General features: G+C 39.5%; 6 protein-coding genes across 13 annotated transcripts; 2 read left to right on the forward strand and 4 right to left on the reverse strand.

Moving 5' to 3' along the window:
* Nucleotides 1–473: 473 nt before the first annotated feature.
* Nucleotides 474–12,858, reverse strand: trpv4 (transient receptor potential cation channel, subfamily V, member 4). The gene is made up of 17 exons (XM_069709514.1): nt 12,697–12,858; nt 11,415–11,496; nt 10,071–10,513; nt 9,244–9,419; nt 8,021–8,173; nt 7,156–7,296; nt 5,668–5,966; nt 5,397–5,576; nt 5,034–5,192; nt 4,357–4,449; nt 4,156–4,229; nt 3,655–3,820; nt 3,500–3,566; nt 2,982–3,286; nt 2,298–2,425; nt 2,087–2,208; nt 474–1,972 (listed from the first exon to the last, which is right to left on the reverse strand). Exons 2-17 carry the CDS (start codon nt 11,421–11,423, stop codon nt 1,872–1,874), a joined length of 2,616 nt encoding a protein of 871 aa, XP_069565615.1. The 5' UTR covers nt 11,424–11,496; nt 12,697–12,858; the 3' UTR covers nt 474–1,871.
* A 1,290-nt stretch (nt 12,859–14,148) lies between these two features.
* Nucleotides 14,149–21,972, reverse strand: gltpa (glycolipid transfer protein a). The gene is made up of 6 exons (XM_069709527.1): nt 21,939–21,972; nt 19,641–19,770; nt 16,299–16,357; nt 16,074–16,207; nt 15,826–15,976; nt 14,149–15,734 (listed from the first exon to the last, which is right to left on the reverse strand). The coding sequence occupies exons 2-6, from the start codon at nt 19,741–19,743 to the stop codon at nt 15,561–15,563; spliced, it is 621 nt and encodes a 206-aa protein (XP_069565628.1). The 5' UTR covers nt 19,744–19,770; nt 21,939–21,972; the 3' UTR covers nt 14,149–15,560.
* Nucleotides 21,460–26,753, forward strand: tchp (trichoplein, keratin filament binding). Of its 3 annotated transcripts, none has more exons than XM_069709524.1 (13): nt 21,460–21,760; nt 21,950–22,144; nt 23,301–23,511; nt 23,618–23,674; nt 24,016–24,084; nt 24,491–24,664; nt 24,756–24,868; nt 24,956–25,022; nt 25,117–25,289; nt 25,375–25,456; nt 25,549–25,734; nt 25,855–25,998; nt 26,105–26,753. In XM_069709524.1, exons 2-13 carry the CDS (start codon nt 21,954–21,956, stop codon nt 26,135–26,137), a joined length of 1,500 nt encoding a protein of 499 aa, XP_069565625.1. In that variant the 5' UTR covers nt 21,460–21,760; nt 21,950–21,953; the 3' UTR covers nt 26,138–26,753. The 3 variants fall into 3 exon arrangements, with proteins under 3 accessions (XP_069565625.1, XP_069565626.1, XP_069565627.1); XM_069709525.1 differs by having other exon boundaries at nt 21,460–21,609; XM_069709526.1 differs by having other exon boundaries at nt 21,602–21,613.
* git2a (G protein-coupled receptor kinase interacting ArfGAP 2a) lies at nt 26,750–41,066 on the reverse strand. 5 transcript variants are annotated; one of them, XM_069709520.1, is made up of 21 exons: nt 40,877–41,066; nt 37,894–38,027; nt 37,422–37,534; nt 37,144–37,249; nt 36,972–37,058; nt 36,739–36,869; nt 36,540–36,634; nt 36,198–36,243; nt 35,696–35,747; nt 35,539–35,611; nt 35,318–35,415; nt 35,091–35,202; nt 34,864–35,006; nt 34,617–34,766; nt 32,450–32,698; nt 29,803–29,885; nt 29,446–29,640; nt 29,353–29,355; nt 29,063–29,194; nt 28,439–28,502; nt 26,750–28,244 (listed from the first exon to the last, which is right to left on the reverse strand). In XM_069709520.1, the coding sequence occupies exons 1-21, from the start codon at nt 40,926–40,928 to the stop codon at nt 28,032–28,034; spliced, it is 2,331 nt and encodes a 776-aa protein (XP_069565621.1). In that variant the 5' UTR covers nt 40,929–41,066; the 3' UTR covers nt 26,750–28,031. The 5 variants fall into 5 exon arrangements, with proteins under 5 accessions (XP_069565621.1, XP_069565618.1, XP_069565617.1 ...); XM_069709517.1 differs by lacking the exons at nt 29,063–29,194; nt 29,353–29,355 and adding an exon at nt 31,430–31,519; XM_069709516.1 differs by lacking the exons at nt 29,063–29,194; nt 29,353–29,355 and adding an exon at nt 31,430–31,519 and having other exon boundaries at nt 35,539–35,635.
* A 1,206-nt stretch (nt 41,067–42,272) lies between these two features.
* On the forward strand, nt 42,273–50,892 carry ankrd13a (ankyrin repeat domain 13A). 2 transcript variants are annotated; one of them, XM_069709521.1, is made up of 15 exons: nt 42,273–42,797; nt 43,717–43,852; nt 44,159–44,283; nt 44,387–44,432; nt 44,761–44,904; nt 44,997–45,186; nt 45,562–45,628; nt 46,511–46,592; nt 46,762–46,823; nt 46,911–47,041; nt 47,159–47,316; nt 47,418–47,549; nt 47,641–47,801; nt 47,928–47,992; nt 48,173–50,892. In XM_069709521.1, exons 1-15 carry the CDS (start codon nt 42,690–42,692, stop codon nt 48,369–48,371), a joined length of 1,806 nt encoding a protein of 601 aa, XP_069565622.1. In that variant the 5' UTR covers nt 42,273–42,689; the 3' UTR covers nt 48,372–50,892. The 2 variants fall into 2 exon arrangements, with proteins under 2 accessions (XP_069565622.1, XP_069565623.1); XM_069709522.1 differs by lacking the exon at nt 43,717–43,852 and having other exon boundaries at nt 42,727–42,797.
* A 7,723-nt stretch (nt 50,893–58,615) lies between these two features.
* Nucleotides 58,616–66,467, reverse strand: slc6a4b (solute carrier family 6 member 4b). The gene is made up of 13 exons (XM_069709585.1): nt 66,248–66,467; nt 65,197–65,331; nt 64,773–64,992; nt 64,491–64,629; nt 64,219–64,353; nt 62,786–62,889; nt 61,717–61,844; nt 61,455–61,567; nt 60,877–61,008; nt 60,563–60,662; nt 60,320–60,420; nt 59,581–59,748; nt 58,616–59,467 (listed from the first exon to the last, which is right to left on the reverse strand). The coding sequence occupies exons 1-13, from the start codon at nt 66,447–66,449 to the stop codon at nt 59,387–59,389; spliced, it is 1,758 nt and encodes a 585-aa protein (XP_069565686.1). The 5' UTR covers nt 66,450–66,467; the 3' UTR covers nt 58,616–59,386.
* Between the last annotated feature and the right edge of the window lie 2,972 nt (nt 66,468–69,439).

Consider the following 69,439-nt stretch of genomic DNA (forward strand, 5'->3'; position numbering starts at 1 on the left):
TGCAGAGCAAAGAATTTTAATACTTTTCCAACTACTGTGCTATTAGTTTAATTATATAAATAAAGGTCTGTTCCACTACACTAATATCCCTTGCTAAAATATAAATGGTAATAAATAGGCTATAGCTCAGATGGAGACATAAAACACACAAAATTATAAATTTTCTGGATTAAAATAATCAATTTTTCTCTTTTAAATGATTGTGGATATATTCTTTTATACATTTTCCCAGGTGAGTTTTAAATTTTTATTTGAGCTTCTCTGAAATATAATCAAAAATTAATTATTTGTAAGTGTCAATCAATTGTATCAGTTGTCATTGTGGTCTGATTTTAGAGTTTACGTATCTTTGATGGCAAAATAGCAAAACGGTCTGGTTGATTTTGATTAATTCCCAGCACTGATATTCTTCAAAAGAAAAAAAATTATATCTACATAGAAAATGAAAAACAGATGACGGTATGGTTTATAAAATGTAGTCAGTGTTTACTGTTTTGTGCAGCAACGTACAAACAGTGTAAAAATGCATAAATGTGTTTCAGAAATGTAAACATGGTGAACAATGACCTGTGACCTTCAACAGGAATGAATTAGTGAAAATGAATTGTATGCTCTATCTGCTCTTAATCAAATTCTGTCGTGTAGTACAATACCACAAACACATGCCTACATGCAGTAGATGCGCATAAGAAAATGCTGTATAGGGCAAAGAGCCAATTGCAATGAAAACACTGCAGCAAATAGGGGGAAGTACATAATAGCAAGGACTGAGAGTTTATTATGCAAATACCCCAGCTGCAAAGGAACAATAACGCTCGGAATTCAAAGACAAACCATAACACGGAGGGCTATTGTCTTGCATTTGCATATTTGCACGACAACTATAACCTGCTCATCATGCCCATCTTGTTCCGAATAATGTCTTTGTATTCATATAATAATGCACACATCAGAAATTGGCATAGTGCATTGTTTCAGTTCAAATGAAAGCTGTGCTGCATGAGCTGGCAGTCGAAGCCTGGAACTTTCAAAGTTTTGAAACTATTTAATTAATATAATACAAAAAGTGGAAAGAAAATATACTGCATAAAATAGATATATTCTTTCTCGATGCACTGAACCCGCGCCACCTCAAAAATAAACATTCAAATCAGCATGTAGAGTATAATCTTTATGAGCACCTCATACAGGGACCTCATAAAATGTAGAGCAAGCAAATAAAAGCTGATTTCTATTCTATAAATCTATAAATATTTATTGGAATATTTTCTCTGAAGAATCTCCCATTGTGATTATACTTGTAGATTTAGATTTTTTTTTTTTTTTAATCTTTTTTGCTTTTGTTTACAAAGCTAATGCAATAATAGTGTAATTATGCTTTTGGAAGCTATTAGAAAAGCCACAATAATTTTTTTCTGCGGGAACATAATGACACTAGAAATACTGAAATATTTTGATTCTCTTAAATCCCTGAGTGATTAACTACTGATGTCTCATATGCATAGGTACAGTACATTGTTTTAATACGTTGTCTATTCTCATGTGACACATAAAAAACAGATGACAGCTCATTAATTAATGCAACTTTTGTCTTTTCTCAGTTTTTTTTCATCATTGTATTTTGTGTTTTCATATCAGTAATTTGTTGAGAAGCTGTATATCCAGTGTATCAGCATGCTCAGTCCTCAGTCCTATTACACTGACAGTGCTGCTGTAATACTCACTACACTGGCTCTGAACAAAAGGCATAAGAGATGTGTGCAAATTAGTACACTTATTGGCCAAATTGACCCCTGCAGAGTGATCTCATTGATGCCGATGGCTTTCTTCTGTCTCCTTACAACAAGGATGGCACTAGTCCTCTGCAGGCGTCACTGCCTGGATGTCAATGGCTCCATCTCTAGCACCAGATCATGAGGCTGTGGACCCTTACTTAACTCCACCACCCGCGGGACCACTGTGGACCAGCGGTCTGAGGAGGATGAAAAGAAAAAGGAATTTCTTTTATCTGTATGAGTGTGGTGCACATGAATATACATTGTATTTGTTTATGCATTTAATCATGAGAGCACAGCGAAGAACTCACCCCTCCTCAAGGCTCTGACGCTCTGCTGCAACCCGTTGGCTTGGCTGGTCTCACTCTTGCCTGGATCCTCGTTGATTATCGCCAGGTTCTGATTCCAGTGACACCAGTTAACCTCATCCACCCTGACATAAACAAGACACAGCTGGGATTGAAATGTCTTTGAAGTCATCAGCATTGCTGAGTGACAGTGATTATGAGTTGTGCAAAATACCTGAAACACCACCGTCGATCCGGTGTGCCATCCCAGTTCTTCCCCACGGTCACCATCTCCCCAGCTCGAAAAGACTTCCGAAGGCAGACTGGGAATGAACGCTCGATGTCCAAGATAGTTGTTGCCCACTGTGAGGGTACAAACGAAGTGAATAGAAATTCTCATAACATCTTAACAGAATTTCCAAATTCATGAGTTGCCATGAAACTTGGTGAGTGATCCCCTGATTTTCCCTTTAGTGCCATCACGAGGCTGCCATTTGTTCTTTTAAAGAAGGTATCTAAACAACTATTTCATGGATTGATATGGAATTTGTTCCACACATTCATGGTTCCCACAGGATGAACCAGAATATGTGCCATAACAGGTCAAAATTTCAATTTGGTTTATGACAAAATACCTGAAGATCTAATGCCATTCCCATCAGAACCAACTGGACTTTATATTTAAGACTAATTAGAAAATATTGATAAGTTAACACCAAGCAAACATGGTAATCATTAAACCTGTTAACAAAATAGCAAGTTTTGATTGTCTTTGTTAGGATGATACATCACAAAGCCACTAGCATGACTGCTCATTTCAGGGTGAATCAATCCTTTAACAGTAAATCACACTAAACTCTGATGAGGAAGATTAAATAGAGGCTCATTTGTAACCTGCCACCACAAACAACAAGGTCACCTGAAGCTTCCAGATCTTCTTGCTCTCCTTGGACACCTGCCCCACCGTCTCCCCCATCAAAGCAATTAACATGTTGAGCAACAGCACAAAGGTGAGAATGATATAAGTGACTAAGAGGATGAGAAAGACTGCTGGATACTGTGCACTGTGGATCATGTCCAGCTCTCCCATCCCAATGGTCAGCTTGAAAAGATCCAGCAGGAAAGTGCTAAAAGTGTCGGGGTCCCTGCACTTGGGGTAGGTGGGGCAGTCCCCGTCACACTTTGTGCCCGGTGGAGGACACACGGTCAGCAGGGACACCAAGGCTGCGGGGTAGAAACATAGCAGGTTTCATTATGTGTCTGTGAGCACATCAAAGGAGTTGTTCAACATTTTGAAAAATACATAAGCCTAATTTGCTCTCTTACTGAGAATTACAGGAGAAAATTCATCCCACTCTCAAACCTATTAAATATGAATTAGCCAGGAGAAAGTTAGCTAAGCATGAAGACTGGAAGCCGTGGCAAAAACTCGCCTACCTGATGCATATCCAATCATGAAGAGCACATACACCAGCAGAAATCGAAAAAGGTCTTTGAAAAGAATCTGAGAGACAAAAACAACAACAACAACAAATTATGACACCAAAGCATTTAAGTTTTGCTTGAATTTCTTTCCATTTTCCTGATCTAACCTTCTGTATCATGATGCTGTAGGTGCCAGTGAGTTTCAGGCCTCTGGTGAAGTAAAGCGTGTTCATCCAGCCCAAGACAAGTGCAAACACCATCACAGAGATATAGGCCTTAATGCCAGACAGGTAGAGAGCAGCTGTGACTACAATCAGTACAGAGTAGATGAAGCTGGAGGGGACAAAGAACAACTTTGTCAATGAAACAGTTTCATTGCTGAAAAGCCTGTGATACTGGAGTAATAAATGAAGGCAGGAAGATGTAATTGCTGGCATTTGGCATGTCGACACCATAGCTAATGATTTAAATCAACATGGTTCAGAGAGGTGCTCGACATCCTCTGCTCTTTGTTTGGATCATGGGTTTAATTAGAGTTTCAAACTATGAAACATGCCAGGGGGAGGCTGAGAAATTAATTAGATGACTCAATTAAGAAGATGCAAAATTTAGTCAAAGTCAGGGATACAGAGAGGTGAGGGCTGCAAGGACGGAGGATGGAGACTTACTACAGCAATTGAAAGGATCCATCAATAAATAAAGACTTCACCCCGGGGCACTTTTTCTGGAAGAGGTCTTTAATCTGCAAAGGACAGGAGAAAGATTTCCATAGTGGCAACAACATTGGCGCTACAGGTCATAGAAGGCAGCGAGCAACCGATGATCAAATCATAGCAATCATAGACAGGTGTCAGAGCGTATTGACTTACATTCGTGAGGAAGAAGAAGATTCCTGATGCCAGTGTGACAATCTCTCCTGCCATCCGCAAGTAGTCAGAGGATGTGGTGTAGGGGAACGGAGGCTGGAAGGAAGAAAGATGACACTAATTTATGAAGATTCATTTCACTGAGATTTAACTCAGTCTGAACGTTTTAGCAATAAAACACAATATATACACAAAATACTCCATGTGGAGAAATTTTGTAAGAAAGAAAGCTGATGCAATCAAACAGTAAATTAAAGTTTGTTATTTCGGGAGCCACGTCTATTCAACCTTCTCACTGAGAGTTAGATGTCTTAGTTTAGTATCAGCATCTAATCCCCTGCAAAACCACAATTTGGTGGTTTGCATAAAGATGCGTTAATAAGTAAAAAATTTAGAGATGAATGTTTAATTTTACACTCTGGATAGAGGTCAGCTGGCTGTGTTTCCCTGCTTTTATCTTGACCAAAGACCAAAGATAACTAGGTGCCACCTGCAGCATCATATTTAGTGTACAGATTATGAGAGCGACATCAATCTTCTCATCTACCTCTTGGCAAGAAGGAAGATTATGTGGCCTAGATAAAAACATGCAACATTTGTAATACCGGCAGTGATAAAAACATGTTCAAGTGATGTCTTGAAAATTCAAATGTCTACATTTTCAGTAGTTTCCAACCTACCGTTCCCTGTGTTGGGTGGTAATAAGCCACTAGGGTGAAGATAATCATGGTGACGAGGTAGGAAACCACACTGATGTAAAAAGTAACAGCAGCAAACTTCTGCCATTTTGCTCTCAGCAGCTCATTGATGGGCTCCACTGCCAGCATCTCGTGGCGGTTCTGACAACAGGATCAGAAACACGACACTCATACAACAGTCAAAATAAAATAACATAACGATAATCTGATCTTCTGGATAGAATTTGAAGAACCTCTACAGTTGGGGCATGTTTATGTTTTATCTTGATGGTTTCATGCTTTGCCTGGTGTGTTGATGCTTTTAATACCCTGATAGAAAATCAATTTCAAATCAACTTTATTCACCTCATTGCGACTGTTGTAGACGAGGATTTCCAGCACTGATGGTTCCTCTCCACATGTATCCAGTGAAGACAGATCATAGAGGGACGAGTACACCGGACCATAAGCCCAGTCCTTAAACTTGCGTGACAGATGACGAACCTCATCATCTTTGATCTCACGTCGGATAATGTGCTGAAAAACCTGGAGGAATTTAGAAAAGATGACTTATTGACCTTTGATTTGGACGTGACTGATGGAAACATTTTAATAGTACTAATATGAATGTATCTACCCCTATCTTGCCCAGTTTGGCGGCCATCATGAGAGGTGACATGCCTTCATTGTTGAACACTGTCTCCAGGCTGCAGTCTGGGTAGAGCTTGGCGCTCTTGATTAGCAGCAGGTCGTACATCTTTGTGAGGAAACGGGTGTTGTCCTTGGTGTTGTCCGCAATGTGCACCAGCGCGTGCAGCACCGTGTTTCCACGTGAGTCCTGGCGTCGCAGGTCAGCCTTCTTGTGGGGATTTTCAGTCAGGTAGTGCACTATGTCAGGCTGGTTCGTGCACGCAGCCAGAGAGAGAGGCAGCTCACCTGGGCAAACAGAGAGAGAGAACTCACTTTACTCTGAAATCACAGGAGATTAAGAGAACTGTATTACAGATTAAAAAAGGAGCAAATCAACAGGAGGGTTAATTAAGAACTGTAGCTGGCGTCTATATGTTTTCGCAAAGCATACTAAACATGGATCAAAGATCTGACTTAAATCCCCGCAATGAAAACACCACAATTAGCAGTTGTTTGAGGGAGGGGCGCAATGGGGCCAGAGTGCCAAAAGCAGCTGCTGAAAATGAGCCGTTGCCATGGGTGACAGATTACTTTGTCACCTCGCATAGAAACGCTCCTCTTCATGGATTTGCACGGGTGAATGCAGAGTGTTAGCGTGAGTCTAAATCCCATTAGCCATCAGCCCTGCCAGGTTCCTGTTCACCTCACTGCAAAGCTCCGCAGCAAATTACTCACACAGTGCCCAGACACGCTGGGATTTGAAAATGACAACCATGCTCGGTGCAAATAGAAATCATCTCCTCTATGATGTAGGAATATGATGCTTGATTGTAATCAAATAAACAATTCTTGAATTTGGGTTGGGTATAAATAAAACAAGTCCATGACATCGTAAATCTACCTTTCTTTTCATGTTTTAGGAGAGTAATGTTTAAATCAATTATATACAGCAATTATCATCACAAGATTCAAACAACACATAAAAACATTTATTTCTGGGTACCATAGACTGTGATGGTAAAAGCCTTCAGAGAAGCCAGCAGAGGGCAGTGTTGAGTTTAGTTTACCAGCTCTGATTTATGTATCCTCCTTCAGTTACAGGTCAGTGAGGTGCTTCCCAACAGCAGAGGATTTTTAATCTAATGTCACTTCATTTCTCCATGGCAACAGAAGTTTCTTTTCCAGAAAAATGTACCATGTGCTAATTATTTGATCTTGGCAGCTACTGTAGTACACATCACAAAACACTGATGACCAATTATGTGTAGTAAAAGAGAGAAAAAAGACTTCTGAGCAAAGCAGCAAGAGTGAAAATAGAAAATGTGACCAATGAGGTCATGGAAACCTCAGACACACCACATCATTACAACCGTCTGAGGCAGAAAATAATGTGTGACTGACTATTGGAGAATAAGGTGTTCTAAAAAGGGAAGTTAGACAGACAATAAACTCCATTGTTTGGAAACAAGATTTCTCTGCTGACAAAGGTTGTTACCAAAGTAGAAGTAGCCCCCCTCGTCTCTTGGCTGAAAGAAGCGACCCCTCGCCTGGGCGTGAACATCAGCTCCCTGCTCCACCAGCAGCTCGACATACTGCTTAGAACGACGTTCAATGGCAATATGGAGCGCCATCTGGCCTGACAATGCAATAAAACAATACACAGAAGCACTATTACAACTGAAAACATTTCATACCACTGCTTCCTGTTGCTGTGTTGCAAACAAATGAAAGCACAGTTACATTTTTCTACAGCACTGTTTTCTTTTGAAAAAACTGATGCCTAATAATATATTAAAGAGTGGAGGTAAAAAAAAAAAAGTGACTAAAAGGTATGTAGGGTTGGGGCTACATATGTACATGTACAGATTGTTTATGGGGTTACAACCCACAGAAATTGCGCCGTTAAACATTTTACGTAATCATTTAAAAAGTGCAAAGAGTAATAAAAGATGTTGGAGGTTACATAAATAGCTGAGTTAACAATGGACAGTGACATCACATTTGGTGTTAACAAGGTGTTACGCAGCAAAAAGGCTCACGACTATCTAACAATCAATCATGTAAAGGATAAAACCCAAACAAATGAGGTCTGGATGTTCTTATTTACAGGGCTGTGAATAGTCGCAGTAAACATAAACACTGTAATACATTCCTTTTCCCTATATTTCACCCGCAGTTTGAAAAGCATACAGCAACCCATAGCAAAACATTGTCTCTACCGGCTTCAGCTGCTAAATGGAGGATCACAGTCACATATAAAACTGCAGGATTCAAATTGGACCCTCATTTCTTTAAACATCTTTAACTTACAGACATGTTTTATATAACTGCATGTTGTCATTATTGGATTATTTTCCTACCTCTGTAGTAGACATCCCTGAAGGGGGTATTTATGAACTCTCTGAGATTTCCGGTCTTCTCTGCTATGTCCACTAGCAATGGGATGGTTTTGTTCTGACCACCGTAGAGGTTCAACAGAGCTTTTGGCAGGCATGTCTTCCCTGTGGATGGCTCTGGTACATAAATTTTATTAAAAAGAAAAAAACAAAGTGTTTCAATCAAGACAGAATTGTTTAGAGATAACAGTTTATGTTTCTTTGTTAAGTCCTATTTAAGTGTCATATAATAGTTCCCAACACCATTTAAGCCCCTTTCACTTAAGGCCACCGCCACCCTATCACATGAACATATGATGTACAGTCCCATCAACTCTGTGTTTATTTGGAGGGGATTTTTATATAATAAATTTTTTTTTGAAAAGTGTATATTGTTACACTATTATTTCTTTTCAATTTGGTCATGTTTTCACTCATATTTAGTAATCTATTTTTATTCATCACGTTGTTTTTCTCTCTGCTTCTCTTGATTTTTTTTTTTTAAACTTTATCCCCTTATCATGAAATCTGTGGAATTCAGGTACCACAATATACTGTATATGTCACTGACTCGGAGACCTGAGTAAATATGATGTATGTTTTCTCTTGACATACCCCTGAATATCCCCTTGAGTACTATGTGGGGGTCACAGACATAAAAATGTCACTTCCTGTACATCCTGTTCTTGTAAATGCACTGGGAAAGAGCATCCAATGAAAGAACATAGACTTAGTTTCAGAACCAGTGAGGATGGGGGGCTCATAGTAACAAACTGTTAAAAACAGGGGTCAAGCAAGCCTTCCACTGTTATTAGTCTCTCTGTTAAAAAAAAAAACAACCCTGTAAAGCCCTATTTTACTCTCTCACAGAGTTGTCAGTTTGCTGTGATTTCTCTCTGCTCCCTGTTATGAGCCTGAAAAACTTCTCACACACACACAGGAAGCTTTTCTTGGTCCTGCCTACAGTGGGACAAAGACTCTGACATCACTCCACCTTTTCCCTCTCACATCCTCTGAGCCAGAAACAACAGACAGAGATAGGGGCAGGAGAGTACACAAGGTCAAAGTTAAAGCAGTCAGAAGACAAAGGTTTACGCTTTAGAGCAGACTCAAAGTGTGAGATAGAAATTTAACAGAAACTGAATAAAAGACTTTGGAATTCATTTTGATCAGCTGCATCTCAAACATTGAAGACATGAAACTCTTACCTCTGAACTCTTCATCCGTTAACCTCTTTTCGTGACTCTGCAGGTACTCCAACAGGCCCTCGAGGGCCTCCAGATCGCCACGTGACACACAGTCGAAGAGCAGAGAGCGGTTGAATATTTTCATTACTTTAGGTGGGTCAGAGCTTTGACCATCATCACCAGATGCCTCAGTTTTACTAAGAGGACACAGAAATATGTACTTGCACTGTAAGATGATACAACAAAAGCAGGAATCCCTTTTGAATCCATGGAGTCCTTTTACATTTTATTGACAGATGATTAAGAATCAGATGGGTGTTATATGCACAGACCATCTATTAAGAAATCACCCACACCCTTGAGTGCTCACATAAATGGACCTCTGTGTGTATGGGACAGGTAGGGCAGCCAGGAACAGGCGGCAGCCTAAATATTACCTCAACGGCTGCAGGGCAACCAACAACATGCTCTCTGTTAGGTCAGGGAATGAGGATGAATGGAGAACTACTTCACCCACAGTGTGTGTGTGTGTGTGTGTGTGTGTGTGTGTGTGTGTGTGTGTGTGTGTGTGTGTGTGTGTGTGTGTGTGTGTGTGTGTGTGTGTGTGTGTGTGTGTGTGTGTGTGTGTGTGTGTGTGTGTGTGTGTGTGTGTGTGTACACGTACACGTACACGTACCTCTTCATGTGGCACACCTCTGTCTACAGAGTGGCAGTTGTAGGAGGTTTTTGTTTTTATGACAACCTTTTTCCAAACTAGGTTTTGTACATGGAAAAAAATATGTTAAATGGAACACAGTTCCTATAAACACACAAGTGTTGTAGTTTAGAAACAGCAAGGATCTTCTCACCCTCTTGGGAGCTTCTTTCTGCGTCTCTTCTGGTTGCTTGTGTTCCTGTAGGTACCATAGTCAAAGAGTGAGTCCATGGGTGCTTTCTTGGGGCCTTGAACCACATTTGACTCATAAATGGTTGATTCCAGTAGGTCCATTGGGTTGGAAATGCCCTTCTTGAAAGCACCCTGGAACTTCATCCGCAGGTTCTGTCTGCTGTCCGCAGGCTGGCCGGGCTGAACTAACTCCAGGGCTGAATCCTGACTCGTGTCCTGAGTTGACGGGGAGCCATCCTCACTCTCAAACAGGTGTGAGAGCTCAGACAGGGCGAAGGCTGCATCACTCTCAGGCTGAGCAGCCACGCCATCTCCCGAGTCCACAGAGAGAGCAGCTTTGGCTGAGCCAAGGGTGTCGGCTTTGGACAAGGCGAGTTGACACCTTCTGAGGAGAGCAGAGCGGCCCTGGAATAAAAATCATGACAAAATGTTCTGAGCGAGCTGCATGGCCTTTAGGTAGTCAGGAAAATCTTCTCAAAATAAAAAACGAAATTCTAATCTATTAAAATCAACCAGGTATTTATGATAATGTTATATAATTTCTTAATGAAGGAACTGTCACCTTAAATGTGTGATAAATAGATCTTCTGCTATTTTATTGTTTTTGTTTTAAATAGGTGCATCTTATTTTTTTTATTCCTTACATGCATGTGGTCTCATTTATCCAACCAGCATTAACTGAAATGTCCCTAATGATGGAGGACGCAATCGGATTACAGGTCACATGAGAAAGGATGATGTACAAATAACAGATTTGAGATGCAGCCAGTAGTACTCAGGACTTGAAAGACTCTCAAACCTTCCTACTTATTATTAATGTTAATATGCTGTTGGTATGATTCTAAGAGAGACTTTATTTTCAAAAAGAAAATCTCTGAGATTTTCCACAAGCCGAAGACAATTGTTTAGCGAGATCGGATTGCTATATCTCGTCTCATGATCCGATTATTGGCAGCCTTAAAAACAGCCACACTCATTAAATATATGGCATTTGCTTTGTAGAATAGTGCTTTTGCTCTTTAACCTTAAAGTCAACATTTAATTTCATTAAGTTGTATTCATTTTTAGGAAAGGGGAAGGAGTGGTCGTTGCCATAGGCTACAGGCAATCCTGTAGGAAGCCCTGATTTAACAGTGGTGATGCAGGTTTTTGTACAATACCCAATGAGATGAGCAAATTGGACAAAATAAGAAAACTATTTCACTACTGAGAAATTGTATTAATTACTAAAGTGACCCTGGAAACCCTTACATGTAGTCTAGAGTAGATTTTTAAAGGGTACATTTGACATTTAACCGCTCTGTACCTCATTCATCCCTTTTATCACAATGACGTGCAAAATTCCTCTTCAGGGGAAACTGGAAGCGATGCTGAAGCATGTGGGCACTCTGTAAAACAAAAAAGAGTAACCAGTGTATGAAATGCTGACACAGAGGTACACAGAGAAAAATATTTATGTCCTGAGTGACAAAACAAAAGTTCTGTTGTCTACACGGAAAACTAATCTGACTGATGCCAAAACTAATATGAATCATTGGTCAGAGGGACGTGTTCTTGAGCAGAAAGAATCACACCTCTCTGTTTAACACAGGACACACGCTGAAAAACGAATGCTTCACAGTATTTTCTCATTACAACTGATGTATAATCTTTTATTTCCCCAGCTTCTCTGCACACACACTCGGCTGCTACAGTCTGCTCTCTCAAGAGACTTTGTAAGACATGAACGTCCTTTCAAACTATAAGCTTTCCTGAGTTTGTTCATGTCACTGTCAACCTATCTGAGCCTGGCTGTACTGCAAAGGAGCAACACAAACAGGGGAGTTGGGGTCCCTCTAAGGGAAAGGAATGACTCACCACCCTGTCTGGCACACAGGATTATCATGCCTTTACACTTCAGCAGGCATTCGATAGTGAAAAGACGGAGGAACAAAGAGAAGCTGCCCTTGACAAACTGTTATAGCAGACTAGCAGACTGAGTACAAAGGATTACATTATTTAGTGGAGGTGTCTGAGAGCAGAGGGAACCCGCTGTGTATTAAACCTGTCAGGGTGATAGAATGGGATCATAAAATATCGAGTAGACCCAGAGCTCACATATTATCCACTTGTTAGGGCAAAAAGTGGAAATCCACTTGTGAAAGTTTCTAAATGTGAGTGACTCTAATGTCCCCTCAGAGATGTGGGACTTCCTGTTCTGTCACTGCTGATGTGACATTGTCCAGAGCAAGAGAGGCTGGAAGCTGTGTTGGGAGCCGAATGGCAGCTGAGAATAAAAGCTGGCAAGAAAAATCTAATGTTTTTAAAACAGAGATTTAAAGGGTCCTGATGGCAATACCCTATAAAATACAAACACACAACAATATTTTGAGCATGTGGGCATGATTAAAATAACATTAAAAATCCAAGCATTTTATATAGAAAAATAATATTAAATCATAAAGAATAATAAAAATAAAAAACATGAGAAAATTCTGATAAAGAAGCTAAACTATAGAAATTTCTGCACTCAGGCAGTAATTTTTTTTTCTTGGATGCAAACCTTTCTCCAGAAGGCATCTAAAAAACGAGCACGATGTGTTACTAACCTCGTTCTCACCAGCTGATCCTATTTTCTTTTTCTTGAAAATGACTTTACTCCGCAGTTTTGCTCCATAGATTGAAAGATCACAAGTTGTGTTTTTCTCTCGCCTGTTAAGCGCTTCTCTTCAGCGTCACTGTGACTCCAAAACCAGATGAAAGTGCTTTACCTAATCTACACTGTGCTTCATGAGCCGACCTCAGAACAACGGATGCTTTCACAGATTTTGGGTGGGACATAGTAACAACTAAAGTTGGAGCCAACGCGGAAGTTTGAGTTGCAGTACCACTAATTGCCGCTGAGTGCTGACTCTATAGCAGTCTCTGCTGCAACAGTCCCATTCAAACAGGTGACAACTTCTCTGCGGCCACTCGCTTGTTCCTGAAGATACAAAGACAAGTTAATGCCGTGTGCATGTCATCAGACAGGATGGTTATCTTCCTCTCATGCGAGCATTAATAATATAGCATACTATACTATACTATAGTTGCAAACCTTTATGTGTCAGAGACAGGTTTTATGCTTTTCTCTACTTTTCCAATACAGTATTCCAAAACTTTTAATGGAAGCTAACAGTAGAATATTCAAACTTTGTAAATAATCTCATCAGAAGATCTATCAAGGTGTTGTTCTTGAGCTTTCCAACACATCACAAGATCTTCCTCAGAAGAAGGAGTTTGCCCAGCTGTCAAAGAGTCCTAAATGTTCACTTTCTAAACAATTTAAAGACTTCTTGTCCAATCTGACTTAAATGGTGAGATTGAAAGTTCATTCTTTACCCTGCTGTCTATCCCTGTGTGCACTTTGCCAACAGCTGCAGTTTCACAAATACGGACCCATTTCGCAACTATTCCTTTTGTAGAAAGAAATCTACAAAAGTAATTACCCATGTGCTCACAGTGACCACATCCAGGGACCAGTTTCTTTCCTTGTGTTTATCTAAAGCTTTTAAAGCTATTCTATTGTAAAATATTAACTAGTTGATTCCACTGACCCCTACATAGTGCAAGAAAGCATTAAGCTGAGTAGGCTCAAGTACTGATCTCATTGTAAAAGTAGAAATTTAATTATATAATATTAAATTATAAACAAAAGTCCATTCTTCATTTTAATGCAAACAGAATAACAGAAATATTAGAAAAGTATATTGAAATATCAAAAGTAACAAATTTGCCTCAGTGACTGAAGCACAAATATATAAACAGCATTTTAATGTTGCAGGTGGTCAAAAAGATAATTTTCATTGTTTTATACACTGTTATTTATTTTATTTGAGAACAATGCATTGCATTTTATGAGATTTCATATTTTATGTAAAATGCTAGTCTTCAAAGTAATAAATAACTGGAGTTTTAGTTTTAGTGGAATAAAAAGTACAAAAGCTACTTTTGAAAGTAGAAGAAATATTGAGTATAAATACAGCAGAAAACAAAAATCATAGAATCTCAAAATTGCACTGATGCAGAGGACAGAGGCATAAACATACTGAGCAACAGAAAACACAAAGGAAATATGTAAAGATGTATAACAAATAAATTAAGACACATTAAAGAAAAAATAAATAATTTCATTGCTGAACACATGATTTGTTATTATTTTTACTACATGAAGTGAAAGTACAAGATTTGTTATTTTTGCACTGTACACACACTGCAACATGATGCCACAATAGACATCAGACAAGCATTTTTTTCCATAAATATCACATTTAACATTTAGCTGAACCAATCCTCTCAATAAACCATTGAGAGAAGATGGTTATGAAAAACGTTGTCTTCGCTCTACAATGAGGTTTGAAGAAAAATACACATTCAGTCTTATGTAAACACCTGAGAGAAGAGTGAACTGAAAACCACAGAGTACTAATGAAGCATACAAAGATATGGGCGTCCTGCATAGCAGATAAGTATATTATAGACAGAGCTGACCTTTAGTAATAATTAACATGTATTTCTCAATTAGCCTGCCTGATTTACAAGGTGGCATGTATAAAAAAATATAAATTATTAAATGCAGAAAAGCTGACTTGTTCACTTAAATGAGCCATATCTCAAGCTTAAGGCACAAACAGGTGTTATATTTTAGAGGCCATTTACAACAGCATTCATACAAGGATTTTGTGAGCTATTAGAAAATATATGCCACAAAAAAAAAAATCTATCCAACACGTGATGGAGGAAATCAAACACTGTAACTCATGATACTGGTTAAACTGGTTATGTTTTAAATAACTTATGAGGATATTAATTAACTTAGTACAATGTAAAGTAATATTATGTAAAATGCTTATTTAAAAGTAAAAACTTAAAATCCACAGAATTCATGGACAGTCATACAGAATTTGTTGGATAAGATGAAAAATGAGGGTCTTTTGAATTTTGATCCGTTTACTTCAAAATATAGCCCTATATTTCATATATATTATTGTCTATACATAATAAACTTATCAAAATCAGACATCTCACTCATTTACTCAATGCTTTTATAACAATTTTGTTGCTGTTTCAGTTGCGCTTTGATTCTTTTCATTAATTTGTGACAATACTTTTAATTATCCACATATATATCTGAAGATATATAAGGTGACATGACTCTTCAAATGGAGAGTAAAGACATTCAGAGTTCAAATCTACAGTTGCTTTGGAAATCTTCCTACACAACAGTCAGGAAAAGGCATACAGAGAAAGCCAAAACAGGCACACAGACAATTAAAAGTGCACAAATATTTGACGGGTGACGACAGAATATTATAAATACAATCTCCCAATGAGAGCTGTCAGATGACCTGAAGGAGCCATGTCATGTAGACTGCAGAATGTAAAGGACTTTGTAAACGGAAGTGGCTCACTGAACGTCTTGCAGTCACACTGCTTAGTCAAGATCAGCATTCATCTTACTGTACATCTCGTAAATAGCATCAACAGTGACAGAGAAGTTGATTAGGAATTTTCTGATTTTTTCCAAACATTCTTCTTCCTTGACCTCCCGACCCTTGGAGATGGCCTTCAGGAAATCTGACTTATATGGAGCAGCAAAAACAGCTGCCTAAAAGAACAGATACAAATGCCAAATTCACACACAATTCTCAAAGACATAAATCTCTTATTAAAGATATGTGTTGCAGCTCTGAACTCACCTTGAGGAGCTGTTGCACCAACCAGCCATGGTACTTTTTGAGTGCTATTTCATAGGCTTTGGTGACATTGACTCGAATGAGGTGTGGGTTGTTGTCATCCTTTTCACCATCCACGAGGCTCTGAAGAAAAATCTGGATAAACTTTAGACCCCTGCAAAAAAAAGAAGACAGTGATATGGATTTCTCAAATGGACTAAACACAAACAACGCAACCGTCTGTAAAACCTGAAATGGAAAAGTTCTCAGACCTTTTTAGCCACATGAGTGCCAATGTTGCTCCAACTTTGGGCCACTCTCCTCCATGCATTTCCTTCTCAGCCTCCACCATCAGCTGGAGTGTCTTGTACCGAGCAGGGTTGGTATCATAAACGGCCTTGATTTTCTATTTGGCAAAACAGTACATATTGTTGTATTATAATGTTATTGAGTAGAAGGGACAGAATTACCTAATATAAATGAGTAATAATACGTACTGTGATGTTACCAGTTATGTCAGCCTTGATTGGTGCAAAAATAGTGGAGCCAAGGCAGTCTGGAAAGGAATATTTACACAGGGTGTGACTGAGAATTTAAGGAATCAAAACCTGGACACAAGACAGATATAAAGAAAAACTACTGAGCTCATATGAGAATATGAGCATTTTTCAGAGCTTCTTGACGTGAGTACGGTTGTATGGCTCTACCAACCAGTCAAAATGCAGTTTATATCCATGTCTGTCCAGACTCCTATAAGAAAGTTTTTACGTAAGTTCAATCAGGAAGATCTCTAACCTCGCGTCATGGTATTAATTCCACCTCTGTGAATTAATCCTGTTGTGTTATATTCATCATCACTTCCGCTTTCCCATGCTGTCCAATCAGTTGTCATCCCTGTTCTTCAAATATCATCGTAATTCTGTCATTCTGCCTTTCAGACCTCCTGATGCGCAACCCTCCTTCTCTCCATCACCACCTGATTCATCTGGTTTTCCTGGGAATCTCCACGGAAGTTCACATCAGTCAACCCTGATCTCCTTCCCCCCAACCGGTCAAGGCAGATGACCGCTCACCTCTGAGCCTGGTTCGGTTCTTCCTGAAAAAGGGAGTTTTTCCTTCCCTCTGTTGGAGGTTTTTCTTCCTTTAAAAGGGAGTTTTTTTCCTCCCAGCTGCCGCTCATGTGGGATTTGTTGGGTTCCTTAAGTGCCCTAATATGTCTTATGTTATCATTTGGCGTGACATTAACACAAATTTCAAACTCTGCATACTCCACTCAACCACCTCCAGCATCTAGGCTCCGGGGGGTCCTGTCCTATCTCCTACATCCATTTAGGACATTACTCCAAAAAGTGACCTCTCATCGTCGGTGTCTAACCGCCAAACTTATAAGTCAAACTGTCATTACTTCAATAAATCATTTCCACTCTTAATGATCTCTCCTTATTGAAATATAGCTATGCAGTGAAGACTTTGAAGGAATTTGACCAGTAACACAAAGTTGAAGCCATGACAGGAGACAATTCTTCAAATATAGACGTTGATGTTAAGAAACTACAATCTTCACAACATGGATGTTTCACACACATCTTCAACCTAAAAACACAGAAGATCTAAACAATCACTACAGGTTCAAAGTGGACACCCAAGAATAGTGTCACCAATTCAGCATCTGAACAAATGTGAAATATGACCGTTCCTTAGTTATGGCATCAGATTCAGAAGAATGAGACGGACGGATGGGACATATGAGGACACAGTGACCTTGACCTTTGACCTCCAAAATCGAATCAGTTAATCCTTAAAATGAAGTAGACATGCCTGATTTGAAGAGATTCCTACATTTTCAATCATGAATAAAGATTAATTTTAAAACTCATCATCATTACAAAAAATAAATTAATTTAAATCTTAACTACAATATTTAGTAGGTACGTCATTAGGATTACAATAATATTGTTATATTTGTAAATCCCTATACAGTAAACTGGGTCACAAAGCTCTTGACCGATTCATTCAGATACTGTTTGCTAGTTCTCTCTTTAAAAAATATGTAAAACAAAATGCTGCACAAAGCATTCTAAATTTCTCAAACTGATGAAATTGTGTAGCTATTAAATTGAATCCTGGATCTATATATTTTATTCAATTTCCATTACGTATAATACCACTTTAGTTAAGTCATGTGAAAATACTGTTCACAGTATTAATATTGTTAACAACATTTGTGTTTTGGTGGCCTCTCTGATTGAGTGTTTCACGCCTGTTTCACCTGTGGTTTATCTGCAATGACAAGTCAAAATGTCTGCTGTGAAAAAGATCCAGTGGTAACAAAGTTCACATAAGTGCTTAAAACTATCTTGCGGTTTACAATAACACTATGATCCTGGAAGGAAAAGCAAATCCACGTGAATTATGCCTTTCAGTATGTTCTGTTTCCAAAGCCACATCATCATTGTATTGTCATTTGGTGTCCTTTAATTAGGTTACTAGAGGACGTGAGCGTTTGATGGCAGGACTGTGAACAATGAGAGGTCTCGAGTCCCGACCACACACGGCTCCCGGTTGACCCGCTGACACAGCAGACAGCTTTCAGCCCCTGAGCTGTTAGTGGAGACTACTCATGACTAAATCCACTCCATTGTGCCGATGTGATGCATCGCCACAACACTGATGGTAGCGTATCCTGTTTCAGAGACGTCCTCCGTTTGTATGGCTCTCTGTACATTTTCCACTCTCCTCACAGTATAAAGGCTTTTGTTATAAATATACAGCACTTGTGGAAACTATAGATGGCTAATCAAACGAAAACTAAACTTCTAAATAAGATTACATCCCAATTAGTCCTCCTCTCGGGTTGATGTTGGGCCAGAGCCACAATAGGGGTTTGCTGAAGTCATAAAAGCGGGCCTACTTATACTTACAATATTCATTGAAATAAATATACACAGCTATGACAGGTAGAACAAAACTAACAGGAGAGTGAGAGAGTCAATCACATACTGTCCACACAGGCCAGAAGAAATCTAATTAGGCAAAATCATTTAAACACCTGTGTGAATGAGAATGCAGGACTTTAATGGCCTGTAGGAAAGTTGGCACAGAAATTTCTAGGTCAGGAAAAACAATGGTGACAAGGCGGAAAGCGCTTAATATCAACATCAGACTTGGTTCATCTCAAGGGTTTCACATGGCAAATTCAATAGAGGGACTGGCATATTAATACAGAATGAAGTCGCACAAAGATGCCCGGGTGCACCATGCCACTGGTGAATGGGCAAGGGGAACTCAACACCGTCCTAATCAATTTTCACAACTTAAAATCCAGGCCAGTGGATTAAATTATGCATGCTAAAGGATTGTGGACAGCTTGATGGAGAGAAATACGATCCAAAAAAGATTATCATTTGGAAAGACCGACATCATTTTGTTGCGCCTCATGGAAGTTTTGAGACAGATTTGTCCTGAGTACAAGTTTTGTCTTTTAATAATTGAAGTTCAACAAGAAAACTTTACAACAGAGGAAAAGTGCCATTGCAAGGGGCCAATTTTGAAACAAACCCTGCATTCTTTATGCTTTCTGTTAACAGCAGGACTTGAATTATACATTATTTAAAAATACAGAAACTATATCACTCACTTAGTGCCATATCCTGGCCTACTGTAAGCCTCTGTGAAGTCAGTCGTAATAAGCCCTATAACTATACATGTGTTTAGAAAACCCCACTTTTTCTGCAGTGTCTGACATCTTAGAATAATTTTTCATATTTATTTTTACATGACTTCCATACAGGAATGTCAACATGGTGTCTACGGTGTCACACTGTGAAAACTTTACTTACCAAAAAAGGGTGGAAGGTAAGACACAGCCTCCAGAAACGGTCTTGTTTCCACCTGCCTGTCAGCTGGCATCTGTCTGAACTGGTGCTCCATTAACAGAGCCATCTCGTTAGCCCCGACACAGTCTTACCTCTGAAATGATGGCAACAGGCTGTCAACCCTCCTCTGTGAATTCACTGTGACACCAGAAGAGGAGAACCACCTCTCTCTCTCTCTCTCTCTCTCTCTCTCTCACACACACACACACACACACACACACACACACACACACACACACACACACACACACACACACACACACACACACACACACACAGCCGTCAGCTCCAATCGCCGCTTGTCTGGTAAAGTGGCCGATAAACGGCGCGGAGGAAGAACTGAAGTCCAGAACAAACCGAGAGTTCTGGGAGAGCATGTGGACATGGTGGAGGAGTACAAGTACCCGGGTGTCTCCATCGGCAAAAGACTGAGCTGGAAGACCAACATCAACGCTGTCTACAAGAAGGGGATGAGTCGACTCTTTTTCTTGAGGAAACATCGATCATTCAATGTGTGCAGCAAGATGTTGGAGATGTTCTACCAGTCTTGTTGTGGCCAGTGAACTGTACTTCTCCGTAGTCTGCTGGGGGGGCAGCATTGGAGCCGGCGACACCAGCAGACTTAACAAACAGGTTAAGAAAGCATGCTCCATAATTGGCTGCAAACTGGACAGTCTGGAAAAGGTGGTGAAGAGGAGGACACTACTGCACTACACCTTCTGCAGGGACAGCGGAGCACGTTCTCCAAAAGACTCGTCCAGCTCCGCTGTCACAAGGGCAGATACAGGAGATCATTCCTGCCCGCTGCGATAAGACTGTACAATAACTCACTTCTGGTCAAATCAATCACCCAACAATAACACCGTTGGTTGTTTGTTTTCTTGTTTGTTTAAATCCTTGCACTATTATGTAGTTAGTATAATTTAATAGTATTCTATTTTATTGTATATATTGTTAATTTTTATATTTAATATTTTTTACTCTGTTGTTTTATTGCTTTCCCTATATCTATAATGCTGCTGTAGCGAAAATAATTCCCCTTGTGGGATTAATAAAGTATCTATCTATCTATCTATCTATCTATCTATCTATCTATCTATCTATCTATCTATCTATCTATCTATCTATCTATCTATCTATCTATCTATCTATCTATCTATCTATCTATCTATCTATCTATCTATCTATCTATCTATCTATCTATCTATCTATCTATCTAACACAAGAACAGCACCTGATGTGCTCTATCAGCTGACACTGGTATTGCTCTGCGTTTAATTAAATACTTCACTTTACTGCCAACTAATGGAGTTTTGAGGAGTATCCTCTTAGTTACATTTATTCGAATTTATTTATATATTTTTTAATTATTTAATTTGAATCCCAGAAAAAGTGTAAGCAGTGATTCAATGTTTGGAACCAGATTCTACAGCCTTTTAGCTGTCTCATATTGTGCCATAATAATCAAAAACAACACACAGTGGTTATTATTATTGCTAATAATAATAATAATAATTTAATTATAATAGCTGAGAGAGAAATTTAGCCTAAATCACAAATCAATGTCAAGTTACATCATCAATTACTACGCCCAACTGTTATATTTTCCAATTTGGCTTTCTATTGAAGTTCATTGAAAACGGTATATAAGGTATCCAATAAATTACTGATTATAATGAAAGTAATGTTTATAGTTAGAAATGAAAACTTTTTGTTGGCTATGATTGAAAAGAATTCGTTTCGCGTTTCCATCCGTAAGTAGTTTTGACCTTTAATTCACCCCGTAGCGGGGGAGTAACTAGGAAGTGATTCGGTAACTAAGGAAAACTGGAGGGTTGAAAAAAGGTTAGTTTTCGACATGGAAAGGCAAAACGTCGACTGATTTTTAATAAACCCCCAGAGAAGACTATCCACCGTACCACCGAAAGGCTGAGTAGGTATTATTTGTAGAGCTACAACGTGCATATATGCGTTAAATATTGCTGGGGAGTGAGACCTATTTTTCGTTCTTTGTTGGCCCCTAAAATAACAAACATTTCAGGGGCAAAACATACTGGCTATATAGCATTAGCAGAGAGACAAAGGTAAACGAATACTTCATATTTTCATCTAAATGAGTTCTTTTCAGCGTCGTTTTAACACAAATTATGTTCGGTTACGGTAGCGTTTATTCAGCCGATTTACTGGAAAAAAACAAAAAAACAAGCAAAGTTAGTGAGGGTTTGGTTGGAGGATGACTGTTTTCGCTGTGTATTGTGTTACCTGTGATTCAGGTCCATGGCTCTGCCGATTTTCTCGGCCCATGTGCCCAGTCGGTCCCGTCAGCTGGCCGGACAGCTGGCCCGGCAGCGGGAACAGGAGGCCCGGTGGCGGCAACAGTGGGCGTTGCATGCTCAGTACTTCAGAGAGCAGAACGTCCGCAGCCGGAGACAGGCGGTGTGGAGCTCCCACCACTCCTACCAGCAAAGGTGACGACAGCCAACACGGACACGCGTTCATTTACCCCCTCCTAATCTCTCTCACACACACACACACACCACAGAAGTCCCTGAAGCATAAGAAAGATGAAGCCATCAAGTCGAAAGAACAAAGTATGTCCTTCTAGGCTGTAGAGCGGGAAAAGGCGGGTCGGAAGGTTTGTGGTTCGATCCGCCTCCTCCTGTCCACATGCCGAAGTGTCTTTGGGCAAGACACTTGAACCCCAAGCTGCTCCCGATGGCGTCCCATCGGTGTGTGAACGTCCTCCTGATGTCGGGCACCTTGCATGGCAGCTCAGTCTCATCAGTGTGTATAAACGGGTGAACGGAAAACAGTGTAAACGCACTTTGACACTGATAAGGTGATAAAGCGCCATTCAAGGGCTTACCATTTACCATATTTTATTATGTTTTCTGCCTCCTTCTGTCCTCGAGTTGTTAATCGATATGATTATCATAATCTACTGCAGTATTATGATACCATTTCTCTCATGACTGCCCTCACCTAAATGACAAAGTAATTATCCCATGTATGAGGTCTGTGTCAGATGTAAGTGACAGAAACTAATCAAAGGTTTAAAAGGAGACAATGATTTCCAAACGATTGCTCTAAGTGAATTATTATTCATGTAGTCAACACAGGTTTACAAGGATTCTGTCGGGAAACAAGAAAAGCTGATTCTCATTAGGTGACACTGCAGACAATAAGACTATACAACTATATTTTAAATGAGTATATGTGCAGAGTTTTCCCTGAGTTTAAGAAAAAAAATATGTTTTTCATAAAAAAAAATAAAAAAAAAGGAATTTCACTTCATTTCTGACCATTACTATTACCATAACTGTGTAAACCTTTCCAACACATTTTAAAAAGATAAAGCATATAATAAATAAGCAACATCCAAAACAGCTATAAGACAAATCTTGCTAAAGAAGTCCACTGGGGAACAACTACAACATAAGATCTGGGTAACGTCATTTAGTTTTTTCTGATGTTCTCCACCATGATTTTGCATTTGGCGGTGCTCAGCACGGCTCTGGCGCTGCACCTTATAACGGAAAGGAAAACCCTAATGCGTGTAATGTCTACATCATGTGAAGCTGCTTACCAAAGTAATTTTTTTTTTTTTTTTCTACTTTTCATCAGTATGTCGGCATACCATAAAGAGAGACTGAAGGAGGAAAAAAATGTGAGCCTGGAGCAGCGCAGGAACCGGCTAAGGGCCATGCTTCAAGAGGAGAAAGACCAGCTGGAGGCAGAGCTCCGGCAAGTAGTCCCTAACAGGGGTGCATTGGCGAGACAGTTTGTGCAGAAAACTGAAGAGCTTCGAACGGCAAAAGAGGAAAGAAGAAAAAAGGTTGTTGCATTGAATTGGTATCATATTACCTTATCAACAGTGGTCATGGTATTCTGTCATGTGAGCGTGTATAATCCCAGTTGTTTCTGTCTTTTATTATCTTAAGCTTGCACAGGAGCTGCTGAGGGAGCACTGGAAGAGAAACAACTCAGACCTGCGAGAGGTAAGCAAGTTTAAACTATTGAGTCAAAAGTTGTCAAACCTCATAACTCAAAGCTTGGCTGTTGATGAAGTGATTAACGGCTTCAGGAATCTGGTGACCATCCCCATCTGTCTGAAGAGCTCAGCAAGTAGAGAAAACAGACACTTTTCCCCCCCAAGATGTCCATTTGATCTGGAACCCTATAGGGCTTGTGATGCAGATATTCCATGACTTTCTGTGAACCTGAGTCCAGTGTTGACTCAAGAGAATAAAATGTTGTGGTATCCCTTCCACTAGGGGTCAGGTTCATCAGTATCTCTGTCTCGGCCAAGTCACAACTTGGTCTTTTAATCTGTCTGCAGGTCGAGTCAGCATTACACAAAAATCATGTTTTGAGCAAATGGCAGGAGCAGATATCTGAGAAGAAACAGGTAGGAGAATCATCTACAGCTTTAAAAAAAAATAGCTCCGTTTCTGTTCATTCCAGTGTTTGAATAAATGATGAAAAGTGTTTCTGACCTTTATGTCCTTTGTCACATTTGTGGTGAGTATGATACTCAATTTTATTTAGATTAAATTGTAAAGAAAACTCTTCCTTCCAGCCAGTGATGACGCATAAGATGCACAAGCCATTAAACTTGTCATTATCCTTTTACCTGACCAATTATTTATGCAACAAACCCCATTTTTAATTAAACAGTATTCTAGTATTGCGTATTCTGTGAGCACAGTATCAAGTCTGAAATCTACTCTGGTTAATTTCCTCAATGTGGTACATAATTGAAAAAGTTTTGACACCTACTATACTGTAAGTGACCCAGCTTGTCAAACACGCAGAAAGAAGAGGCAGAACAGAAGGAGAAAAGACGCTTTGAAAATGAGTATGAGAGGACCAGAAAAGAGGCTCTGCAGAGGATGAAGCAGGCAGAGGAGAAAAAGAAAGCAGAGGAGTGTACGAGAGCAGAGGAACTTCGCAACCAGATGGAAGAGCTGAGGTTGAGAGAGGAAGAGGTATTCAACTCAGGAAATGCAACAAATTATTTCTGCTGAAGAGTTTTGGAGATGCGTGTTTAGAGCATGTTTATGTTTTATTTTCATTCAGGCCACCCAGCTTAAAAAGGAGCAAGAGGCTCTGCTGATCCAGCAGTGGGAGCTGGAGAAGACAGAAGAGGAGAGGAGAAGTATAGAGAAAAGGCGAGCAAAGTCTGAGATGGGGTAAGGGAAGTTCTTTCTGCAAGAAAGTAATCACAAGTGTCATAATTCCAGTGAGACATTGGGCTCAATGGATTTGTGTTCCACCAGGCATTTCTTGATCCGTCAATATCGAGCTCAGCTGAGGAGGAGAGCCCAGCAAGTGCAGGAGGAACTGGTAAATGTACTTCTCCTGCTGAAGCTATATTGCATTTATCCATTTTTGGGGTTTGGGGTTTGACATTGTCCTTGAAATCCTTTTTGAACACCAGGAGGCCGACCGGAAGATCCTGGCAGCCTTGCTGGAGGGAGAGCAGGAGGACAGGATGATAGCGACGGCACGAAGGGAACGAGCTATTGCTGATGCTGCCTGGATGAAACATGTGATTGAGGAGCAGCTTCAACTGGAGCGGGAAAGGGAAGCCGAGTTTGACATCCTACACAGGTGAGCACCGAGATTCAGAGCGCTCCGACTCTACAGGGAAGGACTCCCGCTACTCCTGAAATGTATCGTATCCCATCTCTTTTAGAGAAGAAGCTCAGCGTGTTTGGGAGAACCGAGAGGCTCAGTGGGAGAGGGAGAGGAAAGCTCGGGAACGGTTAATGCATGAGGTAAAATTAGTTTCGAATGACTTTGACACTTTGAATATAATTTAAAAGACTTGATTACTGAATACAATCTCTTGTATTTCTTTCTTGGGAAGGTGCTTGTGGGGCGACAGCAGCAGCTGGAGCTGAAGATGCAGAAGAACCGTGAGGCTCAAGAGGAATCCCTGAAGAGACGAGAAGAGCTGATCCAGGAGCTGGAGCTGGAGAGAGAGTACAGACGGCGGGAGAAGGAGCAAGAGGAGGGCCGCAGGACAGCACGGATGCAAGACATAAACGCTCAGGTTGAAATAAATTGCAGTAGATGGCCATTTTTTTTGTCAGACATCTGAACTCAGCACAGCATCAGGCTATATGCTTTTTTTTTTTTTAATAAATAAAATGTTTGTGTGTACAATACGTAGGTGGAGCAGCAGCACCAGGAGCAGTGGGAGGAGCAGTGCAGGATAGAACAAGAGGAGGAGGAGGACAGGGAAACCCTTCGAATCCAGGAGGAGGAGCTGGGGCTCGAGATGCAGAGGATGGCCAAGAAAGGCTACCAGGAGAAGGTAAATGATGAAAGATAAACTGCTGGACATTGATTCCTGTATGTTCATGTTCCAAGTTCCAAAATGCTCTTTAATGTTAAAATAAGCTTGAAACTGTCCCTTTCAGATTCACAGCAGACCGCGATCAGCCTGGACATAAGCTCCCTGCAAGACTGAGGTCAAACTGAGTTTTGAGATGTATATTTTTCTGTATGTTAGCTGTAAAGAATTGGTTAATATCTTTTTTTTGTCTTAAAACAATATTCACATGCTCATATGTAAATCATAACCGCTATTTTGTCAGCTACACTTCCTATCAATACCAGCCATGAGGTTGTCTTTCCGACACGAGTCCAATATGAAAGAGGGGGGACAAAATTCAGTTGTCAGTCAACTTAAAAAAAATCAATTTCAGAGCTCATCATATGAAGTGCTATTTTTTTCTTTTAGTTCCTGGACAGTGTATTTTTGTTGAACCAGTGACCTACTGTATCTCACACTGAAGTCATGTTGTGATGGAATGTTTTTGTGGTCAGTGTGGAGAGGATGAACAATGCCATCAAACAGGAGCTCTTTATCAGTAAGGGATATTTATTCTTTAAAGACAGATGTCTTGTGTCCTTCGGTGCCTTTTAAAGGATCAAACATTCATGTAGGTTATGTAGGCCATAAATTGTGCCATATTGATGTTAATTTAATATTGTTTGTTTGATGTGTACATGTGTTTTTTGCATTTTTTTTTTGTTTAAAAAAAATAAAACTTGCAATCAAATCAATTCAGCATTTTGTATTAATCTTAAAGGCAGCGAAAGGTGAAAACAAAATCTGGCAAACCATGAAAAGCTATATTTATAAATTAAGTTTATTTAGAAAATAATTATTTTTCTGAAGTGCAGCTTAACAGCTGCATCACATACTTCCCTGCACTCCATTCAAGCACAGAGAGGGACATAACTTTGATCAGATTTTAAAAATGGAAATGAATTCTGAAAACACTTGTGAGGATGAACATCGGGTCGAACAATAACACAGGAGACGTCTAGTCGAGTTCTATCCCATTTGTTGCACATTAAATACAAAACCAGCAGCAACGGAACAGAGCACAAAACACGTGGACGTACAAACAGCCTGGCTATTAGCTCTAAGTATCTCAACACCACCAACAGTGAAATGGCACACAAGACTGCAGCAAACAGTGCACTGCGGAGCCTGTTAGAAACACCAAATCATTATAACTCCATGCCACAACACCTTGGTGCTGGTGAAGAATAAAACTTGGCCCCTGAACAAGTGTTACTTGCATTCATTGGCTTGACTAATGGGCACACATAAACATCTGTAATAACAGCACCATAGACCGGATTGCACCTGAACAGGGGACAGACCACATAAATAGCAACAAACATTGGCATTGCAGAGCTACAAAGTGTGCAGAAACAAAGTTCCCAACATTTAATGGCAGTCAACTAAATGGTCAGTTTGTCTTTGAATATTAAACTTTACAGTATGATGATGTGTACACAGTGCAATAAATGAGAGGAAGCTCACTTACCTACAAGACTGTTTATAGTAGCATCCGATAACGATGAATTCACGACTCATTTATGGCTTTTCAGCATCCATGTGTGGCTTTGGACTGCTAACATTAACCTGTGTCATCATATTGATTTACTGTTCTGTGCTTAATTACTTCTCTCAATGCAATGTATTGACAATATAGACTTCTGGAAGTTATTTTGTAACTCGGAGCAAGTCCTACTCTTAATTATTTAAGAGTAATCTACAAACAAAGAGAGCTGGAGGTAATTATTTTACCTCGAGAGAAATTGTGCTACTATTATAGCTGGATATACCCCAGTAAAGTTTCTCCCTTGACACTCAGATTTTGTCCAATGTTGTCTTTAAATATTGTCAATACTTATTTATAAATAATTAAAAAAACAAAAAAAAACAACGCATGCATATACCACAAATACAAAAAACAAGAAAATCATTAAAAATAGATATAAAAACAAAACTGAGATGCTGACGGCTTTGGAGCCCTGTAAGTGCTCTTAGTTGGTATTCTCCTTTGTGGTGATGGTGACAAGCTGCTTGGCGGCTTTGGCAATGTCATAAGCACATTGGATGACCTGCTGGGTGACCAGCTGCATGTCCGGTCCCGGGCAGCCTTCTGAAGGCACCGCCTTCCGGCACTCGCTCTGAAGCCGACATGCACTGGAGGTCAACAAGCGCAGAGAGCCTCTCACAGTCTCCGAGCGAGGCTTCTGCAGAGGAAGGGTAATATATATCAACTCCAATGGAAAGCGTATGTTCAAAAGTTTGTGTACATTGGTGCAAAGAAAGGGGGGTTAATTCACATCAGGTATTTGTGTTTGTGATGCCTCAAAAATAACAAATGAAGAAATAGCTGTTGGACCGATCCATTGTCTCCAAGCAAAATAAAAGGTTGTTTTCCTACCTTAGGAAAGAGGGCAGCCATTTCTGTTACAGCCACATGTATTCTTTCTGAGCAGGGCATGAAGCTGTGGAGCAAAAGATTTGTAGATGAGATTCACACAGATCTCAAAATTATTTAATTATACAAATATAACTAAAAAAAACATTTACACAAATTATAACCATAAACAAATATTGATCAAATATAGGCAAGTTGATATATAGAGAAAGGTACTATTTACAATTCACAACACACCATGCATCATCATCTTCAACTTCAGGTTAACATGAATTAAAAAAAAAAACATGCTATTCAACAGACATTTTTAGCATTGTAAGCACAAGACAAATTTATTCTTTAGTCAGTTCTGTATTTAGAAATTATGGCTACACTATAGAAACATCAACCTGAAAAATGCAAGTCATTGCCCAGATGTTACTTACCTTTTCTAACTAACTAAAGTTGGTGCTTGAAGAAAAAAAAATTAAATAAAGTGGTTTTAAACATAATATGTTCAAGCATGCAGTGGCACATCGAAGAAAAAGAGACAGCTTGTTAGCAGGTGAGACCGAACAGAAGAGGAGACTGTGTGAGGGAGAGGAAAATAAAACTGTGCCTGGGAGGCAGGGACAGAAGCCAGAGTACCAGGAGGTGGGGTCGGGGGACCGGAGGCTGAGCGGCTGAAGGGGCGAGGAGGCCTTCTCAGCCCAGGGCACCAGAGTGCTGAAACATCCCAGGCTGTGCCTGAGGCGACGCACACCCTCACGCTCACATGGTCTGTGCACAGGAGTGTGGGGATGGGGAGACCAGACCAAAACATCACAAGAGAGGAAGTAGACGGAGGGGGGGAAGGGTGAAAATAGCAGAAATAAAAAGGGAAACGACAGGACATAAACGCAAACAATCGAAATAAAAAATAATGATGAACGTAAGACGAACTTTCGATTTAAAATGGAAGCAAAGAAATGAGAGCTAACATTCAGATGTGAAACTGATGAAGAAAGGCCCTTTTGTCTTCCCATTCTGACCTGTCATGTTTATTCTCCTGAGCAGCTCGCAGCAGCTCCTGGATATTCTTGGTGATCTGCTCGGTTTTGCGGATGACGTCCTCTGTACTGGGAAGCGTCGGGTCTGATTCCTTCTCCAGATCTTCCAGCTCAGGGATAGAGCTGCCCTCTCCCAGCCAGCCGCTGCTCCTCAGCCTCCCTTTCCTGCAGAAACCGCTGAGGGAACATCACGAGAAATCAAATAGATTGCCAAAACTACTATTTGTAGTTTTTAATAATTTCAGTATACATGAACACCCCTTGTATTTAACGGTCAGAAAAACTTCTTTTCATTGGGAACGACTTAGTATAAACTATCATTCTGGGTGACGCTCTTACCCTGAATCATCCATCTCAGACTCATTGAATGTGTTGTCATAGTCACTTTCCGGCATGCTGCTTTGCTTCTCTAACTTTGAGGCCTGAAATGAAGAGGGACAACAAAAAAACTGATGTGCAAGAAGTGCCACATTAATGACGATATAAGTCACAAACGGTTGTGGTGAAATCCCAGGTTCAAACCGTGTCAAATTAATCAACAAAAACATACCAGGTAAACGTACTCCTTTCTGTTGGCTGTGCCAACATTAAACAGGAAAACAATGTCAAAGTGGAGCATAGAAAAAGTATAAGTGAAGCAAATGACTGAATAACAAAAAGGCAATAAAGCTGTGAAGCAAGAGCACGTTATCAATTTAAAGGATATAGGATTAGTAAAATGGATGATGCAAATTTCAGATAGTTAATCCACAACATGACATATTACTTGGGCTAACCTGCTTAAAAGTGACCGGTATCATCTTCCAAGTGACTTCATCAACATCACGTGACAATATGCTGATTTGTGCGTGAAAACTTTTGAACTCTTGAAAATGTCGATACTAATTAGCGACAAATGGCTGGAATCATTACATCAGAGGAATGACACACAAGCATGACTCATTCTCCAAACTGAAAAAAAAGTAAACCCAGAGGATCTTTATTTTAGGAGGGTTCAGATGAGTTTATACGGGAAACTAAATCTCACACACTATTCAGCTTATCTTCACACCAGATACTGTAGGGTTCACTGTGATCCGAGAGGTTCACTGTAACTTTATACGGATTCACCATCAGACTCAAAGCTACATTTAAAAACAGGAAGCTCAGACAGACAGTCATGCCACAGCAGGCTTATCGTGTCCAACATGTTCATACTCTGTCAAACTTTGTCCAAGAATCTCAACAAAATCTTCTTCTTGAATGCAGTACAAAATGCATCTCGGCACAATTATGTTTGCTTTAAAATATGTGATCTGCTCATACATGTTTCGATAAGTCTCTGATCTGCCTCAACAGATCATCAATCTTTTTAGACTGCATATCCCTCCGGGACCACCACAGTGTTTGGGTGTTGTTGGAGAAGAGAGCCAAGGATTTGTTAAGAGGAAGGATAACAGGACTTTGTCTTTATGCTAAGAGTAAATAATAAACACATTAAACGATAAACAACTAAATATGTATAAAATATTCATTTAACAAAAAAATTGGCAAAATGCAGAATTTGGTTCCCTCTTTTTTTTTTTTTACAAACAGGTGATATTCTTATTTAATCAAACCCCCCCCCTAACAAACTTTAGACAGCCAGACTCTTTTAACACAGGTTTCTGGAGCACAGAGAGAAGAGATTAAAATTAGCAGGTGCTGCATCACAAAGCGCAACTCTTTGCTCAACATTCAGCAGTCAGCCAGAGGTTTGGCCTTTTATGAAACCCCACAATTCCACTTGTTTAGCAGAGCAATGAGGATGATGATGATGAAGGCAGGTGTCTGCTGGTGAGGGCAGCCAGTGGAGGGTTGGCTCATGCATCAGGGCAGATAAGGAGGACAGAGGAAGGCGAGGGGAGGAGGAGGAACAGGGAGAAATGTGCTCCAAGTGGATTTGCTGCGCCCCACGGTTCGTGGGCGGAGTGAGGATGTACTTAACCTTTTGAGCACTGTCGTCCTTCGACCAAGACAGGGTGGATGGAAATGAGGGGAGGGATGAAGAGGTGGTCACAATAGCGCCCTTTTCCGTCTAAAGACAGGGTTCAAATCACATTTTGAGACACAGACTTCTTAACTAAGAACTATTAAAAAAAAAAAAAGCCTAAAAAAAAATCGGAATGGAGAGTAGACGTCCCGCATGTCTCTTCAAGCCAGTTGTTACTGAATCAGATACTGTATATAATGACAGTGGAGTTGATGGAAAACACTAACTGTGAAATGAACAGTAAATTCAGCATTCACTTATTTCAGAGGGATGAACCAAAGACAAATCCTTGCTGTGTACAATGTATTCGAGTGAATTGTTTTTATACATCATCCTCCAACATTTATTCCTCATTTCCTTTATGAGCACAGTGTCTCAAAAAAAGGAATGACTGAAGAGGCTGGTAGGTAGTTCATCGAGGGAAGAGTAACAGAAAAATACAATTCATAAGCTCTATTTTAACTGCATACATGTCTCATTTGATTAAATTAGAGAATCGAAAAGGATGAGAAGGTAAAGTGAGTGTGTGAATTTATCATGCATTACAAAAACACAGAGTATTTGTATGGTAGTTTTAATGCTTCATCAACATAAAACACAGTACAAACCTTCAGAGTGTATCATATTAACAACATCTTGCACAACTAAGTTTTGATTAACAAAGGCAGCACTCCCGTGAACAACAGATAAATGCAGATAAGGTTCGCAGGTTTCTGAACCGGTCAAAATGGGATGTGACTGGCTATATCGAAATGCATAGCATTGTGCTTTTTGATGACTCAGTCTCTGATGCAGAAAAAAAATAAAATTACCCAGCGGTAAATGAGGAAAAAGGAAAAACATGGGGGCGGGGGTGGGAGGGTGGGGTGCAGAGGGTAATGTTTGCAGACAGGTTGAAGACATGAGGGAAAGTCATGGAAACAGGGCAGTGGAGAGGAAAATGGCAAAGGAGAGCAGGGAACAGGTCTTACTTACATGAGGTGGGAAGGGTTGCAGGGTGGGGATACCCTCCTCTGGGTAGGGAGTTTCCCCTTTAGGGAGATAGGGCTTCAGGCCTGAGCCGGTCTCATACATAGACATGGGCCGACTGGCCCGCGCAGACTGCCGGCGTTTCAGGGCTGAGGGGCTGGAGGGGTCAGGGTAGTCTGTACCGCTGGGGATCTGATAGATATTGGTTGTGACCTGCCGCCTGAGAGACGTGTTCTCGTTTTGCAGAGATTGCAGCTGGAAGAGACGGTCAGCAACAAACTAAGAGGCGCTCTCGGCAAAGAAAGCTTTGTTCCCTGATCTGATCTGTTCTTTAAAGCACACCAATTCAGCTTTGACCCCACTGTTTCTCTCTCTCTATATATATATATAGATATATATATATATATATCTATATATATATATAGCTTACAATTTGATAGTCAGCTACTGTCAGCACGATTAAAGTCGCTTAACTCTGCCAAGGTTTGAATTTGTCAGAACAAAATACATCTTTGTGGAAAACATATTACACAATTTGAAAGCCTTTCCTTTTTATGGCATACACAAAAATTGAAGCTGCTTCAATGACAACGAATCAGAAAAATTCATGGCTATGAGAAGAGACATATTTTGACAAGTTTTAGCTGAGCATAACTGCTCTTAAAGGAAAATGTAACCCAGTAGATTTTTCTATAAGAAAAAAAAATATTCTGCAACAAAATCTACAATGCTGAATATCCTTAACTGATCATCATCATTGTTATTGGAACAGCTCCAGATTCAGTTTACTTAATGACAGCATCAAGGGGTTAGCAGCTGTGGTGGAGACGAATTCATATAAATAAGGTTCGTCTGAACCAGAATTTACAGGAGTTGCATGAATTTGTTTTGGGGGGGGGTTTTCTCTTCAGCTAAAAAATTGCAAAGCGAGTGGTAAGCAAGCAAAAGATTGTTGTGCAGGTAAGCAAAACAGGTGCAGTTAGAGTCAAAGATGACGTAGCTATAGTCTAGACAGACTGAATCAAGATTTATGACAAGATAAGAGGCATTCAAGAATGATCAAAAACAACAAAATGTGGTCGAGAATAAACTGCCCTTAAATAATGCAACCACTTACATTCAATAGAGAAAAAATGTGGACTGGTCAGTAAAAGAGGGAATTCAGTCGGGTTTAGTTACTAAACTCTTGACAGTGTTTCATATAGGCTCTGATTCAAATTAAAGTTGAAGATTTAATATAAAACAAAATATGGGAAACAACTGCCCTTTGAAATGGTCATTTGTAACTTTTACTACGACAATGCATCATGACAAGCTGCGTTTCCTGCATCTTTATCTTAGCGTGGTATTTGTTGATAATCTGTTTAAACACAAGTTAACTGCATTGAGGGAGTATGACCTCGAGTGAAACCAAGTGACTCAGTTGTAGCTGTTACATGACTTTAACATATTTAGCCAAAAGTTGTAGCTTCCAAAATAGTTTGGGTTTAACATGATTCAAGTTGAAGGACAGTACCTATATTTGAGCCAAATCTCAAACTTAACATATAACATATATTAATCAGCCGTTCAGTGTAACAGTGTTTCAAGTACTAGCTGAGGAGTATCGGTTCTGTGAAATTTCTGTGAAATGTGACCACTTAGAAAATATGTTAAAGAATGAACCCACACGTACTAAACGATGTTACCAAAAACAACAGCTGTAAATCATCCAAAAACACTCTATGCAGTAAACAAAGTATATGTGATGAAGCAAGGCACACGCATACAATTTCAGTTAGTCACTATGTATTATGAAAGGATTAAAAACCACTGTCAATTACGTCATGCTTTTTCTTAAAACATGCTTGTTAGCAACATTAACAAACAATTAACAAAAAAAAAAAAAAAAAAAGTGACCAAACTTTTTGTTATTAAATGGAGATTCTAAAAATCAACAAAGAAACAGACACAAAAATCTCTAGTTTACATTCAAACTCTGACATTGAACATGCTGGCCTAAACAGAGGGTGGACCATCAGGGTGTCACAGCATCTTGCTACAGAGAGCTCGGCCCTTATTACAACCCACAGGTCGGCCTCCACACCAGAGGACCCCTCCCCTCCCTCCCCCTTTCCCCTCCCCGGACCGGCCCCCGGTGTTAGTGATCTTATTGGTGGAGCGCGGGGGATACCTTTTTCTGCATCAGCCTCAGCTCATCGCTCAGGTTGCTGTTGGCTTTCATGAGCTGCTGGATCTTGACTTCAGAGGCAGTGAGTGCGTTTTTCACCTCCATGTATTCATGCATAGTAATAGGGCCATCTGAGAGGTCAGAGTCCAGACTCTGTTGGAGAGAGAAGGTAAAAACAAAGTGGTAAAGGCATCAAGAGAGAGAATGTGCATTTCGGGACTTTAATTTTGTGAAGGTAACATTTAAATACCTTGGTCCTATCTCCTTTGCTTGAGGGAAGCTCTTGATCTGTATCCTCATCAGATGCCACACTATCATAGTCAGGCTGGTCATTGTCCTGGCTATCACTACAATGTCTTACAGCCATGCTCTTCAGGATGAGTTCAACATTGTCTTGAATCAGAGTGGAAAAGTTACTGCCTGACTGTGCTACACTACAGTGTTGATAGGATTATGGAACGACATGAAGATACTCACCTTTGGGGCTAGCTATTGAATTCCCTTGTTGTCTTCGCTTAGCATCACTTAATATGTCGATCACCAGAGTTGCAAATTCATGTGCATTAAATCTTGCGAGTTTCTGTCGGCCCTAATATAAGAAAAACAAAGTCACATCAGCAGTATTCAACCAAACTTAATCTAAGGAAATGTGTTCAGAAGGAGACAATAAAGTGTTTGCAGTGACATCAGATCAGCTGGCTTGCCTGGTTTCGTGTTGATGAATACTCTGGATTGACAGGAAGGAAAGGAACCACAGTGGTCTCCGTAACCAGGGTGCTGTGATTCTGTGTGGCTAACCACACTGCAAATAACAAGTTAAGAATTAGATCAGTGGTGTTTAGAGGAGCAAGTGTAGCTGCGACACTAGTGTGAGGTCAGGCCAATCCAGATGTCTCCAGTGGACATTGGATTAATTTGACTTTACCTGCATCGGTCTCGCGTCTGTCAACTTCATCGTATACATCCATGGCCAGCTCCTCAAATAAATGATTACTGAGCTGCATGAAAATTTGGAAAACAAACTAAGACTTACTGTAGGTTAGGGGAGAATCTCTAAAATCAAAGACTTAAAAAGTACTTACAGACTGCAGTTTCTTCTTTGCTGCCTTTGCCAGTTCTGATAAATCTAGACTGCTGCAAACAGAGGATAACTTTTATAAACATGTGCTGATCAATTGTCACTGTAGGTCATGCACACTTTCTTCTGAGTAATACTTACATGTTTCTGATCCATCGAAAGCAATTAAAAAAGATCAGATGTATAATTTAAATTGAAAGAGCACATTGATTGTTCTACAGTGTTTTCCTCTGCTCTATTGTTTGTTTGGAATCAGAGCTCAGAATTACATTTGTTTGGGATTACATTTTAATTCCTGGCACTGGGTCTGTTTCTTCTGACACAGACAGTAGATACTGCAGCAAGCTTAAATAGCATGTCAAGACAGGCCTCATTGCAAAACTACAACCGTAAATAACTGCCTCACTGCCCTCGCTTGGTTGGCTCAGTAAGTCACTCAGTAAGGCAATGTTAATTCAAAGACAGCTGACATACATCATGCTGACTTACAGCTTCTGCTCTCTTACCTGTCGGCCAGTTGTGGAACAATGAAGTGCTGGCCGTTTCTATGATCTGAAAGGAACAACAAAAAGGTTCTGCATGAGTGACAAAAGCATAGGGAATTTAGAAACTTTCTATTGGAAACAATTAAAAAATATGTACATGGGGCCGTATTTATGAGGCAAATTAAATACAATGAGCAGTTGTTTTTTTTTTTAAATCGGCTTGAAGTGACACTTAGTTTTCAGGTAACTTGCTGATCACAGAAAAGTATACCTACACTTTTCTCCAATAATGTTGAAACCACACACATGAACATATTCTTTGGCCCACAGTTAGTTCAATTACAGATCTTTCTCATTGCATACCTGCTTTTCTCCCACACAAGTAAAACGCCAGTCGATCAGTGAGTTCGTACTGAATTTCCACCAGCCGGTCTGCCAGGTCATGGTGGCCGGCTTCTCTACAAAGACACATATCAAAAAATACAATTTCACTCTTTCAAAAAGATCAATTAGAAAACCACAATATTTCGTGTAAGAATTATAAAAGAGTATAAAGGCTTACCTTGCATAGTCAATGGGAGTTTTGCCATTGCTGTCTGGTGCTCCAGGATCTGCCCCATAAACAGTTAACAGTTCGGCCTGAGATACTTGTCCTGCCTTTGCAGCTACGTGCAAGGGAGTGTTTCCTTTTTCCTGGAGATGAAATTGATCAAGATGACAAACCAGTACGAGTACAAATCTACAGAAAAGTAAATGCAATCGTGAAAGTGTTGGTTTCAAAAATAGAAGTCTTACAGGGTGAAAAAAATTTGCTTGTGCTCCCAGGGACAGCAACCTCAGGCAAGTCTCCAGATTACCTGTGCGTACACTTGAGTGAAGTTGCTGAAAAAAATATATTATAGTGACTTGATAAAGCGTAACAATAAAGTTTGTATGGCAACATGTTTCCGTTTTCTCCTATAATCACCTTGCTTAGATCCTTGGCTGTCGAGCTGTCATCCTCCCGACATGGCATGCGATGGACAAACGCCAGCATTTGATATTTGGCTTTTATAAACTCTGATTTGTTTGGGCTTTGGGAGCAACATGAAACATAGAGGTTCAAAAAGAAAACAAGAGAGGCTGTGAATGAGCAAGCAGCTCATATCAGAGTATAAATATACGTCCTTTTTTTCCCCCCTTATTAAAGTAACTGCTCGCAAACAAAAAGGTCTCCACAATTATTTTCAAATGACTATGACTCACTGAAGTTTGTCCTGAGGGATGGGCTTGCGTTTTCCACTCATCACAGATGCAGGGTCCAGAAGGGAGTGTTCCCATATTGAATTTGCACCATTGCTGTATAATGTCTGGACCATCTGGGTGAAATGAAATAGCAACCTGTGAAATGTGCCTCATTGATTTAGACTGTAGACTGCTGACCGGCTATTAACAATTCCCTTGCCGAGCAGCACTTGCTATATTTGTACAAAATCAATACACCTCAGCGGGATCTGATGTACAACTGGTCTTCAACATTTATCTTGAGCAAACTTACAGGCCTGCTGAATCTAAAACTGCCATGATACAGATGTCTGCAAATGTAATATTATCTCAATGCATTTCAGGGGAGACAATTCGGTCTCTAAACACTATAAACTACTACACAGAGAACAATGTAACAACCCTTAGTACAAGTGAATATAAATACACGTGATTTGGGTTTGGGCTTATTTACCTGTAGCTGCGTAGGAGGCCATGGTGTGTGCGTCAGGTGGCGGACTTGGGAGCTATGTCTGCCCAGACTTCGGTGAACACTGCAGCACTCATCGCAGATCAGCACACCCCTGTTCACAGAGGCCCAGCGAGGCTCTGAGAGGGAAGAGGAAATCACAAAGTCAAAATCATGACACTTGAACAGATCGAATTGATAAATCACACCTGATTAAAGGTGCAAACTGAGGAGCAACTGAAAGTGCAGTATCGTGTCCGCCAGCTCTGACAGGCTTGATTTGCTCTCGTTTTATCTGTAGACAGTCAAAGGCGAGATGGTTAGAAATGTAGGACAAGTCATCTCTCTTTCTCTCCATATTCTTTAGCACCATTCAGCGTGTTGATGAGCTGCTGTTAACATCGCACTTCTTCTTTTTCTCGCCATAACACACGGGACCCGAAGAATCTCATATTCATGGTGTCGTAAACTGGTTTGGTGCTTACATGTAAAAGCTGGTGATATTCCACATGTTTATTATTGTCAACAAACCCAAGAAATGAAATCCATAATTAAATAGATATTAGTGACAAGTACTGCCTGTTTAGCCAAAGTCTGATAGCGTTTATTGTTTGTGTTGTAATCCTTGACCTCTCTGAATTTTTCTTTTTTTTTTAAAGGCGAGTCACTCTGTTGTCCTATGCTGCTGTCAACTCCACTTACATCCTGCTGCCAGAAATATTCACTCCAGCACCAAATGCGTATTAATCACCAGATTAGAACAAATACACTCGTACCTCCTGCTTGAGTAACATTTTGTCAAAACATGTGCCCAGCTGTTTTAAGAAATGAATGCGGCTTTTGAAAAAAAGACATTTAATATTTTGAACGTATTTTAAAATTGATGTCTTTATTGAGATCAAATATAGGCTTGGAGCTGATGACAGATGAGACGACGGAGATACAAACTAGCGAATTGTTGGTTTCAGTTCAAAAAGGAAAATACAGAATACGGAAAGTCTTATCCTTTAAAGCCTCTTAGTGCGAGTGACCAGCTCAGGCTAATGAAAGCATTATTTAGGTTAATGTAACAATAAACACATAACACAAATAATATACTGTGGCCTGTAAAATTGAAGTTAGTCATCTAAGGCCTATCCGAGTGCAGACTTAAGTGAAACCACACCGTGCATTGTGTAAAAAGGAAGTGAACAGTTGTAGGTTGAAGCACCTCCCAATAGAGCAGCTTCCTCTTTTAAACCATGGGAAAGAAAATAACAGACAAATGAAGAATTTTAGAGCTGCGTATTCAGGGGGATACTGTGAAAAATAGAGACAGAGGGCACTTACAAGTTACCATATACTCTGTGACCAAAATAAATATGTTTACTTAACCATGACCTATTTAGCAAACTTCATTGTGTACAAATTTCACAGAGTTGAACAGTCCTCCATCTGTACCGAGACTCTTCCTGACAGCAAACTTGTCATGGCCAAAAACACCATAAATTCATGTGACACTGCAACAACCAATAAACTGCAGAGCAGATAGAGTGACTGGCACTGTGACAAGACAGACACTGGAGACAGTAAATGTTTCAGCAGCAGCTGAGGCGCAGGAGCAGCAGCTGCACGGGGGTTGCCGGTCAGATTCCGGCTCCCGGTCCACTCTTTTCAGATTCTCCTTCTAACAACTCCCCACCAAGACCCGAGTGTTAGTGCTGACATGCCTCCTTTACTCTTTCCTCAACAAGTGCTGCTAAATTTAATACCACATCTTGAAGCTCTAAAAATATTCACACACAACAACTGGCAACAGCCACATGGCAGGGCAATCCAGGCCAGCTGCTGTGGAGACCGCAGGGTTAACTAATTTGAATGCCACGATGAGAGACAAGGATCGGAATACTTTGCATACCTGTTGTTGTTTTTCATCGAGCCAAAAAAAAGTAGACGAATGTTTTGAAACAATGCATGTTCTTCATTTACAGTATAGCATATTTATAATACATTGTGGTGTAACAATAGAAAAATAAAACCTCTTCTGCATTGAGACTCTGCATTCAATTCATTCAGCATCCTGTTTTGCTTCCTGTGCTTGCCGAAAAACATCACGTCAGTTCTATATAAATGGGACTTCTGAAAGTACCTCAGACACAGTTGCAGCAAATTTTTTTTTTTTGGTTCAGCTTTCACAGACACATTTGATTGTAAAAGCTTAATTACATTTTTCTCTCATCCCTAAAACTATTTGGAACTAACAGAACTGTAAGAAGACGCTGTTGTTAGTCTGGTGTCATATAATGGACACAGGATTAAGTGGTCTCATCTGGAGTAATACATCTAGTGAAAATTATTGCAGGTACTGGTGACAGGTTGAATCTGAGACCATCTTAAATTTGGGTTTCGGAGGTATACTGTAATTGTAATTTTTACAATAAGTTTTCAACGTTCAATCTTTAAAATAAATCCGTGGAAGAGACAGCCATGCCTTTAAGAGTCCTCCCATGCGGTCGTTCTTTCATCAACACAATTAGTTTAGCTCAGTGACACTTTGAGACCATAAGACACCACCTCAGGAGACCAGAGAGATGGACCCATGACTTGTTCTGGACGATGCAGTCATCCCAACTGGGCTTCAAGTATGACAGATAGCCTATATAGTGCACTGCCCTGCTGCTCCAGGATAACATTTCATAACAGATGATTATATTCAAATTTGCTGGAAACTTCTGCTTTGACAAACCTGCTTTAACACCCGTGCAATAATTATAAAGACACAAATCAACAATCCTTTCCTCATTATTTAATTTAAAAAAAAAAGAAGAAGCTTAACATTAATGAACAACACTAACAACTTGCTGTGTGAAAATAACAGTAAACTGCAAACCTCCTCAGTGATCTTTAAAGAAGGAAGCTGCGAGGTCCAGCGCTGATAATCTGATTTAATCCAGTTTTGGTCACTGAGGGACCAAATGTCAGTAGAAAGGGATGATGTGAGTGTACTTACCAGGAACACTGCAATCTGCGCAGACCTCAATGTTTCTCAGCCGCTTCGACATCCTTTTACTCGGGAGGAAATGCCTTTCAAAACGAGTACAGTACTGTGTCCGTCAGGCTAACCATTGATTACTCTGTGGAGATGCCTTCCGCGTTAGCTAGAACGAGCTACTAAAAAAAAAAAAAAAAAACAACAACAACAACAAAAAAAACAATCCAAACAACGACCTACTGCTTTACTTCATTTAAACTGTTTTGTGTTTTGGGCTAGCGTGTGCGTTTTACAACCATTGTAACATGTCCACGCATTTCTAAGTATACCGCTGCTTGCCTGCAAATTAGCTGATTTAGCACCCACCTAACGAGCTCATTAGCCTTTTGCCCATTTGGTAGTTTGCTGCTGTCTGTAACAGACAGACGGAGCTAGCTGCAGGGCTCTGTACCCTCGGCTCGGTCTCACAGGATATACACGTCCGGTAGTAATAATAATAATAATAATAATAATGACACCACCTTGTGAATTTGGGCTAACCGTTAGGCAAATTAAAATCGAGGTTTTTTTTTTTGTTGTTGGGTTTTTTTTTTTTTTTCAAAAGCGTGAAGAATAAAACATAAATGCAACGCAATGTGTTTTTTGGGTAAAGTTTTGCCGTATGGCGGGTTAAGGGCGGTAGACAACCTGACAGACCAATCTGAGGGCATATTTACGCCTCTACAAAGGTGAGTTTGATTTAAACGCCGGGTGGCACGGTGCGACGGGAGTCTGTTTTTCTACGAATAACGGGACGAGCTTTGACTTGTTTTCATCCTCACAGGGATATATAATATATATATATATATATTATTTTTTTTAAACCTACTAAATGCAGCGACTTCACTCTTTTATTTTTTTGAATAAAATAGCGGGGGAAAAAAAAAAAAAGATGTATCACACAATAGATCATCCCTCAGACAGGATGTATCCGTAGACCGATATAAATATTAAAATACTCTGCGAACCAAACATTATTGAAATTAAGTGACAAACCAGGCCACGCGTTATTTAATATAAACGGCGATTAATAAACTTTAAAACCAGAGAGCCGTTAAGCTCGTATGTTACACAGTTCTACTCTGGCGGTTCCGTTTGTGATTTTCAACCTCCCTCCTCGACACGTAAAACCGCCGATCCCATTTTTACGTTATAGGTAAAAACCGACAATTTATTGTCTGTAAATCTACACAGTATATTTCGTTGGTGAGTGCAGGACAAAATTGTGTTACAATTCAAATATTAAACATATAGAACCAAAGTTTGACAGGGAATCAGTTAAAATATGAATTATATTTAGGTTGAGTGTTCTGCAAGCCTTCCCCCCCCCTCCCCTAATGCAGATATGTTGAATGGTTGCATCCAAACTGGAACTGACTATTCTTCTCTCTAAAGGCGAAGGTTTTAACTACAAGTCGAGTTTTAGTCGTGTATCGACAAAAGAATGAATCGTTGCTCCGCATAAACTAAATGTTGTTTCAAAGGCGATCGGTAAGCGGTCTTAATTAGATGGTATCGGTCATGTTTTGAGTCTGTTTAATGTCGGGACACCCCTGTCGTTTCTGGGTACTACTGCAGCTCACTTCCGTGTTCAAAAGTTTTATTTCAGGGTAGGCTTGAGGAAAAGTTAAGTCACCGGATCGGATATTATTTCGACGTTGTTGTCAGATATTAAGGGCATGGCTCTTATTAACCCTGCATTTCGACGTAACTAGCTGTTGCAGCTTTTCCTCATGGCTGTGATTAGTAGAGGCTGGCTAACGTTGCACTGAAAGGCTCCGGAAAGAGGAAGATGTCCACGGCTAACGTTAGCGAGGACATCGGAGAGAAGTTCCCCCTGCACTCCGCAGTGTGGGAGAACGACTACAGGAAACTGGAAGAACAAATCACATTGCCACAGGTTGGTTGAAAACACGGAACATGTCGCTGACCTGCACGCGTGGTTTGGTGGCGATACGTAGCATGGGTGGGGGTGGGGGGGGGGGGGGGTGAGCTGTTGAACCTCCGCAGCCGGTACAAGTAGGCCAGTGATGTTGACGGATGCTCTGCAGTCACACACACACAGATAGTGTTTGGACATCTGTTAGGACGACACTTTGTTATTCACTGATCAACAGGTTGGGAACATACATTTACCGTAAAAAAAAATATATATATATATATATTCCAGCTCAGACGGATTGCTTGTTTCCCAGTTTATATGTTGCCTACCAACCCAAATCAGTGGATTATTTCAGCACGGTATGTAATCTGAAAACCACATGATATCATTTAGGCCTCATGAGCAGAATGACAACATGGACGGGATTTCCCTATTAAATATATGGACTTGCAGTGTGTTGTGCACCTGGCAATTCGAAGACTATCATAAACTGTGTCAATATTTTACTAGTTTTATAGAGGTGATTATGTCATCTTTGCAATCCTGTCAGAAATGCCACTGAGCAAATGAAGTATCTAAAAAAATGTCTGAAGTCTGATTGCTATGATCCAGTGGCTCTAACTAAAGCCAACCCGCAACGCTGAACAGTCAAATATTTACCTCAGCATAATGACACCCACGAGAAACAGGCGTGAAGCTTGTGTACTGACAACTGCAGTACTGTATCATTATCAGCAAAGAGCTAAATTACAAGGAGCAGAATGACGAGTCTATGTGACTATATGGCAGCCCTGAGTTACGAGGCCAGCACAAAATACTTCTTGGTTCACTCAACAGGTTGTCACGTTGAGCCAGCAGTATTTAGTCCAAACAGGTGACTGAATTTATATTACAGTAATGCGGGTACGTGAAAACACATTATTTTTCATTTTCTCAGAATGACATTGAGACTGTGGATCCCAGAGGCCGGACACCTCTGCACCTGGCTGTGTCACTCGGGCACCTAGAGTCAGTGAGAGTCCTTCTGAGGCATTGTGCTGCAGTGACAAAAGAAAACGGCAACAATTGGACAGGTTAGTTATAAAACTGGCTTCGTAGCAGGCAATGAATGTTCACGTCGCCTCTCTTGCAGATATGCTTTTTAGAGGATAATGTGGGTTGTTTGATCACTTAGATCACCTCCCTTTTTCACCCACACTTCATCTGCTGTTGATGGGGTTTCTTGTAATCCACTCCCACGACAGCAGTTTCCTTTTCCTGGGTTGTTACCGTCATTGTTGAGGGTTTTTTTTAATGGATAATTGCTGCTCCTGTGGGATACAGAGGCTGTTTCCTTAAAAGGTTTAGTGGTTTGTTTATATTTTTGTGTCTCTTTGTAGTGCTGCAGGAGGCAGTCAGCACCGGAGATCCAGAGATGGTTCAGTTAGTGCTTCAACGCAGAGACTACCTCAAAGCCTCCACTGCGCTGGGAGGAGTGCCTGAGCTGCTGTCAAAGATCCGAGAGGTTGTACTTTATATAGTTTTCCAGAGTCTTGTCTTCGTCCGTTTGTGTGCTGTGAAACATTTGCTGGCAAAGTAAATAATTGCTCTATGTTTTCATCCCTCAGTCTCCAGACTTCTACATGGAAATGAAGTGGGAATTCACCAGTTGGAGTAAGTTTTGTTTTTGTAGAGATATATTATGAAAGTAAAGTAGACTTAGTAAATTGTGCGTGGTAACGTGTGTGTGTGTACAACAGGCTGGTTATCAGTAATTTAATATGCTAAAGAGGAAGGTATCTACAAGTGTTTTCTGTAGTTAAATAGCTGCACCAAATATAATATCTTTGCCAGCCAAGAGGTTTTATCAGATCGTACAGAAAAAAACTACGTACCTGCCTCTTGGTATGTAAAATATTTGATTTGGCTTAGACTTGCATTTTTTTTCATGTGTGGATACATGTTTTCCATTGTTGGACATTCCTATGCTGTTGCTTCACAGTCCCTCTTCTGTCCCGGGTTTGTCCAAGTGATGTTTGTCGTATTTGGAAAAGTGGCGCCTGCCTGCGAGTGGATGCCACTCTGCTTGGCTTCGAAAACATGACCTGGATCAGAGGGCGTAGAAGCTACATCTTTAGAGGGAATGGTGCGTGTCTCTTGCACACACAAAAAGTCTCCCGAGTTCCCTTTTTGAGTTGTGCTGTTTCTGCAAAGTGATTTAAGTTTATTTTCTGACAGATTCATGTGCAGAGCTGATGGAGGTGAACCATGACGATGAAGTTGTGGACACTGAACGCTTCAACATATCTCAAGAAATGGAGGATGTTACGTTAGAGTCGATGCAACCTGCTGAACAGGAGGTTGCCAAAAGGCTGACTACCCCTGTTGTCAACACCTACTTGGACACAAAGGATATTGCTTTTGAGAGGTGAGAGGCACATCTTTTTATGTCATTCATTTATCATCATGAATAGATCTAACTTCTTTTGATGAGTGAAGACCAAACTCCACAGTGACAGTATCAAAGCTGACATCCCCTGGCATTTTCACACTCGCCTAATGTTTTACTCGCTGAGCGCTAATTAATCATCACTGAGGATATTTCTAATATCATTTTAACATCTAATTTTCAAAAATGCTATATTTATACCAATCTATGAAATGTTTGTCTTAAGGTCAATCTTGGTTATAAATTGATCGGGTCTTCATACATCAATGCAGCCAGTATGACAATTACTGATGGATTTTTCTCTGCACTCGTGTTTGATTTTCTGAAATTAAAATATTTGTTTTTGTTTTACAGGAACAAGTCTGGGATTTGGGGCTGGAGAACTGACAAAACTGAACTGGTCAATGGATTTGAAGCAAAGGTTTACCGAAATTATAAATTACCCCTTTCTTAAAACCCAAAGGGCTTGATTTACTAAAGGTCTGTGTGTGTAAAATCACATGCCATCTCCACACCACCCACCAAAACATGTCCAAGCAGATCTACTAAGGATGTGCAGTGAGGATGGCGTCTTTCAAATGTGCAATTTAACACGCGTTGTCCATTTTGCGTGTTTGCCTGCATGCATATCTAATGTTTGGCATTTCTGCTTGAAGGTGCAAAATACTGGGAGGGGAAATGCAAATAGAACAATTTAGCACCTGCAGCGACATGTACTAAACTTGAAAGTAGAAATAGGAGAAGTGATTGTTGTGTATTTTAGTACGACTGAAAGGCAAATGGAAACATTTTTGAGATGACAAAGGGAAAAATTATTCAGCCATATTGTTTGTCCAGCGATGAAATTATTGGATGAACTGAATGATTATTGACCGGCAACAAGGTGAGGCACATAATAGCAGCAATTAAAAACGCTGATCGGTGTTTGTTAGAGGATCTCATCCAGCCGAAGTTTTATTATTAAGCCTTTTTGTTTTTTTCCACAGTATTGACTTTCTTGCTGATAATCTCATAGCGTTTTGTTCTTGTTATATTTATATTTATTAATTTCAGTGGGATAAGATTTCCTTTTCCTTTTGCAGTCGCTCTGTTTTCAATTGCTGGAATCACTTTTAACACGCGCAAACACCTCATTTAAATACAGCGATTTGCACCTGATATCAGTGACGCAATTACTCAGTAAATCACACGCAATTTAGTATCCTTTATTTAAGAGCTAGTAAATCAGGTCCACAGTGTATTACAACTGAAAACAGTGCAACTTGTTTATAACATCAGATGACATTATATTTTGTTTACTCAGGTTTTCAGTGTCAACAATGTAAATGTGGTAATCAGGACGAGGACGGAGCATCTTACAGACGAAGAGAAAGCCAGGATTAAAAGTAGGTGGAAAATATTCTTCATGTATTTCTTTTTTTTTTTTTTCCTTCAGTGTATATGTTTTTCTAATGTAGAGTATATATATTTTATGATGTCAATGGTAGACCTTTTTCTGAACACAAACTACATTTCACTGAAATAAAATGAGCACTGAACTTTTTTCGTTCAAAGGTGAAAGAAACGTCTTGGAGTCTCTGCTGGGGACTGTGGAACAGCACATAAGTGCACAGGGGGTAAGATGCGCATTCAGTAATTACAAAACGATGATGCATGTTTCTCCCACCTGGCGACTGATTCCATGTGACTGCTTGATTTTGTAGGATCTTACTCTGGAGTATGCAACTGCCACCAATCCCACTGCGATCACTCCAGAGGAATATTTTGATCCTGACTTCGACCTCGGGAACAGAGACATTGGCCGTCCAATTGAACTGAGCATTCGAACACAGAAGTAAGAAGCATTTAAGGGTTTGATAACCTCATACTTTTGTGTCTCCCAGCTTTGTGCTATCTATATTATTAAATTAAATTGAGTTCACAGCAAACACTGTTATCGTGTCGCACACAGGTTCAAAGGTACATTGTGGATGAGCGAGGAACATCCCCTGTCCCTGGTGGAGCAAGTAACCCCCATTATTGACCTCATGGCTCGGACCAGTTCCCATTTCGCCCGGCTACGAGACTTTGTTACCCTGAACTTTCCTCCTGGATTTCCTGTTAAAATAGGTATGTGATATTCCTATTTCATTATTTTAATAGAAACTACACTTTGAAGAAGTTCTTTAATTCCTCCGTGTTTACATTTTATGGTTTTAATTCTCTTGCAGAGATTCCCCTGTTTCATGTGCTGAATGCCAGGATTACATTTGGTAATGTAAATAAATGCAGCACAGAAGAGGAAGTGAACACAACGGCCGCAGCCACGCCAACATCCTCAGGAGAAGATGAAGAGGCAGCAGGTAGGATTGCTGCCACTTTATTCAAGCTTTAAAATACAAATTGTGTGTCTGTAATCTCAAATATATTGTCTTGTCTTTTGTACGTGTCCAGCAACACCTCCATTTCAGGTGTGTCCCTCAGTGTTTGAGGTGCCTGAGAGTTACCACCGCCGCGGGGGCAGCCGCCACACGCCCATCTCCAACAATGACGAGGAGCTTTTGCAGTACGCCATCCATCAGAGTATTCTGGAGTCTCACAGAGGCCTAGGCCAGGTCAGAGCAATCATCATTCAGTAAATACCTCGAACGCACAAATCTGTTCATGCTCTTTCCAATGCTGTTGTATATTTTGCAAGGCGCTACCTCCTTTCAGTGACCCTCATGTTTCTGTGGTTGTAGGAGGGGATCTGGGATGATGCTGATGGGGAGTTCACTGATGTAATGACTAGTAGCCAGAGTGACAGGTAGGAACAGGTTATGGTTGTGAGCATGTAGCAGTTCATTATTGCATGTGTTAAACAGAACAGTCCTTGCTTCTTAATTGTCATGCAGGAATTTAAAGAACACGCTTCACCACCTTTATGTGTCAGTAAATGCAACAGAACAGAGCTACATCTCACTTCCCCCTGTTTGTGTCCTTCTAGGAGCATCCCAGAGGGGGTGTTAGTGGAATATGGAGGCACCTCCAGCCCTGCCAGCTCCCCCTCTCCCTCTTGCCCCGACTCAGACCTCCACCTGGCCATGGAGCTCTCTGCACGGGTTCAAAAGGAAGAGGAGAAGATGAGGAAGCAGGAAGAGGAGGAGCTGGAGAGGATATTGCAGCTATCGCTTTCAGAGAAGTAAAAGGAATAAGAGGGAATAATAATAATAATTATAATAATAATAATAATAATACAACTTTTCCAGAGTCAGAAGCAACCACCACACCTCAAACTTTCCTTCCTAACCACTTTAGTCATCTATGCAACCGCAGATTTATTTCTGTAACAGATCATTCTTGCACAGGCAATATCAAACTCTGTAACCAATATTTTCCAAACTGTATTTTGGATACTCTTTTATATATTTCTATCTTGACATTGCGTGTCTCCATCTTCAAGTTCGGTTTATGGACTGTTTGAGATCATTTTGGTTGGATTCTACTTTTTTATATATATTTGGTTTCTTTTTCCAACTGAGAATCATTGCTGCATCTTGGTCATATGTTTGTCTGGAGTGGGGTTGAATCGGTGTCATTAAGATTCCATGAACAAAAAAGTTGAAGGCAACTTCATACAGTGTTTGCACTCAAATTTGGCACTTAGGGTCCAAAAAACTGTTGTTTTTTTTAAAATATTTTTTGAATACTTGCTGCCTCTGATGCTAAAATGAAAACAACCTAGCACAACAGACAGCCACTTTTACTGTGGACCTATAAGGACTGATTTGAGTGTTCACACTGTGAAAGTCTTCTCTCAGAGTCTCTTTGTTGAGAATCACGGATTTACTGAATAACAGAAATCTCAGGGTTCCAACTTCGCAGATTTTCCCTTCACTTTGGAATATTAATTTGTTAATTAACTTTAAAATGTCAGAAATTTTAGACTGGTAAATATTCTTTGGTGCAAAATGGTACCACTCATGCGAATCATTTTATGCTTAACCATTATTAATTCAGTTGGTTTCATTGAGTTATATGTAAAAGCATTTTCTTGTACTATGTGAATGTCGACTCTACAGATGTGGAAAATCCAAAAGCTTGTTGCTCTGAGAGAAAGTTTAAATTTGCCCCATTGTAACATGTCTTTGCTGCGACAAGGATGGGGGAGAAATTTTTCTGCCCTGATTTATTTTTACTTACATTTATTTTGATTTTGTGGTGACAAAAGATGTATTTTTTTTTTTTTTTTTTTTTTAACTTTCACGAAGCAACTTCACCTCAGTTCAAAAATGCAATACAGAGACCAGTCTGTCTGTGGATCTACAGCTGTCATGCAGCTTAGAAGCAGTTACACAACTAGCGTTGCAGAGATTATTCCAGTTCTTAAGGACAGTCTACCTTTTGTAGCCACGAACAACTCAAGACCTCTGAGCAGAAGAAGAGACAGCACAGACGCTTAAGATCAAGCATGGCTGCCATATGTAGCACTAGTTACTTAAGCATGTGCCAACGATTGCATTGCTCTCCAAACACTGGCTGGGGTCGAGGTGTGGTGACAATTTAAAGTAGTGCCACTCAGACTAAACTTTCCAAACAGATTTTTTAATTTTTTATTTTGTAACTTAAAAAACAAGATTAAGAGGTTTCAGTTGTACCAGAGTGATGATGAGGAACATGCATTAACCACTATAGTTGATTTCACTGACAACCAACCACTCATCAAATGTCTCTGCGTTGCTGCGTCTGACCGCGTCAGGAGCTTCAGCTGAACTTCTACTAATTGTAACGACTAAGTTGCCAAACTGCCCAACAGTCAACTTTGAAAAGGCTAGCTTTGGTTCATTTTAATGCAAACCTTTGCATTGCACCGTTCAAGCTACAGAGTTGTTTTGTTTAATATAAAAATATTACAATTTTAAGAGACTGTGTTGGTTTTAAAATGTTCTCAAAAAGAAATTCAAATAAAAGCACTTTATTTCCATGGGGACTACACACGTAGTTCATGTGCTTTATTTACAAATATACAGATGATAAAACAAAGACATCATTATGTGCTTTTCCAGCATGTCATCAAAAAGAATGAAGTTTAGTGTTAAGTGACCATTTTAAATGGTTTATCTGCTGTGGAAGAATTGTATGCTTTGTTATCAGTTAAATATCGTCATGCACTCTAGATAAAATCACAGTCAAAGTATACTGTTGAATTGTTCAGGTTACACAGTTGCCATGTAGAAAGAATCAGGTCTTAGAATATAATAGATATTATGTCTGAATTGTAATTAACAAACTAAATAATGGGGGACATTTTTAGTGAAAACATAAATTTAGTCCACCTACCTCTATGTTTTACTGTGGTCAGTCTGCAGTCGTTCACTATTGGTAGTTAACAACATCATCAATCTCAGAAAAAAGTCATGTTAGGCCTGCAGTTTTATTTCAGTCAATTGATTTTCACATTTAGTGAAAAAAGGTAATTTTTTTTATAAAATTAAAATTGTCTTATTATTGCATAAGATATCATTTTAACCCTCAACAGTTCAAAGTCTCCTTTGTCATATTTTTCATTTTAATAATGCACAACGTTTTTTAAATTGGTGACAGGTCTGGACTGCCGGCAGGCCAGTGTAGCACCCAGAGTCTTCTACTAGAGATCCATGCTGTTGTAATGTGCAGAATGTGGTTGGACATTGTTTTGCTGAAATAAACAAGGCATTCCCTGAAAGAGACGTCATCTGGGTGGCAGCATATGTTTCTCCAAAACCTTTATATATCATTCAGCACTCATGGTGTCTTCCCAGACGTGCAAGCTAACCATGCCATGTGCACTAATGCATCCATGTACCGTTATTGATGCTAGCTTTTTAACCGAGTGCTGATAACAAGCTGGATGGTCCCTCTGCTCTTTATCCCGGAGGATGCATCGTCCATAATTTCCAAAAAGAGTCAAATTTAGATTTGTCAGACCACAGCAGTTTTCCAGTTTGCCTCAATTCATCTTAAATGAGCTCGGCCCAGAGAAGGTGGCGGTGTTTTCGGATCATGTTTATATATGGTTTCCTCTTTGCATGGTAAAGTTTCTACCAGCATTTGTGGATGCAGCGATGAACTGTTTTCACAAACATTGATTTTTAGAAGTGTTTCTTAGCCCAGACAATGATTTTCACGACAGAATTGTGTCTGTTTTTAATGAAGTGTCGCCTGAGGGCCCGAAGATCACAGCCATCCAATATTGATTTTCTTCTTTATCCCTTGCCATGCAGAGATTTCTCTGGATTCTCTGAATCTTTTAATGGTTTTATGAGCCGTAGTTAATGAAATCCACAAATTCTTTGCAATTTTATGTGGAGGAACATTATTCTTCGATTGTTGCACTATTTTCCTCGTCAGTCTTTCACAGAGCGGTGAACCTCTCACCATCTTCATTGCTGAGAGACTGCCTCTCCGGGATGCTCTTTTTATACCCAATCATGTTACTGATCTGTTGCCAGGTAACTTAATAGTTGTTAGATTTCTGACCAACTGTTTTTTTTTTCTTTACACAACTTTTCCAGTCTTTTTTTGAGACGTGTTACTGGCATCAAATTGAAAATAAGCGCATATTTTTCACAAATCTATAAAATTTCTCGGTTTCAACACTCGATATGTTGTCTTTGATCTATTTGCAATTAAATATGGGTTTATGAGATTTGCAAATCATTGCATTCTATTTTTGTTTACATTTTACACAGCATCCCAACTTTTTGGGAAACGGGGTTGTATAAAAATACAAAATAAAATTTGACACTTTATGCAGATTATTGGGTGTAAAAAAATATGCAAATACTATATATTAATCCAACGTCACTTTATCTACAAAAAGGGTTTCAAAATAAATAGAGAAATAACAAATATGCAATGAGGTCCAAAAGTTAAAATCTCCATAATATTTACATGAATTTCAGAATTTGTTTATGGCCCTTTCACATTAATGACAGCCGCACTCGAGCTGCAAGTACTCCACAAGCATGTTCAAACTTGAAAACCTATATTATCCCCGCACAGTGGGACAGTGATCCACAGAGCTTCTTGTGGTGTCAGGAATGAGTGGCTTGCTGTCTTCAATGTTCAGTCTGAGGTCAGGGGACTGTGGAGGTAAGTGCAGGACAGTCACTCCTTGTTTTTTTTTTTTAGCGTCCTTGTAAAGGTTTGAGTTGTGTTTGGTGTCGATATCCTGCTGCAGTATGAATCTTTCTCCACAACCAGAGGGTGGAGCATGTCTCTGAGGAGTGGAGGTGTTTCTCCTTGATCCGTGAGGAGTCGATGCGCTGCAGGTGACTTGAATGCTTCATTCCATGTTTCACTCTGGGTTAAATTCACTGGTGTCATTCCCTCTCCTGTTCATCTACTTACACCCAGCCCTCTGTTACTGCCATGAATCTCTACCTTGGATTCATTTTCTCGTCACCCACTGTGAAAGGGTTTGGACTTGTTTCCCCTCCAGAGAAGTGGTTTAGTGACACTACACGTCCTCTGAGATCACTGCTACGCAGACGTCTTTTTTGACAGTACTTTATCTGGTGAATGTTGTGTGCTTTAATTCTGTGTCTGTGATGAAGCTGCTTTTCTTTCCATCAAGGAACACGGTTTGATGTTATCATTGTAGTCCTTTTGGTCACGTAATCGTGCTTCAGATGCAGCTTATCCGGTGTCAACTAAGGGCCTGATTTACTAAGATCTCAAATAGAGGGTACTCTATTGCACATTTATTCTACACCCATTTTGCCGGTGATTTACTAAGAGTAATTGCGTCTTTGATATCAGGGGCAAATTGCTGTATTTAAATGAGATGTTTGCGTGTGTTAAAGTGATTCCAGCCATGAAAAACATAGAACGACCGCAAAAGGAAATCTGGTCCCATTGAAATTAATAAATATAAATATAACGAGAACAAAAGGCTACATAGGAGAGTATCATTGAGTAAATCAATGCCGTGGGAATAACAAAAAGATCAATAGATGAAATTATGAGTATATGGGAAGATATTGGACGGAAAAAAAACAAAAACGGCTAGTTGTTAAACGTCGGCAAATATAACCGGAAGGACGGTGGGTGAGATCCTCTAACAAACACCGATCAGCAGGTCCAGATCTTTCTTTGGTGAGCAGGTGAATTATTTTCATTCAGTGTCTCGCGAGTGCTCGTGAACCTTATAAAGTCTACCTGTGAATTCTGCGGGACACATTCAGCATCTGCGACAGCACACCTGAATAAGGGGGACTGGGTTGGACATCCAAGCAGCGATACGCTGGAATGACCCAGAGGCAGGACAATGCTGAGTCGTACAACGTTTTTTAATTGCTGGTATTACGTGCCTCACCTTGTTGTTGGCTGTCAATCATCATTCAGTTCATCCAATAACTCAGAAATGTCATCGCTGGACAAACGATATGTCTGAATAATGTTTCCCTTTGTCATCTCAAAAGTTTTTCCACGGGTGTAAAAACACGTTCTCAATGTATTCTTTGGTTTCCTGCGTCTCCTTCTCACCACTATAAGAGCAGCCGTCTCCCCTAATGTGCGCATCTGATTAATACGTTCCTTTCAGTCCAACTAAAATACACAACAATCACTTCTCCTGTTTCTACTTTCAGGTTTAGTAGATATTGTTGCCGGTGCTAAATGTATGTACTTGCATTTCCCCTCCCAGTATTTTGCACATTCAAATTGAAACGCCCAATATTACACATGCATGCAGGTAAACACGCAAAATGGACAGCGTGTGTTAAATTGCACATTTGAAAGACGCCATCCTCACTGCACGTCCTTAGTAGATCTGCTGGGACATGTTTTTTTGCGGGTGGTGTGAAGTTTGCACGTGGTTTTACACACGCAAACCTTTAGTAAATCAGGCCCCAAATGTTTTAGAGCTCCATGCACTTCCCCTTCCCTTTTGAACCCCACTGTAATGTAGGTGCAATTGTCCAAAACATGCAAATACAATTAAATGACCTCATTTGAAATTCTAGGTAGCATAAAAGCCAACAATAATAGTGAAATCTGGGTATTTTCAGGCGAGACTTCTTGGTAGCTAGGTGGCAGAGATCGGCCTTTCCTCTCAGTCTGGTCCTTTCGGGAGATGGTCGTGGTACCGGGCTGAGCGCCTCCCTGCGTGCCACTGTGCACCGGGCGGGCAGCAGTTTTGTCTCTCGGTCTTTATCTCCTCCGGGTTTGGGGACAGTTTTAGCGACGAGGCAGCGGTTTGTAGACGCAGACAGCCATGATAATCATCAGCAGCAGCAGGACAGCGAGGACACTCCCCAGTGCGACTGTAGGGACAAAAAGCACACGCTGCAGCGGCGATCACAGCCAATAAATACACAAACAGGCGGTCTAAGGTGATCAATTAACAAGGGTTAATGGGTTTCATTCTTCTATTTTATTAGCAAGATGTTGTTACTGTAGGATAAAGGCAGGAAAGCTAATTTGTATTCTGTAAAGACCTCAGCGACTGATAGGCCTTTAGTTGGTCTCCACAATCTGACATCAAGTCTCACCTAAATTCTCCTTCTGTAGGATCACATACGCTCTCTCCGTCAGTGTGGAGTCATCTCGTTGAGCGCAAACTAACATACTAAAACACATTATTACAGCTTGTGGGATGAGACGCCGCATCATAGCGGTGTAGGAGGCTGGAGGATGATGATGATGGTGGTGGTGGTGATGATGATGATGATGAGAGTCGGAGGTTTCTTCTTCCGCTGTAGGATCTGGGTCCTAAAGCCGTTGTATTATCGTGAAGAAATTAGTTGATTCATTGTTTTGTCTTTTGACAGGGCAACGATTTTGATAATTGATTGATTGATATTTTCATAAACACTTTCACCTTTTATATTTTACAGCTCGATCATTTTCTGGAAACAACCACATTGTTTATCAACGTTGATGCGTATTCTCGCTTGTCAAGCTTCCCTACTGCCTATCTTGATAGTAAATAGGCCTATTTACTGTAAAAGGATATTGGCTCTGTAATTAATTTGTTACTTCCAAGAAACTTCTCAAGAAATTAGGAAATTATTCTAAACCTGGCAAATAATATATTACCCATTCTTATAAGCAAATGTGTCATAAATCTATTGGTTGTGACGCTCAAGTGTAAACATTTAGGGGTTTATTTAATCCACTATAATAGTGAATTGTTCTGTAGAAGTAATTTGGACTGTTTGTAAAAACAAGCAAAGGCCTCAACTTGTGGCCAGTTACAGCATCTTTCACTGTTTTCAGACATTTTATGAATGGATCCGATAATGAACTAGTTCATCCAGAAAAGAAAAAACGCATGATGGTAAATCACTTCATGAAATAGTTTCAGATCTATCAGTCACAAAACTTGCTTGTGAGCATAGGCTAATTGCGGTTGTAGGGCTGCTGCTCAGTTATTTTAATTATAAATTAATCTATTAATTATTTTACTGAATAATTGATCAACAGATTATGGTCTATATGATTTCACAGCATCCAGAGCCCAAAGGGGCATTCCCAATTTTATTTGTAGAAAACCCAAAGATATTTGGATTTAAGAAAAAGACAAAATATTCACACTTGGGAAGCATGAACCAATAAATATATTTCATGTATTTGCTTGAAAAATGACTTCCATATATAATTGGATTTTCAAAAAAAATTCTGATTAATTTTCTGTCGATTGACTTGTTGATCAATCATCTCAGTGTAGCTGACTGAGCAAACTGCAGGACCTTTTTGCAGCATTGACTGCAGCAGGACACTAAACACTTCAGGCGTTTTCAGGTGGTTTGACTCTGGAAATACAAAGAGTAAACTATAAAATCTCCTCTCTTACTGGTAACCATCAAACAAGTGTGCGGCCTCCTTCACATTTCCCATTTCTGAAATGTCAAAGAGCAATGAAAAATAGATAGAAAGGTCAAGGTCCTTGGGGTTACATCCTTATATAATTACATCGCGTGACTGATGTATATGGCCTTTATCTTCATCCTCTATAGAAGCATGCACACCATTACAAACTCTTTGTTGATTACATGGCAGAGGAGCTTAATGAGCGTTAGGAAATGTCACTCACAGAGGCCTGAAATTAAAACTGGAGGCTTCCTGAGTAAATTCATTACAAAAAGAAAGCATTTCCTTACAGCATGAAAGCAGAGACACTATTTTAATTGATGATATGAAGGCACTCACACTGAATCAACAGTTTTATATGTAAGAAAGGATGGACATTTGATAGGGTTAATAAGCTAATAAGAAAATGCAATCTGCTAAATTCTGAACTTACTATGAGCGTGATCCAGTGGCTATTGTCATTTTTATCTATTTCCACTGATTAATCATTGCATTTGAACATCGCCTCAACAGCCGATAGAAAGAACTGTTCACGTCATTACATCCTGTCACACAAATAACTGGTGTTCTTTATCCATAAGAAAAGTATACTGAACACCAAGGTTTTTATTAACACAAGAGTAACTGAAATATTCAGCGATTGTCCAACAATTAAGTCTCATTGTACCAACCAGTTCAGTTATGTTGTCTTGCATGCCTTAAAATCTGGGCTATTCAAGTGAAAACATCCTCTGGGATGAAATCAGAGGTTAATAAACTGGAATACTGTTGAAGTGAGTATTTACAAAACTAACTGATACCCTATATTACAAATATACAGAATACATCTAGTCAAATTTGGTGTGTCAACAGGAGGACAATAAATGGACAGGTGAAAGACTATCCAGTGATTTATCTCTATATTTAGTAGATGGAGTGGCAGAAAACTTGCAGAAGACTTACAGAATATGTATCCTCCACCTTTTTATATGGAGCTTCTTCTCATGGGATTTTGTTTTCTTCCAGTGTTTATGCACATTTTGTGAGTCTTTAAGTCTCCAACTTGCCCATAGGTGTGTATTTGAACAGAGACAGGCGATTTGTGTAATCTTCTCTATAAAGACATCTGTCATTTTTTTATCTCAATACACCCAAAAATATTAAAGGAAGAGATACCATAGTGTTTAAAGTAGAGTAAAATCTCTAACAGTTAACTGATAACATTTTTAGTCCTCATACAGCCCTTTAGATTAGCAAGCAAAAACTACAACTGTTTGCAAATGGAGGCCTAAATGTGAGTATGTCGTTGTGATAGAGAATGCCTAAAATGTGTAAACAAACAAACTAAACTGTACACAACCTGCAATTCCTCTTTTCTTTTACCCAACACTGTACCATATTTTGTCAGAGTTAATGGCATCCACAGCAGCCATTTCCCCCCCTAATGTACCGTTTGTTAAGCTGCTCATATCAAGAGGAGAAACCACCTATTTAACAGTTTCTCTTTTATGTGTCTCCTGTGCTTGCCTGTTCTCTACTTCAATAGCAGTCACTGATACAAAAGGGCTTTGATCTGCACGTCCATCAAGCAGCAGTGAGGAATCATATGTTCCCGAACCAGTTTCTATCCTCGTATATGTTCATACCTGTCATCCTTGAAGTGATGGGGCCCGGCTTGAATATAAATCTGTTGAATAAGTAAAGATCTGAAGGGCACTGTTGGTAGGAATCATGTGAGTGCAGCTGTGTGAGGGTTTGGGGAGCATTTGAAGGCTTTAGCTGCTCTACTCCCTTGTATGTTGATGGCTACTGGATGTTGCAAATTAGATTGTTAATTAGAATATCTAATAGAGGTGAACAGCAACAGCCAACAGCCATCACAAAGACACGAAGATCACCATATGGAGATTTGCAAGAACAAATCTCTCAATGTAATCTCCCACACATTTACAATTCAGGAAAAAACACAATACCTGTTTTGATAAAATTAGTCGAAATTAATTGCCAAAAATTCTGTGCGATGATTTGTATTTTTGTTTATATTAATGTTTAACCTCCAGGAATAAAACAAAGCATAGAGACGAAATATGTAATTTACACTATAATTATTTTACACACATCTTCCTACACAAACCCGGACATAAATCACAAAACAATCATCACCTTGCTCATCACATTAGTCTCTGAATGATGTAAGTAAAGTATAAAGTATTTCAGATAAGTTATAACCTGTGACTAAAACATAGTATACTGTGTATCTGCAAAAACATTTGAACAGTCTTCAATTAGAGAGTGAGAACATTGTCTGGAGAGGCACAATATCAATAAATATCAACATGACCTTTACAATTTTTCTACATACAGTGTAATATTTATTCAGATTAAGGCAAAACAGGCTGTCTGGAGTTAAATGAAGCCATCAGATGCGGACCAAAATTTCCTTTTAAATATAAAAAAAAAACTAAGGTGGTACACACAGTCGCTAGTAGCCTTGTATTCAGGTGCAAAGCAGACACTTTATTTGTTACTATTACAATTGCTATTTGTTATACTTATATATATATATATACTTATAATAATTAGAATTAGAAGATTATAAATTTGGACATGGTCTTTGGCTGTGTGCCTCACTTGCCACCGTTACAAACACTTGCAGGGAAAACCAGAACAATTTTAGCAGATATATCCAGCTTCCACGTGAAATCCTATATAAGCACTGTTACATCTACTGTATGAATATATAATACAGCATCGACTTAAAGAGAGAAGGGACTGTAAAAACTGATTTAGATTTGCTCCCATTTAATGTCAAACTACATGCAAAAGTGGTTAAAAACTTTGATCCCCTCATTGCTGCGCAAGTACAACACTGGTGCCTCCATTGTGAGTACAGGCGAGCATGCAGCGCATCCAGCAAACTTTCACAAAATACAGAAAATATCGAACTCAAGAGGAAATGTTCCCATGCAACAGAAATTATGTGCTCAATGTTACAGTTAGAAATAAATTTTTTAAATTGTCCTTGGCATCATGTTCTTGTAAGATAAATATAGACAGACCATTGAATTTACCACTGACTCCTACAACCACAAGAATCCAACACCTTAAAATGGCAGTATGTGAAAGCTACAAACTATCTTGGTGATGCGGTTAGATCTGAATCACACAGACATCACATATACAGCAAAGATATGAGTATTGCTATCTCAGTTCGTCTTAGAATTACAAATTTAGCAGCATTGAACTTTTTACAGAGTGTACATACAGTATGCAGTGAAAGTTGACGTGTTCAATATCATAAATAGGTAAACAGTCATGATGTCGGGTCACAAATAACTTATTTTTGGAATCTACAAGCAGACAAAGGTGTGGTTTTTTTTTCTCTCTATGGTACAGTTGCCATATTGAGGTTGTCAGCGTGGATGTCTGGTATGGTCCTCTCCGGTCTCAGACACACTGCCAACCTCTGTTGAAACAGAGACATTCAAAGGAAGAGCAGAGGTTAGTTTAAAAGAAACTGTGCGAGAAATGTTTTCAGCATTTTATGCACTGCTTTCCCCCCTCTCTTTATACACTGACCTGTTTCAGAGATCCAGGAGTCCACACCAGCTTGTAGACCATGTAGATGGGGATCCACATGAAGGATGAGAGGCTGATAAAGTACCCCACCATGATACTCCAGTCTGGGTACTTATAATCAAACAGTGTGAGGTGTGGTGCTTTCAGCAGGGAGCTCACTATGATATACTGCGAAGAGGTGGGAGACATTTCCATATTCAGCACTTTCATATAGGCTATGTTAATATAGCTTTTATACTCTTACATCAGAAACAATATTGGGAAAGGGTAATATACCTGTCACAATTCCACATTATAAAAGAAATATATAAAGAAAAGTCATAATAGTGTAATAATGCAAAATGTCAACAGGGAGAACACTGCAGAGAGATGGATGCAAATAAGAGGTAAGGATATTAAACAGTATGTAGAGGGAGACTGACATTTGCCCAAGTGTTTAACAATATACCTGGTGTCCAAAAAGCTTTAAGGAAGATATTTCACATACATGAGAGTTTAATCTAGAGAGGGGGTGAAGCTGTGAGGACTGCTCAGCCTTCAAAGGCAATTTGTCTAGCTTTCACTTTTTTTTTTAAAAGGACTACATGTTAAAGTAATTTTGGTGTGTGAAATTGAATAAAATATCTTCATGTTTTTTGTGTAATCTAAACACAGCACGTTAGTACTGTAAACGTTTAACTTAATTTGTTGGGTGTTTACTGTAAATACAACTCAGAATATTTTTGTCTTTGTGTCTTACCGCCAGAAATGCTGGACTGATGGCAACCCAGCACACTTTCCAAAACAACCCTGGTGATTTTCCTAGCATGGCCTGAACATCACTGCTAAATCTTTTGATACCTGAAAGCAGCAAAAATAACATGAAAGATATACAGTATTTATTTTTGTATGCTCACAATATATCTGATCCTGAGGGCTGTCGGTGTATTAATAAAAGAAAAACAACAAGAGTCATTCAACAACAATCTCTTTTTTTTTTTACCATAGAACCAGGAAACTGCAATGGCCTCAAGGAAACCCACTGCAATAATGGAGCATCCTACTCCAAACTCCTCCAGCAGCTTCACCACATAGGCACCACCCTGCCGATAACATTTTACACTGACTTATAACATCATCAGTCATCACTCATTTCCCCCATTGAAGCAACAGACAGCAGTTATCAGTTATTTAATCCACTACAATGTATCCAGAATTACCTAAACCTTAAATGTGCTTGAAGATAATCGTTTGAACTAATGAACAAAAGTACCCCACTATTGTTCTCATAGGTAATTTAAAATGTGAAAAACTTACATTTGTAAGGGTGCTTAGAGAGCCCAAAAAACAGACAACCACCAAGCCCAGAACAAAAAGTTCACGTCTGTGTGAGAAATGATCAGGGTACTCATCCAGCACAGCAGTGATGATCGCCTCCAGCCCACCAAACTGAAATACACAGAGACGTTAATGTTAGAAAATCCCCTGAGTTAAATCATTTAACATGGACATGATTTTGTATACTTGTATGTAGGGAAAAATTCACATTTCAGTAAAACTAACATTAACTAACTAACTAACTAACATGTTTAAAATTAATGGAAAAAATAGAATACATTTTTTTTGTACAAATTAAAACTGAAATGCAATAAATAAAAGGCTACTGTTTTTGTTAGGAGGATTACATTTAGTCATGACAGACCAAGTAATGTTAAATTCTAAGTAACATAATCTGATATATAATTTAAACTCCTATAGTTAATGGTATCAAAATTAAAAGTATTAATCACAGAAAACCAGCAACATGTCACTGCATAATTTTGTATTTGCTGTAATACATAAAGTGACCTTGTCACCATCATGTACTTAAAGCATCCAGATGTCACAGTTCGTACCGTACTGTCCAGTCCCAGCGTAATCATCATCACAAAAAAGATGATTGCAAAAAAGGTTGAGCCCATCATATTTGCAATGGCTTCTGGGTACGTGATGAAAAGTAAACTTGGTCCTGAAAAGCATGATAGCAACAAATATAAAGAAAACAGGGTAAGTGGTTGATTAGATTTTTCTAATTATGAAATGCTATTATTATAATTATAGTGGTTTTAATAAATAATGTTAATTTTCTTTGGTATTTTAATTTTTTTATTTGCTGACCTTTATCCCTGGCTACATCCTCAACCCCGACCTTCCTCATCTCTGCCATGTAGCCCAGCACCGTGAAGATGACGAACCCCGACACCAAGCTGGTCAGACAGTTTACCAAACTGGTCACTATGGCGTCACTGTTGAGGAAGAAAAATAAATGCTGTTCAAGGACATGCAGCATAACAATTGTGATTCATATATCTGATACTGATAAGAGTCTTTTTTAAACATTTTGAATTGTTTAATTACTATCAGAGAAACTGTACTATTCCAGTTTATTTCTGTCTGCAGTGGAAGTCAGTCATTGACCTTTTTGACCTTAGTTTAATGGGATCCACTCCTCTCAGCTCTGTTATATTTCTAAAACACTTCCTGGCTAGCAACCACACACACATATACAGTGTAGACATATTAATCAATCATGCAATCAATCATATCTCATCAAACACTTACCAATGTATGTAATGCAATTATCAAGTGTCCATCTGCTTAATGTAGTTTAAACAACTATACTTATGAATTGGTTCTCTGAAAGAACTTTCAACTTGATCAGATGTTCCTGTTAGATATTTCCTTTTTCTATTAAGAAATACAGTCATGTGGAAAGACACATTTTTGAAATGTGTTAGGAATATGTTTGATGGGTGTCAAACAAACAAACTGTCTAATGCAGCATCCAGTTTCATTCACCATCTGTGTGTTTACAGTTTCACCACATGCTGCTTTGCTAAACACATCAGCCACACACATTATTAGTTATACTGAGAATGTACCGTTTACAGTAATGTCTCCTGCGTGTAGCTTAGCATTAATATCCACCTTGTACAATATTCATTGCTTATGTCTCTAATATAATTGTCTTACATTGAAGTCCTTAATTTCCATAGTTTACTGTGCACTAAAGTCCAAAAACTCAAGCCTTAAATTCAGGAGGAGCTGTGTTTTCATATCATACAGAGTGCATGTCGTGTGCAAACGTTTCTGTCTGTACTTATCAAGCTGTGTTGAAAGCACAGACCTTGAGTTACATAAATCGGTGTATTGTATGTCAGTGGACATTGAGAGGGAATGTTCTTACCGATAGCAGTTATTTGTGAAAGGGTTGTAGCTGGACAGAGCCAGGAGGACGCCAAACCCTGGGCCCAGAGAGAAGAATATCTGAGCAGCAGCGTCCACCCACACCTACAGAACATACACACAGAAAGTGTCACTACACCATCTGTCACTCCAGCTGTAGATGTTCAGGGATACTATAGGCTGTTAAGAGTGTTCAAGAGCATACAAACATACAGCATGTCTTGCACAGAGCTAATCAGTTTCTTCCAGGCCTTTCAATGATTTGATATCATCAAATTATCATGTTCTTATTTTTCTCATTTGTGTTCTGATCTCTCAGTATCATTTTGTCAAGCAGAGAGCCAGTTGTATAGAAATCTGGCTGCCGCACAGCTGTACGCAGGGAGATCTGAAGAGGAGCTCGCATTCGGCATTAAAAAGAAGAGGACAGTGTTGGATATCGGTGAGTGAGACAGAAAGGGAAGCCTTTGTTAATGGTCAGAAAATCTAAACCAATTATGCATCTTATTATCCTGCTCTGTGGCTTATTTATGCATCTCATTTAGTCTCATCTATATTCCCTTCCAACCAAAGCACTCACACATGTTGCAGCAAACAACAGCAGCGAGCCAGGGAGGAAGATGAGGACATTTCATACAACTGTACATCTAAAAGAAATATAGGCAGATTCATAGGGACAAATGGGTGGAATTAAATTAATATACTGTATATATTCTAGAAAGATCCAGACACGTTATTTCCTTTCAGGAATATACAGACAGTTAAATACACATCAGAATTACTTCTAACTGTGGGTTAAGCGAAATCTTTGTCATTTTTGTCATTTTCTCTGGTCTTCCTTAGTGTTAAGGTGTGTTTGGAAAGTTATACACAATCAAACAGAGCACATCATTTAACTTTTATTTTGTATTTAATGTAATTTTGTACTTCTGGGGCCAAAGAAAGATGAGTGTCTGTTAATTATGCTAAAATGGATTGCTTTGAATTTGATACTGTAAAATGTGACTGCATCAAATGTGCCCACATCTGTCAGAATAGATAAAAAAAATAGTATATCAAATTCAGCATATGGGAAACAAAAACTATGCTTTTTAAAAAAAAATGTATTTAGTTGTGTCAGTTGTTTTGCGTATTTAAGCTTTCTTTATGACCATTTTCTCTCTTTCTATTCTTTTCTTTTTTGTTCTTTTCTCTCTTTTCTCTTCTTTTCATAAGGTCAGTTTACACATAAGGTGAGGCTTCAGGTGATTGAAAAAGGATTCTTTAATCACACTAGTACGCTCAAACTGATGATAACGGTCATATATGTAACGAGTATAACATGTGATTGCTGGGAATAAACATTTGAGGCATGATGATGCTTTTCTTGTTGGACAGGAGCGAGTTGTGTCCTTTTGTGACACATCGTTGATCGACCAACTTTGAACCACTCACACTGGTCTCCAGTAGTTTATCCCACTGGGGTTTTAGATAAAACACCACACCTCTCCACGCTCCTGGCAGAGTGGCGCCTCGAATTAGCAGGATGAAAAGCACAATGTAGGGCAAGGTGGCGGTGACCCACACTACCTGGTATGGAGGAAAGAGATAAATCAGAAAGAGAAGAGCAATGAGTGGACTAGAGATCAAAGATATGTGATTAAGTAAACATAACACATAATAATCCACTATATTGTTATAGTAGTTGAGCAGATGCAATGTTTTACTTTCCCTGAAGTCTTCACTCCCTTCCAGAGGCTGAAATATACTATGGTGAAAATGAGAAAAAGGCAGAGCATCAACTGCCAGCGAACACCCCCAACGTCTCTCAGCCCTGATGCCTTGTGGATCTCAAGAACATTTCTCCTGTTAAAATAAAACACATAAATAATCAGGCTTTCCACAGACAAAAGAGCATTTCTCAAATAAAATCACTAGCTGACGATGCAGTATTACTGTAAAGCTATTTATATATCTGGTTTCTGTTACTCACACTTACATGCACTTACGTGTAAAATTCCTCTGCTGGAGACCTGGAGGAGTTCGTCCAGGTGACATTGTCCATACCAAAATAGTTGGTGCAGTCGGGGGTATTCCACACATTGTCGCAGTTTGTCCAAGGCAAGATGGTGGAGAAAGAGGAGTAGAAGTAGAAGAGGGCCCAGGCGATAATGGTGTTGTAGTAGAAGGACACGTACAGTGCGATGATACATATGGCATATCCTATACCTGAAACAGAACAGAAGGATGTGAAAAGATTAAGCCACCCATGAAGTGTCACTATAAGGATTTCTATATACTTTACATTGATCAGATAACCATTGGACAAGACAGAAATGGAAGACTAAAATACGTATAACCCTATCATCTATTGAGATTTCCCAAGGTAAACTGATTCTATCTGCTGTTGAGAAGCTCAGTGCGAGGCTTTACCTTTGAAAATAGGACAGATGTGTTTCCAGATGGATATGGCCCCGGTTCTGTGGTACTGTCCCAGTGCCAGCTCCATGTAAAACAGTGGCACTCCACCAAAGATGGCCATCAAAATGTAGGGAATAAGGAAAGCACCTGCACAGAGATACATGAGGGGTCATGAAGGGGTTTTCATGAAAGCATGACTGTTTGTGCAACTGTCTGATTGGAAAATGACAAACTAAAGTAATTTCAAAAAACTCAAAAATTAACTTAAGACAGGTTCAATGTCAATTGAAATGGTGGCTCATATTGTATTTCAGCTCAAAGGGGGATTTACAAGAATTTAAATCTAAAGTGAAACTGATTCACTTCACCTCAAAATTTTTTTTAATCAAATCTTTATACAACTGTTAACTCCCTTCATAATCTTCTTTATGTTTTCCTCAGGAGTTTTCAGTTCTGATAATATATTTTGTAGTAGCCTTTTGTTTCTTTTAAACCTTGTTAATACCTTTTTTATGCCTTATGCAGAGCAATTGAATCGGCTTTTATGATGAAAGGAGTTTCTGAAATAAACTTCCCCTGCCTCACAGTCCGATTGGATGCTGTAATGTAACTACCGTCAGTTGCTGATGTAAAAGTATTGGGTAAAAAACAACCAATTCTCAACTAAACACACAATAACTTAACCAACCTGTGCAGAAAATATAACTATGAATTTTCATTAAAAAAAAAAAAAAAAAATTATCCGACATACAAACGCCTGCTCTGATATACATGTGTCAAGTTCTTGAGATGTTAAAAATATTACATTGATTGCAGAAAAAAGATAGATGCTAATATGTCATATGAAAACTTTTTAGTCAACATTTTAGTGATGCGCTTCAGCACCATGGACAGTTTATGGTGCGAGATGCGCAGCTTCAGCCTGTTTTCAGAATCACTTAAAGGCATTTCGAGCAGAAATGCTGAGATTTAATTGATTTGAAGTTTTTACCATGTGGCTCCACACACAATATTTCAAGTTGCAAAAATTTGGACTCCAGTTAAAAATCTCGGGACCACTTACCGCCACCGTTTTGATAACATACGTATGGAAATCTCCAAACATTCCCGAGGTCCACCGCAAAGCCAATGACAGACAAAAGAAAATCCATCTTTTTGCTCCATTTGTCCCTGGAGTCCGTCTGAGTGATGACCGGCACCGGGACGGCATTGTTGGCGCTGTAGCCGGGGTTTGGGGAGCCGTGGTGGGTCAGACTACCGGCCATGACCGCTGAGTCCTGTCGGGGCACCGGACTGTGAAAAGTCAGTCAGAGGAAATGCTCCACAGAGAGGAGGATGTTTCCCCTGTAATGATGACAGGGCCGGGTGGGAGGAGTTGGTGGGGCTGCAGCGCACACTTGGGGATACCTGTTAGTGGTGAGTTCTTTTTTTTTTTTTTTTTTTTTTACTGACAGCAGCCTTTAACACTGTTTCAACTGAAAAGTTCAAGCTGATCTATAGGTTCTAAATCGATTGTCTTAAAGCTGATCAATAACATGGATTTCTTTATTGAAGCCTACCTTTGTAGTTTTTGGTGCAAATTGAGCTTGTTCGAACTTCACAGTGAGTTAACCAGCAGCTAGCAGTCATGGGACTGCAGCGTGTCTTACAGTCATACTTTTTTCACTTATTCAAAATATTTCAGGCAAAATACTGTGTTTCATTCACATAGAAGCAACAGGTCATCCAGTAAATGCTGATGTTAACCCGTTCAATCCCAAATTTTTACTTGAAATTTGAGGAAAAGGCATTTTACCCCTTAGAGCTCCTTAACACAAACTTTATACACATTTTGATTTTATGTTGGTTAAGTTAGGGAAATATACATTTTTATACTGAGCTAGCATAGTGATAAATTTCCACCTCTTGTTTGAACAATATATATGCAGGAGTATCTCAAAATATGTCAGTAGCATTTAAAGAAAATCTGTATAAGATATCAGTTCTATCCATTAACCAAGGAGTTTTATTTGGGCTTCTTATTTATTTTTTTTTTTAGATTTGAGGAACATATCTTCTGCAGAGGTGCAAGAAATAAACTGATCATTTTAGTTTTCACACTTTGGTCCCATGACCTTTGTACATTTCACTCAAGGCAATCTGTTTTTTATTTTTTTTCATTAAAAGTTAAAATTGTTTCTCAAAACTAACAACAAATCTTTAAGAACATCCAGAAACATACGGACACAACTCTGTCCAATGGGATTAAACAGGTTAAAAAAAAAAAAAAAATTAAAAACCACTCAGTCAAGTACTGCAGTAAATTTGAAAGTACTTTTATGTACATGTTACTTTATCCTACCCCATTCCATTTCAGGAGGAAATATTGGGCTTTTTACAGTATTTGACAGATATAGTTTCTCGTTCATTTTCAGAGATAGACTTTACAATAAAATACACACAAGCACATAAAAGGACAAATTTAACCAGGAGACCCAAAAGTATATCTAAATCCAGATATTTTTGGCTGAACTTGTTGTTTCCTTTTTTACTTCTACTACATTAATCATTTCAGACCCATCAAACTGGAAGCTAAATGTTCTGCAGCTTTCAGTCAAACAGGCTTTCATCAGCAGAAGGAACTTGCCGTTTGCTATGTCACCACTAAATTGTAGAGATTCATGTTTATAATTTACTTTTATGTTTTCTCACCCATGCTGGCTATAAAGCCGAGGCTAAAAGTTAATTGTTGCATCAGAATCAGCAGGTGAGAAAACAGTTTCATGAGAAGGCCTATTTAGCAGCTGCTCAGGAGGTTTAAATCCTGTCCTGTAACATGATGTTGTGCTGCTTCAACATGCTGCCCGGCCTTTAAAAGCAAAGTTGGCCTTCATGTTATTGTTCAGAAGATATCCATGTCTTTATTTACAATTTCTCCAGTCCATTTAAAGTCCACAAAAATTAATTTCTGCAGCATCTATCTATATCAAAGATGACAAAGTACTTCACAATAAAAGATGAAAGCTATTAAATGGTGACACAATAAAAGTAAAAGTAGTAAATAAGATGGAAACAGAATAAATAAAACCATGTAAAGTCAATAAACAGATGAGTTTAAAATGTGGGGAAGAGTTAAATTTGTAAAAGGGTTAAGATCATGTTCAATGAGCAGTCAGTCCATTTGAACCTGAAAAATGTGATGCAGAAAGCTATAAATAGCACCTTGGACCATCTTGGCTTCCTGATCCTATGTTAATATGGTTTGGTGAAGACAGCAAAATAGAATCACAGCAGCTTAACTGCACTCATTAGGAAAACCTAATAAAACGACTTTGTAATCAAATCCAGCGCTTTTAGCACTGCACAGTTTGAAATGGCCTGCTAACTGGATATTCAGAGAGCCACGGTCATGCAGGTCTGTGAGCAGAGAGTGCATCAAATGAAGTTAGTTTGGGAAATGGATATGACACAGAGATAGGACAAGAGACATCCAGCACCATCATAGGAGTGTCACAAAAAAAGCTAAGTGGCTGCCAAACTGTCTGACTGTCTGGCCTGGTGTCACATGATTTCATGTCTGGCTCCGGCACCTGAAGCTGGGAAATGATGAAGTGTAGATGGTTGGTTTGATAAAGGATCTTCCAATTCTTTCCTGCTAAATGTGCATTAAAGAAGGAGCAAAGTCAATGGATGGATAGATGGATGGAGGGATGGAGGGATGGAGGGATGGAGGGATGGAGGGAGGAACGGCAAGAGGGAGGGAGAGAGAGAGAGAGAGAGAGAGAGAGAGAGAGAGAGAGAGAGAGAGAGAGAGATCTACAATGGGGAGAAACAATCAGCTGTAAAAAAAAGAAAGAAAAAGGGCTGTAGTTGTGCAGCCGAGCTGCGGGGGTCCCTGGGGGCCAAAGGCACAACAACATAACAACAAACCATGTAGCTCTGGCCTTAACATACAATCCTGTCAGTCTGCATTGGCACACATGGGCAGAAGAACATCAGACTGACAGGAGCCTCTATCACATGCCCTGGTGCCTTAGAGCACGTCGACTCAAATCACACATGGACATGTGCATGTTGGCCCCTGCCTGGAGACTCTGCTGACAGGCAAAGAGACATGGATATGACACGGGATTCCAAAACTGGGGTTGATTTGACTTGAAGTACCTATGAACTTTTGTCATTCAGAAAATATATACTGTGTATTGTATTTGCCTCAATTTGGACTATTTTCATTATAAGTGCATTTTGTTTAAAAGGAACTTTCGTCTTCAGCTCC

The sequence above is a fragment of the Brachyistius frenatus genome, unplaced genomic scaffold (genome assembly GCF_029030835.1).
Source record: "Brachyistius frenatus isolate BFR_SWC_R1_liver_20210118 unplaced genomic scaffold, ASM2903083v1 Contig_83, whole genome shotgun sequence".
In the NCBI taxonomy this organism is placed as follows: Eukaryota; Metazoa; Chordata; class Actinopteri; family Embiotocidae; genus Brachyistius; species Brachyistius frenatus.

Bases quoted from the DNA above. Each gene is read 5' to 3' on its own strand.
- trpv4 (XM_069709514.1), bottom strand. The intron at 5,577-5,667 runs GTAGATACATTC...AAATTCCTCCAG, and splicing joins CCAAACTGGGCAAGATAGGG to GTTTTTCAGCACATTATCCG. The intron at 2,426-2,981 runs GTGACCTTGTTG...GTACCCTCACAG, and splicing joins AGAAGATCTGGAAGCTTCAG to TGGGCAACAACTATCTTGGA.
- gltpa (XM_069709527.1), bottom strand. From the start codon at position 19,743: ATGGCTCTGTTAATGGAGCACCAGTTCAGACAGATGCCAGCTGACAGG. The intron at 16,358-19,640 runs GTAAGTAAAGTT...ATTCCTTTCCAG, and splicing joins TTACCTTCCACCCTTTTTTG to ACTGCCTTGGCTCCACTATT. The intron at 16,208-16,298 runs GTACGTATTATT...TTTGCCAAATAG, and splicing joins ACATAACTGGTAACATCACA to AAAATCAAGGCCGTTTATGA.
- tchp (XM_069709524.1), top strand. From the start codon at position 21,954: ATGGCTCTGCCGATTTTCTCGGCCCATGTGCCCAGTCGGTCCCGTCAG. The intron at 23,675-24,015 runs GTAAGCAAGTTT...ATCTGTCTGCAG, and splicing joins ACAACTCAGACCTGCGAGAG to GTCGAGTCAGCATTACACAA. The intron at 24,869-24,955 runs GTAAGGGAAGTT...GTGTTCCACCAG, and splicing joins CGAGCAAAGTCTGAGATGGG to GCATTTCTTGATCCGTCAAT.
- git2a (XM_069709520.1), bottom strand. From the start codon at position 40,928: ATGTCGAAGCGGCTGAGAAACATTGAGGTCTGCGCAGATTGCAGTGTT. The intron at 36,244-36,539 runs GTATGCAATGAG...TGTTCCTTTCAG, and splicing joins CTTGTGTGGGAGAAAAGCAG to ATCATAGAAACGGCCAGCAC. The intron at 28,245-28,438 runs GTAGGAAAACAA...CTTCCTCTGCAG, and splicing joins TGGCTGCCCTCTTTCCTAAG to AAGCCTCGCTCGGAGACTGT.
- ankrd13a (XM_069709521.1), top strand. From the start codon at position 42,690: ATGTCCACGGCTAACGTTAGCGAGGACATCGGAGAGAAGTTCCCCCTG. The intron at 42,798-43,716 runs GTTGGTTGAAAA...TCATTTTCTCAG, and splicing joins AACAAATCACATTGCCACAG to AATGACATTGAGACTGTGGA. The intron at 47,317-47,417 runs GTATGTGATATT...ATTCTCTTGCAG, and splicing joins TGGATTTCCTGTTAAAATAG to AGATTCCCCTGTTTCATGTG.
- slc6a4b (XM_069709585.1), bottom strand. From the start codon at position 66,449: ATGGCCGGTAGTCTGACCCACCACGGCTCCCCAAACCCCGGCTACAGC. The intron at 64,993-65,196 runs GTAAAGCCTCGC...GTTCTGTTTCAG, and splicing joins CATCTGTCCTATTTTCAAAG to GTATAGGATATGCCATATGT. The intron at 60,663-60,876 runs GTAAGTTTTTCA...TGTTATCGGCAG, and splicing joins CTCTAAGCACCCTTACAAAT to GGTGGTGCCTATGTGGTGAA.